Below are 72,089 nucleotides of genomic sequence, written 5' to 3' on the forward strand. Positions count from 1 at the left end.
AGTCGTTATGATGGTTTTCTGTGACCGGAGCCGCTAGTATTCGGTCGAGTAGCTCCTCAATTGGCATCACGAGGCTCAGTGTACCCCGAAAAATGGCAACGGCTCATGTCGGCCCGAATGGTCACCCATCCAAGTGCCGGCCACGCCCGACAGCGCTTAACTTCGGTGATCTGACGGGAACCGGTGTATCCACTGCGGCAATGCCGTTGCCCATCAGACAGAGCACGGCAAGAAATGGGTTCCTAAGGAGGACTGTTCCGACATCAGTGACTCTCCACATTCAGGAAGACCTTCGGGGATTGATGAAGATCGTTTCAACGCATTAATCCACAAAGACCCACGTCTGTACTCGAAAACCGGAAAATGTGATGAACTGCTATCATTCCACCATCGTACGACATGCGGTGGTGAAGGTTCAAAAATGGTTCAAATGGCTCTGGGCACTATGGGACTTAACATCTGAGGTCATCAGTCCCCTATAACTCAGAACTACTTAAACCTAAATAACCTAAGGACATCACACACATCCATGCGCGAGGCAGGATTCGAACCTGCGACCGTAGCGGTCTCGCGGTTCCAGACTGAAGCGCCTAGAACCACTCAGCCAGGTGAAGGTTCAAATGTGGGCGTATGGGTACCGCATACGCCAAGCCACAATCACAAAAATCAGCAAGTAGCCCATAAGTGTATCTCTGCTTGCTCGCCATCAATTGGCTCTTGGACAACACCGACCTTTCTTCTCCAGTATCGTTATTGGTGACGAGAAATTGTGTCTTTATGCTCAAGCAAGGAAAGCAAAACAATGGTTGAGCCCAAACAGAGCAGCAATTCTCCTACAAAGAGCTGCGCGCAATCAAAAAGTATAATGTTATGCATCTTGTGGAACAGCGAAGGTGTGGTGTACTTCCCCGAGGTGTAAAAATCACTGCTGATATTTATTGTCAACACCTGAGACAACTCGCAAACTCAATCCAAGAACGACTACTCCACGATAATGCCCTCTCGCATTCTGCCAGACTGACAAAGAAAGAAGAGTTGGGTTGGGATGTCACTCCGCGCTTACTTTATTCATCTGATATTGCGACCTCAGTTTTGACCTTTTCTCCTCTCTATCGAACATCTTTCAAGAACCGCCTTTCCGGGTGAAAATACTCTCCGAACATGTCTCGACGAGTTATTCGCCAAAAAATCACGTGATTATTACAGTCGCGGAATCGGAAAGTTCCGCAGCGTTCGCAGACTGTTGTAAATAGCAAAGGAGAGTTTGTTATTGATGACTTAAGTCTCTGTTAAGTGTACCTGTCGTGTTTATTAAACTTACGGAAAAACGCTACGAACCTGTGCACCAACACAATAAATCGTTCTTCTTCATCGAACCAGTGTGTCTTAAGCAGTTATCAGTTGTATCTGTAGGAGCGATTACTTAATATTACACTGAAAAAAAAAAAAATGGCTCTGAGCACTATGGGACTTAACATCTGAGGTCATCAGTCCCCTAGAACTTAGAACTACTTGAACCTAACTAACCTAAGGACATCACACACATCCATGCCCGAGGCAGGATTCGAACCTGCGACCGTAGCGGTCTCGCAGTTCCAGACTGTAGCGCTTAGAAGCACTCGGTCACCGTGGCCGGCATTACGCTGAAAGTTGATGTTTTTGGCTGTCATTGTTTTTCGGGCTGATTATAAGAGTAATATCTACTGCATGACGGAAGAGACGCAGATATTCAGGATTACGGCTACCACGATGACCTAACCTTGCCCTTGGGAAATAAATCAGTGGGTCAAAGCGGCAACCGCGATTCCGTATACTGGCAGCGAGAGGTGGACGGGAGTGGGCGGAAGTGGCGGCGGGGTTCACCGCGACGCCGCGTAATCTGTTTAATGTGGCTGACCCGCGTTTATTGCCGCGCGCCGGAGTCAGGTAATCGCTTTCGCGAATGCCAAAGTGCGCGCGCCGTCCGTTTTAACAGCGCGTCCGCTCGGCGCACGTTACGCGAGGAGACCGGGCCGGTAGGGTTCTGTCGGCGACAGAGTGGCACAGACGCATCCGCTGCCGTTGCCACCGATTGCGGTTGAGCTGTTGAACTCTGCAGCTTCCGGAGGCATCACGAGTGCCAATAAACATTTGGCCTCGGATGGGCAGATTTGTTCTGACGGTATGACAGCAAGTCTTTCCACAGAGGAAGCGAATCGCACGGACACGAATGTCTGCGCCCTCATCCACAAACCACAAACACACACACACACACACACACACACACACAGAGAGAGAGAGAGAGAGAGAGAGAGAGAGAGAGAGAGAGAGAGAGAGAGATATGGTGTCCTATAAACTGCGTCCAATGAAATTTGTACCCAGAAAAGATCGACGAAAGGTCCACCGATCCGCTTGTCCGAATTCTGCAACTTCCCTGGCGAGTAGAACAGCCGAAGGTTTTAACGTGCTGTTGTACCGTGTATTAACTACAGGTGAAGAGAACCGGGAATGGCCGAGCAAGAACTGTAATTTTTTGTTTATGTTAGGGATTGAAAAACCATGAAATCAAGATCGCCTTGGAACGTTTATTCCTTTGGTGGATTGCTAGTTTCGGCTTATAATCTAGCCATCTTCAGATCATAACACATTCTTGATTAGTATTGGTGCTAATGTGGCTTCACACATTGTTAAAATATTTCTTAAAATGACAACGTCCTTACATGACATGGTAAAAAGTAGCGTTTCATCGCTCGTGGCGAATTATTTGAACGATGATCATAAAGCAAAGGCATTATGCGGTTAAAACTTTTACTAAATTTTAAGAGCATAACGCATTTGTTTTATGGCCATCGTTCAATTACACAGCCCACGAACGATGAAAAGCTGTTTCTAACCATGTCATGTATGGATGTCGTCATTTTAAGAAAGATTGTAACGATCTGTGAAACCATAATGGCATCAGCACTAATCAGGAATATTTTGTGATCTGAAGATGGCTAGATTGTTAGCCGAAACTAGTAATCCATCCAAATAAGGATGTTTTCATGTGCGATCTTGACTTCATGGTTTTTCAGTCCCTAACATAAGCTAAAAATTTACACAAAATCTCCTGGTTGACAATGTCAACAAACTTGAAAGAACTGTAATGCCAAAACTTGTAGAATCAGAAATGATCATAAATTATTTCGTTTTCTATGTGATGCAATTATAATTTTTTTTGTATTGCCTTGAAACACTACAATGGGAAATATAAAAACAAAATTATTTTTTTCTAAAGATTCCGTTGTGGCGTAATATCGATGACACTGCGAAAGAGACTGATAAGTGTCTCTTTTGTTAGGTAAGAATGTAAAAGCCAACAAATAGATGTTTGTTTTATTCTTTGAGTTCCAAAGCCTGCATGAGTACTACAAAGGAGAACCAATCAAATGAAAACCGTTTCATCGTGAATTTAAAGCTAACCTGATACGCATCTTCATGTTGGAGCTACTAGCGCCACTCTTATGCGACTGGCGCAAAATTTGAACAGACGTCATCTTTCAGATGTAGAAACACGCCTACCAACTTCAGCTGATGTCGGACAAGTTCTTGGTGTCGCGATTTTTTCTCCGTCAGTGTAGATAAATTGCCTCTTTTACCTTTGACGTCAGTGGGCGAATTGCGCACAGGCAACCTGTCAGCCCCAGTGTACTATAGCTACTTCGCATCGCGTGTCATTCGTCAAGAGTGACACGTTTTCGACGTCACATCTAGGAGGCGGTCTGTTGTAATTCGACTCGGCAACGTACGTCAGGCCAGTACTGGCACGGCGTTAACACGAGTTGTTCGACGCGACGTGCGCGTAACTGCACCTGACTGTTCCGCATGACGTACGCAGCCGACAGCCATAACGAAACACGCGCGCCGACCCCCGCTGATCTGTTGGGGGGTCCGAATGAAGCGTTGACAGCGAGCATTGCGGCGCGTGAGTTACGACGCGTCAGTGGCGCCGCTCTGGTGGCCGTCGACTGCTGTCAGCGGCGCCAAAAATACGGCGTCGCAGCGCACCCGGGTATTACTTGCCGGGTATTTATCCTGCGGCGTTGCCGGCGGCCGGGACGCTATCAATCAGACGTCGCCCGTCGCCGAATCGGCGCAACGCGCCGGGCGCCGTGAAAAACTGCCCGGGTTCTCTTCCGTCTGGAGTCAGACACCTGTTCTCGTGAAACTAGCAGGCCGGAACAGCACGTTCAGCGGCCGGTCTGGTAAGCGGGAGAACACAGATTGCGTCACAGAACTTGTCACCCTTCCTGATTCACGCAGGGTATTGGAATGTGTGAGATTAAAATCTTCTTCGGTTTTAGGCCACGTCATATGTCTTCTAAACGATCGACGTTTGACCTCTCGGCTGGGATCTTCTTCAGTATGTTGTGGTGCCCCCTGTAGATCGAGCACTGTCAGTACCGCGTTCTCTAATAAAGGGGAGTTTTCCCATGCTTGTGGTGTAGGAGTGGGATTATTGGCTAAAAATAATGTGGTTACCATTGGTGGGCCACCGTCTTTAAGTAGTAAGTGAAATATTCCCGCTCCAGTGCCGAAGAAGGGTGCTATTGGCTAAATCTCTTGGGCTACCAATGGTGGGTGAACATCATTGTTTGGAAAGGAAAGTATCCCGCACTAATGCTGGAGGAGAATTATTGGTTAAAATTCCTCCTGCTGCTATTGGTGGGTGATTATCATTGGCTAGAAAAATGTCTCTAAGCACTATGGCATTTAATATCTGAGGTCATCAGTCCCCAAGGCTTAGAACTACTTACACCTAACTAACCTAAAGACATCACACACAACCATGCCCGAGGCAGGATTCGAACCTGCGACCGTAGTAGCCGCCTGGTTCCGGACTGAAGCGCCTAGAAACGCTAGGTCACCACAGCCGGCCATTGGCTAGAAGCGAAACGTGCAGAACATGAGGGGAAATATTTATTCAAAATATTATTCTCCGCAGAGGTAGCTCGCTCGCACGCCGTGGCCGCGTATTCACTTCCTTGATGGCGGGGACCACAATGTCGGAAGCCTACAGACACCCCCCCCCCCGCCCCCTATTGATTTTACACGCATTTTTTGAAATTTCAATCGCTTCTCCGATTTTTCTTCTATAAATGTTGGTTTCCTGAGCCGGCACACGTACGTTATTGAAATCGGTGTCAACGGCACAGCTATCATAACGTTCCACTACTGCCAATTTTATACTTTGTTTTAGCTGCGTCTGGCGTTCGTGTTCCTTAATATGTTCTTTAACTGTCATCCCCGTTTCGCCTATATGCGCTTTGCCGCAGCCATATGTCATTTCATAAACGCCCACAGCGTGGTGGCAATCAGGCGCAACCGTTTTCTCGAGGGAAAAGTGTTTTGTCTTGTTTCTAGTGAAAAACGTGGTTGGTTGGTTCATTTGGGGGGGGGGGGGGGGGGTGGAGAGCAAACAGCGAGGTCATCACGGAAAGTCTAATTCAGGATGGCCGGAAGCAGATTTGAACCGTCGTCCTCCCGAATCTAAATCCAGTGTGCTAACCACTGCGCCACCTCACTCGCTGAAGAAAGTGTTCTGAATACCATTTTTCCTTAGAATTCCGCTTATGCAGTCAACGACTCCAGAAACAAACAGTAACTTAACAGAGTAAGAAGGTCGTTCCTCGTCATTCCTATCAGCATAATTAATATTTCGCTTAAAAGCCCTGCCTATGGACAAACTGTCATAGCCATTGATCATCATTGTCTTATTTAAAAAAACCGACTCCGATTCCAAGCTGATACGGAAGGCACGCGATGACATTTATCGTTGCCATTGCTCTGCTTTGTATCAACGCTGCTAGCACTGTAGCACTGTTGTGAGTTACTCGTCGACTAAGAAATTCAACTACGCCCAGTACTCTTATGCTGTGATCACCATTGGGTACCTCCAGCCATAAACAGCTAATACTGCGGTTGAGTAGTAGACAAAATGTGGGGCGTCGAATGACGTAAAAATCATTGGCCTTTTGTGACCTTTTGCTTCCAAGAGCAAATAAAGAAATTGAAAAGCATACAACATTTATTCGTAAATCATAAAGCACAGACAAAAATTTTACAAGCATATTAAAAGAATGAAACCAACCAGATGAACTAGACAAATTGTGGACTGTTGCTGCCCATTGAAGCATAAAGCTGGAACTACCGAGAAAGAAGCATGAACAAAAGTTCATAAACAAGACAAGAAAATTTTTAAGCAGAGAATTCACGACTGGACAGTTGACTTGGCAGAAGAAACCACGAATAATGCAGAGCACTGTATACCATGGAATGTAACCACGAGACACCAGATGGTCTTACTACAAAAATCGTTCATAGTGTTCGTAAGTTAAAACTGCAGTTCTTGCCACAATAGTGCTGAAATGTTTCCGTAGCAATTATCTAACAAAAAACGAAGTATGAAAACTATAAAACCTAATTTTTTCGTTGTGAATATGCTTCGATTTTCGGTAAATGAAGTATCATTGCAACTTGTAACTTATGACCAAATCAGAGGAAATGGAGATTCTGGCATCCACAGAAGATGCCTTTAATATAAAAGGCGAAACGTGTCGAGCATGTAAATGCAGCAAGCAGAAGACGTTTGAAGGTGAAAATGTTCACAAATTTTACCAGTGAAATGACATCCAAACAATAATGGATTGTTACGGTCTGATACTGACAAAGTATAAACGCCAATAGTTTTTCCCAGCTGCTACGAGATTTCAGCTTAGAACCTTCTATTCATCGAGCTACGCCTGACACGAAAACTCCTAAAAGCTTCCTAGACGATGTACCTCGAAAACAAACTGTATACTGCCACCGACTAGAGGGATTGTTAATGGCTATTTTCTCTGCAGAGCTGTTGTTACCTGAGTGACTAGTGCTAGAAGATAAACCAACACAATAACGGGGACGACTGCCGAGAAACACTTGTGCCCTGCACGAAGTTTTATGAGAGCGTCATATTTTACAACAACGCATTCTCCAATATTGCGCTGTTTGTGTTTACGTGTTTGCTCGTAGCGTGACATGTAAATCTAAATTTTGCTTGCGGCCAGCGGTTACAAAATGCACTTTAAATTGATGGAACCATCTACACAGAAATAATTGTTTCACTTTCAAACGTTGCAGTAATTAACAATTAATTTATTCATTAATTACACGCTGCCGCAGCGTGTTGCAGACTGCATAACATGGCTGTGCGGTTTCCACTGACTTGGTCGACCGCCTACATGTTTAACGCCAATTACATTTCCACAGGAAGTTTTGATCATCAAAGCAACCGCGGTAGGTATTGTTGCTGCAATTCGAAAAAGTAGTGATATTAAGAATCAGACCGCACACTTCAGTTTTTAGCGTTTGAAGCGCTAGGGGAAATGGAAAGCATTCCTCTCAATACCGAAAATGTTGTTGTCTGTAATTTTCTGAGAATAGTAAATTAGAGATGAAAAATTGTTTTATATATTCAGAATGAAGTGACTACCTTAGTTATCAGCACAAACAGATCCCAAAAGCAACTTATTTTCGGTCTGTTGTTGCCAATTTAACATCTAGAACAACATAGTCAGTGACTAAATATTTGCTAAATCCTGCAAATGCTAAAAAAAGAAATCAGCAGTAGAAGAAATCATCCCGTTTCTGTATCGGTCGATCTCTCGGCATTGCGATTACAGTCACGAACAGAACTTTGAGCCGTGAATTAACAATACATCAACAGACAAATCGTTGTTCGCAAACCAGGAAAAATAAAACGATAAATATTCTAGCTTGTCCTGTGAACGAGTCCTTGTCGTTTTACCAGTCACTGCTAAAATTCTTGAAGACTGAACTGATGAAAAAGTACCTGTGTCTGACACTTCATTGGCGTATCACGCACACGATTGACTTCCAGATGGAATAGTCGGAACTCCAGGTTACGTTATAAGTGTACCGTATCCCCCGCATTCTTCAAGTATTCAGACACAGTTATCGTGTGGTTTCCTAGGAGATGTGAATCACAATGGTCCAACTAACGATAAACGAAGGAATGGGAAATACAAGTAAAGTCGAAACATCGTTCCATAAAATTTCGGACGTGCAGCCGCATAAATTCAGCTTGTTCCTCTAATATTTCGGCTGAATACCGTCCAGCCATCTTCAGAGTGAGCCGAGGTGACTGACGCTCCAGCACTTTCTCCCTCCTTTTAAATTCGAGGACCGAACCACTGCATACGCATTAGAAGAAGAAGAAGCTGAATTTATGCGTCTGCGCGCCCGAAATTTTTACGGAAGCGTCTTCACGCCGCGGAAACATGAAGATGCACATAAAGTCGAAATAGATTTTTTTTTCTTTGGGAACCTCAAGGATTGTTTTACGACTATAGCGTAAAATTTGAGTTGCTGACAACGATAGAGTAAAGCGAAACAATGAAACACGTAGGCAACATCTACATTTAAATGACTATTCAGCAATTCACACGTAAGCGCTTCACAGAGGGTTCAAAGAACCACCGTCAGTCTGTATCTTGACCATATCACTCAAGGGAAACAGAAACAAAAAAATCTTTCCGTGAGAGTTCTGACGTCTCTTATTTTATTAAGATGCTCATTTCTTCATTCTAGGTAGGACTTAACAGAATATTTCCACATTCGCCAGTGAAAATTGGTGATTGAAATTTCGTGAAAAGAAAAGACCTCGCCGCAACTAAAAAATGCCTTTTCAATACAATAAACTTTACCAACAGCCGTGGCGGCCGAAATGGCCGTGCGGTTAAAGGCGCTGCAGTCTGGAACCGCAAGACCGCTACGGTCGGAGGTTCGAATCCTGCCTCGGGCATGGATGTTTGTGATGTCCTTAGGTTAGTTAGGTTTAACTAGTTCTAAGTTCTAGGGGACTAATGACCTCAGTAGTTGAGTCCCATAGTGCTCAGAGCCATTTTTTGAACCAACAGCCGTACACTTCAAGATATTTTATTTTATTCCGAAAGCAACCAGTTTCGGCAATTCCTTTTGCCTTCTTCAGGCCCCATACGGTTTTTTGAAATCAACGAGCTTATCGTATGGAGCCATAAAACTGGATATCGTGAATTCCAATCGTTGTGCAGTTCAAAAAATGGTTCAAATGGCTCTGAGCACTATGGGACTCAACATCTTAGGTCATAAGTCCCCTAGAACTTAGAACTACTTAAACCTAACTAACCTAAGGACATCACACACACCCATGCCCGAGGCAGGATTCGAACCTGCGACCGTAGCAGTCCCGCGGTTCCGGACTGCAGCGCCAGAACCGCTAGACCACCGCGGCCGGCCGTTGTGCAGTTAATTCATACGAAAGCGTAACAGCTGTATATGAAAGCCTATGGTGTCTGAAAGACGGCAAAATGAATTGCCGAAACTGGTTGCTTTCAGAATAAAATAAAATTTCTTAAATTGTACGGGTGTTGGTCAAGTTTATTGAATTGAAAAGTAGGTACCAGCAGATGTCCCCTGGCCGTAATGGACCAAAAGAAATTAAAAAATACCTTTGTTTTAATGGTTTCCACTCCCACTCGCGTATCATATCCACAATACTATCTCCCCTTCTCCGTGATAATACAAAGCGAACTGCCCTTATTTGAAATTTTTCGGCGTCCTCCGTCAATCCTGTCTGGTAAGGATCCCATAGCGCGCAGCAATACGGTCATGTCCCTTATATGGCGGGAGGAGGGAACATGTAACGCGCACAGGAACATGTCGAAACATGATAGTTTTGGCGGACCTGGTGTTACAGTGTGAGGAAGCATAATGTTGCAAGGGCGTACTGATAGCCTTATCTTTGTGTATGTGTGAAATCTTATGGGACTTAACAGCTAAGGTCATCAGCCCTTAAGCTTACACACTACTTAACCTAAATTATCCTAAGGACAAATAGACACGCCCATGCCCGATGGAGGACTCGAACCTCCGCCGGGACCAGCCGCACAGTCCATGACTGCAACGCAACCTTATCTTTGAACACTGTAAACTCAACGTTGTTGTGCCATCATACTCCTTCCTTCCTCACGTGCGCCATATCGACTCTCACTTCATTTTTACGGATGACAAAGTGCGACCGCGTCGAATTCCGCAGGTGAAGCCCTTGGAATATTTGGCGAATGGACTGGCCACCCCGTTCTTCCGACTTACATCCCATCGAGCAGAACGTCCACATGCACCAGTTACCATGAAGCATTTGTCAACCGCGCTGCTGGAAGAATGGAAGGCCCTACAGCAAAACTGCTTAGGAAACTAGTGGTCAGCATGGAAGCAGGTTCCAGAGCATGCACTGCCTTCCATGTTGATCACACATCCTATTAAGAACCGTACAAAGGCGTTTGCAGTGTCCAGGGGACCATCATAAATTCCGGTGACTTCGGTGTAATTATTGTCTCTGAATAAAAGTGTCTTTTCTGTTCTTCTCATTGCGTATTTCCTCCAGCTATCTTTTGTACTATAATAAAGCAGTTATTTGTATGTATCGTCCAAGTTTCATCGAGGTATATTACCTGTCAGTGACAGATCATGCGAAATCTTCGTACATTCATATATAAACTGGATGAAGGTGGGACACAGCTGGTACAATTTTTATTAAAATGCAACTCCTCCAGCTGTACTACAGATTTTTTATTTACTTCGCTACTAGTTTCGGCATTGCGTCAACGCCGTCTTCAGGCCCGTCAACTTTGCTGAAATCAGTTGTGTGTGGCTCAGTTACTGCCTGCCATCCATGTGGAGCATGTGTTGATCTCACCGCGGACTTCTAGACTGTGCCACACACAACTGATTTCAGCCAAGTGTACGGGCCTGAAGATGGCGTTGACGCAATGTCGAAACTAGTAGCAAAGTAAATAAAAAAAATCTTAAGTACAGCTGGAGGAGTTGCATTTTTAATAAAAAGATCATGCAAAAGTTCCTGCAAGGCTTTGAGTTTCAGTGTCGGAGACTGTAGAGACCATTGTTAGGAGGTGTACGGTTGATTGGTTGATTTGGGGGAGAGGACTAAATACGAGGTCATCGGTCCCATCGGATTAGGGGAAGATGAGGAAGGAACTAAGCAGTGCCCTTTCAAAGGAACCATCCCGGCATTTGCCTGAAGCGATTTAGGGAAACCACGGAAAACCTACATCAGGATGGTCGGACACGTGTCTGAACCGTCGTCCTCCCTAATGCGAGTCCACTGTGCTAAACACCGCGCCGCCTCGCTCGGTGGAGGAGTACATTAACGGACGCTACGTGTATCTGCATTTGCCTTCAGCGGTTTAGAGAAACCACTGAAAACCTGACTGTGGGTGACCGGTAGGTACTTGAGCCTCCGCAACCTCGCACGGTTCCTCCTGCTTTGGATACGGGAGGCGTCTTGCTAATTACACGTCGTTTCGGCAGCAGACGCAAGAAGCAATTGTTAAATTATGTTAGTGATTCCTAACGGGTAAAAGGACAAAACGCCACTGCTATATTACGGGCGAACTGCTACATCAAAGCGCTAGTATGAAACTTCCTGGCAGATTAAAACTGTGTGCATGACCGAGACTCGAACTCGGGACCTTTGCCTTTTGCGGGCAAGTGCTCCAACATCTGAGCTACCCAAGCACGACTCACGCCCCGTCCTCACAGCTTTACTCCTGCCAGTATCTCGTCTCCTACCTTCCAAACTTTAGAGCACTTGCCCGCGAAAGGCAAAGGTCCCGAGATCGAGTCTCGGTCCGGCACACAGTTTTAATCTGCCAGGAAGTTTCATATCAGTGCACACTCCGCTACAGAGTGAAAATCTCATTCTGGAAAGCGCTACTAGTTCGGCATTTTAGCCAGTCTTAATCAGACTTACCGCTAACAGGTAGTCGTCTGTACTAGGAGGTGCGTGTTAATGGACTCTTCGTTTCGACCCAATGCGTATCACACACCTTGCTTTAATGGAACGGGAAGCGAGGTTGCAACGTTCCTCTCAATATTGCAACGTTCCTCTCAATACACAGCACCAACGCTGACGTCCTCTGAGAATACAGCAGTTGCAGCGCCGGATAAAAAAAAAAATGCGTGTGGGAAAGTCGCCAGCCGCGCAGAAACAGAGGGTCGCCAGATGCGCGCGTGACTCACGCACTGCCGTAGGCGCGACAATGCACCCGCCGAAGGCGGCGCCGTGGGGGAGTAATTTATACGCCGGCAGCGGCTCTAAACGGGATTAACGGCGGATTGGAATCAACACCCCCCCCAACCGCAGATGGCCTGGAGAAACATTGAGTCGGCAAGCCTGCAAGGAGAGAGGGAGAGGGGGCGGCAGCGGATCGGGTTTCCAGCTAAGGGTCCATGATTGACCGTTTATGTGGGAACTCGGCAACGTTACTAATCTCCCTTCTGGCTGCGCAAGTGTATGCGAGCGCCCGTTGCGGCCCGGGACAATGGCAGCTCGTTTAGTTAAGTCGGTGCAGTCGCGTGCGATATTTGATGATCGATACGACGACGCCCGGCGTCGCGATGCCACCCTCTCCCCCACCCCTTTACTCCACCCCTTATTCCTCCTGCCGTCCCCGACCGCGAACCCTCCTACGCGAGAATTCCGTCTCCGCTGAGCGTTTATCTTCCCCACGCCTCCTCCTGCCTTTCCACACCGGTTTGTCACCGCCCGCGACGAGGAAATCGTCGCTGATCGGATACTGCCGGTCGTCTTCCGCTAGGGGAAACCCCCAGCCGGTGGTTACATCAGTGGAGTATTACAACCTGCGCTGAATTAAACTTTATTGATCGTGATGAGCGCGAAAATAAACAAAGACTTTCGTCTCCGAGACGACGCTCTGTTTCCGTCCTCCTCACATTTGATCAGCTCCGCAGAGGTACTATTCTAAAACAAAAAAAAAGACAAACCACAAGTAATTATGCGAATGGGAAGGTTCAAATGGTTCAAATGGCTCTGAGCACTATCGGACTGAATCTCTGAGGTCATCAGTCTCCTAGAACTTACAAGGAAACCTCCCCATCGTACCCCCCTCAGATTTAGTTATAAGTTGGCAAAGTTGGCCTTGAAAAACTGAACACAGATCAATCGAGACAACAAGAAGAAGTTGTGCGGAACTATCAAAAAATAAGCAAAATATACAAACTGACTAGTCCATGTGTATGATATCCAACATCAAGGGTAATGTGAGCTCAGGAGCGCCGTGGTACTGTGGTTAGCGTGAGCAGCTGCGGAACGAGAGGTCTTTGGTTCATGACTTCCCTCGAGTGAAAAGTTTAATTTTTAATTTTCAGTTTATGTGACAAACTCTTATGTTTTCATCACTTTTTTGGGAGTGATTATCACATCCACAAGAAAACCTAAATCGGGCAAGGTAGAAGAATCTTTTTACCCATTCGTCAAGTGTACAAGTTAGGTGGGTCGACAACATATTCCTGTCATGTGACGCACATGCTGTCACCAGTGTCGTATAGAATATATCAGACGTGTTTTCCTGTGGAGGAATCGGTTGACCTATGACCTTGCGATCAAATTTTTTCAGTTCCCATTGGAGAGGCACGTCCTTTCGTCTACTAATCGCACGGTTTTGCGGTGCGGTCACAAAACACAGACACTAAACTTATTACAGTGAACAGAGACGTCAATGAACGAACGGAAAGAACATAACTTTGCGAAAATAAAGAAAGTAAACTTCTCACTCGAGGGAAGATTTCAACCAAGGACCTCTCTTTCCGCAGCTACTCACGCTAACCACGGGACCACGGCCGCTCCTAAGCTCACATTATCCTTGATATTGCCTATCTTGCGCATGGACTACTCAGTTTGTATATTTTGCTTAATTTTTCATAGTTCCACACAACTTCTTCCTGTTTTCTCGATTGATCTGTGTTCAGTTTTTCAAGGCCTATCCACTGTGCCAACTTATAACTGAATCTGAGGGGGGTGCGATGGGAAGTTCCCTTGTTAGAACTACTTAAACTAGCTAACATAAGGACATCGCACACATCCACGCCCGAGGCAGGATTCGAACCTGCGATCGTAGCAGTCACGCGGTTCCGGACTGCAGCGCCTAGAACCGCTCGGCCACCGCGGCCGGCACTCCTCGTCAGTAACGGCAATTGAACCCGCGTCCTTCGCATGTAAGCCATCTACGCTGATCTCTTACCTACGAAGGCCGACTGTAGACATGGCTGCAGGAATAAAACTATAGGGGCAGAAAAAAATTATTACTTTGGGTGCATTAGCTATGTACAGGTACGCCGGTATTTTCTTCTGTACATACTGTAGTCGCAACTGTTTCACCGTGTCTGTCATCTTCTGCACACTACGATAAAAGGGAACTATTTGTTTGTAAAGTAATATTCCTCGCCAAGTGATGTGTTTAGCAAACAGAGAATGGGACGAGGGTCTGGAGTGGCTAACACGAGAAGATAAAGGACATTCACTTGACACATCTACATTTACATCTATATGGATACTCTGCAAATCACATTCAAGTGCCTGGCAGAGGGTTCATCGAACCACCTTCACAACTCTCTATTGTTCCAATCTCGTACAGCGCGCGGAAAGAATGAACACATATATCTTTCCGTACGAGCTCTGATTTCCCTTATTTTTTCGTGGTGATCGTTCCTCGCTATGTAAGTCGGTGTCAACAAAATATTTTCGCATTTGGAGGACAAAGCTGGTGATTGGAATTTAGTGAGAAGATTACGTCGCAACGAAAAACGCCTTTCTAATGATTTCCAGCCCAAATCCTGTATCATTTCTGTGACACTCCCTCCCATATTTCGCGATAATGCAAAACGTGCTGCCTTTCTTTGAACTTTTTCGATGTACTCCGTCAGTCCTATCTGGTAAGCATCCCACACCGCGCAGCAGCATTCTAAAGGGGCACGGACAAGCGTAGTGTAGGCAGTCTCCTTAGTAGGTCTGTTACATTTTCTAAGTGTCCCCAGTAAAATGCAGTCTCTGGTTAGCCTTCCCCACAACTTTTCTGTGTGTTCCTTCCAACTTAAGTTGTTCGTAATTGTAATACCTAGGTATTTAGTTGAATTTACGGCTTTTAGATTAAACTGATTTATCATGTAACCGAAGTTTAACGAGTTCCTTTTACAGGGTGTTTCAAAAATGACCGGTATATTTGAAACGGCAATAAAAACTAAACGAGCAGCGATAGAAATACACCGTTTGTTGCAATATGCTTGGGACAACAGTACATTTTCAGGCGGACAAACTTTCGAAATTACAGTAGTTACAATTTTCAACAACAGATGGCGCTGCAAGTGATGTGAAAGATATAGAAGACAACGCAGTCTGTGGGTGCGCCATTCTGTACGTCGTCTTTCTGCTGTAAGCGTGTGCTGTTCACAACGTGCAAGTGTGCTGTAGACAACATGGTTTATTCCTTAGAACAGAGGATTTTTCTGGTGTTGGAATTCCACCGCCTAGAACACAGTGTTGTTGCAACAATACGAAGTTTTCAACGGAGGTTTAATGTAACCAAAGAACCGAAAAGCGATACAATAAAGGATCTGTTTGAAAAATTTCAACGGACTGGGAACGTGACCGTGCTGGAAAGGTGGGGCGACCGCGTACGGCAACCACAGAGGGCAACGCGCAGCTAGTGCAGCAGGTGATCCAACAGCGGCCTCGGGTTTCCGTTCGCCGTGTTGCAGCTGCGGTCCAAATGACGCCAACGTCCACGTATCGTCTCATGCGCCAGAGTTTACACCTCTATCCATACAAAATTCAAACGCGGCAACCCCTCAGCGCCGCTACCATTGCTGCACGAGAGACATTCGCTAACGATATAGTGCACAGGATTGATGACGGCGATATGCATGTGGGCAGCATTTGGTTTACTGACGAAGCTTATTTTTACCTGGACGGCTTCGTCAATAAACAGAACTGGCGCAGATGGGGAACCGAAAAGCCCCATGTTGCAGTCCCGTCGTCCCTTCATCCTCAAAAAGTACTGGTCTGGGCCGCCATTTCTTCCAAAGGAATAATTGGCCCATTTTTCAGATCCGAAACGATTACTGCATCACGCTATCTGGACATTCTTCGTGAATTTGTGGCGGTACAAACTGCCTTAGACGACACTGCGAACACCTCGTGGTTTATGCAAGATGGTGCCCGGCCACATCGCACGGCCGACGTCTTTAATTTCCTGAATGAATATTTCGATGATCGTGTGATTGCTTTGGGCTATCCGAAACATACAGCAGGCGGCGTGGATTGGCCTCCCTATTCGCCAGACATGAACCCCTGTGACTTCTTTCTGTGGGGACACTTGAAAGACCAGGTGTACCGCCAGAATCCAGAAACAATTGAACAGCTGAAGCAGTACATCTCATCTGCATGTGAAGCCATTCCGCCAGACACGTTGTCAAAGGTTTCGGGTAATTTCATTCAGAGACTACGCCATATTATTGCTACGCATGGTGGATATGTGGAAAATATCGTACTATAGTGTTTCCCAGACCGCAGCGCCATCTGTTGTTGAAAATTGTAACTACTGTAATTTCGAAAGTTTGTCTGCCTGAAAATGTACCGTTGTCCCAAGCATATTGCAACAAACGGTGTATTTCTATCGCTGCTCGTTTAGTTTTTATTGAAGTTTCAAATATACCGGTCATTTTTGAAACACCCTGTAGCACTCACGTGGATGAACTCACACTTTTCGTTATTTAAGGTCAACTGCCACTATTCGCACCATTCAGATATCTTTTCTAAATCATTTTGCAGTTTCTTATGATCTTCTGATGATTTTATTAGTCGATAAACGACAGCGTCATCTGCAAACAACGGAAGACGGCTGCTCAGATTGTCTCCCAAATCGTTTATATAGATAAGGAACAGCAAAGGGCTTATAGCACTAACTTAGGGAACGCCAGAAAACACTTCTGTTTTACTCGATGACTTTCCGTCAATTACACAGACATTGATGATTATGTTTCTGCCCGTAATGCAGGTCCATACATACAAGTTCAGCGGGCTCAAATCCTCCCGGTTTTCCGCGATGCTTTTCGTAGCTGCGAATGGTACATTTATCTTGATGTCGTCAATTATCTGTTACGTTCTTTCTCTGGTCCTCTTTTTAGTCACAATCCCCTCTGATGCATTCTTTATTACGCGTTCTCATCCAAAGTTCTACCCAATTACTTATCCTCCTTTTGACCCCAGAATTTGTCTTCTTTCAACCACCCTGTGTAGCAATACCTCACGCGTTTATCTTTCTTTCGACTTCGCACCTGATATTGAAGTCGCCTGAAATGAATGGTTATTTCGGAAAACCAAAATCAAGTTGGCTGGACGTGGTAACAGTCATAATTCTCACTGTATGCACAACAATATCTATATTCAGATAGTTTCATCAAGTTAAAGTAACAAGAATCTCCGCTAAGTAGGTACCCCTAAAGGTAAGTAATGTGCCTCCATAAAAGTTTTCCTCTTGGTCTTGAAAATACTATATGGAGTTAATTATCATTGCTTTATAGCACACATTAAGAGATCGTCTCTGTCTTGCATTCAGCAAATAGCTTTTCCACTTAAAGAAGAGCGTATCAATAACTCATCTCAAGAAAATTAGACTTACATGGACGTTCAAAAAAATTAGATGTACTGCGACGTTCAAGAACACTTTATTAGATACGGGCATGTTCCGTACGTGTGGCGTTGGACAAATAAATGTATTCAGTCAGATTAACGGCTGCAACAGAAATACGTTGGCTAGTTTAAGCTCCATTTTGACTAATAACAAGTTGCCAGCGAAGCTTTTATTTATTCCTGGAGCGGCGTGTAATTCATGAAATCATGAAACCCCTAATAAGATTAAAACACACAGATCTGGTGGGGCCTTTGAGGTGCCAGTGTTTGTCACAGTTTAACGCGGCTTTCGCTTATGCGAGGTTGCACAGTAATTGTTCCACACACTGAGAAATGCACGGAACGTGCATAACGCATACTTGCGGCATAACATTAATTATGACAAATATTCACCACATCCTTCCTTTTCGCTACGTAACTGTGCCGTAATGCAGCCTGCTTCTCTATTCCTTCCGTTCTCCAACTTAACGACTGATTTGCAACTGATACCACAGCTGTTCTACCTGTGTACTAGTAGCGCCATTGAGATATACAGTGTTACTTCCGCAGGCGTATATGTTGGGGAAATGTCGCTTGTGTAAGGTCGTACCTTTCTCGTAACTGCTGCTCGGTGCCGCATTTGACAAAATAGGAACGACAAGACAGAACGAAGTGAATGTATTTCAGCATATGTGTTATCTCGCCTGCCACATATTAACCTCACCTGTACCTTTCTATTGGTTTCTAATTGATTTTGTCCACTGCTGTCCATTCGAAGAGTCACGAACTGCAAAAATATTTCTCACACACATCAGCAACAGATGACGTGGTATTAACATCTTGTTCTGTTTAACAGGACAAAAAATTATCTGAAGCGGGGCATGGGTGTCCGAAACCTTCCACGATGTGAATGAACAGCACCAATAAAACGTGCTCCTGGTATGTTACACGGGCCAGGGAAGTAAGGCGACGGTTGTACAAAAAATGGTTCAAATGGCTTTAAGCACTATGGGACTTAACATCTGAGGTCATCAGTCCCCTAGAACTTAGAACTACGTAAACCTAACCAACCTACGGACATCACACACTTCCATGCCCGAGGCAGGATTCGAACCTGCGACCGTAGCAGGCGTACGGTTCCGGACTGAAGCGCCTAGAACCGCTCGGCCCCAGCGGCCGGCTCGACGGTTTTACAGCACCTTTTAATGGAAGCACATGATTAATATTTCTTTCTGAAGGCGAAAGCGGAAACATTTACCTGCACAAACGTGCATACATTAATCAGAAAGACACAGTTCCTCACATTCACGAAACGACTAAAGCCAGTACGTCTGATACCAAATGCTCACCTGAAAAAGTAGAACGTGCTTGAGCGGTCAGATGTGTACATGGTAACAAAAGTGTAGGTCTTGTATACGACATGAAAAATTGCTTTTTCTATCCTAGTATATCTAAATTTTTACATTTAGGTGTTTATTTTACATTGCTTTGCCAAAGTACACCCTTTTGTAAGAATGCTCACTTCATAAGTCTTGTTGGAGTCAGCTCCTGTTGATGTTCACTCCTCGTTAACGAAATGAATTTGAGTTTTTCAATCGCTCGTGTTCTGCAAAACACAGTGTATTTATTTTTTATTGTTAACCTTTTTTAATTTTCCGCTCACCAGGAACTGCATTAATTGTGAAGATGGAATTGTATAATGAAGATTATACACTGACAGAACATTATGATCACTGCCCACCGCGACGGGGTAACAAAAGTATGTATGCGGAGCAGAACGGACGGGGGATTAGCCGGCCGGAGTGGCCGTGCGGTTCTGGGCGCTACAGTCTGGAGCAGAGCGACCGCTCCGGTCGCAGGTTCGAATCCTGCCTCGGGCATGGATTTGTGTGATGTCCTTAGGTTAGTAAGGTTTAATTAAGGTTTAAGTTCGAGGGGACTTATGACCACAGCAGTTGAGTCCCATAGTGCTCAGAGCCATTTGAACCATTTTGAGTACCTCGAAAACGGCGAAGATGGTCGAATGTTCACTTGTCACTGTCGTGAACATCTGCGTAGAGAGGTAGGACAGTAAAATTACCCCAAGTCGCTAAATGGTTGGACGTCCATGACGCTTCACTTGGGGTTCGGAGGCTTGTCTGCTCTGTAAAGTAGAATAGATGTAATCTGTGGCATCTCTGCCAAAAGAGCACAATGCTGGTTCACGCACAAGTGTTTCGGTGCTCACTATTCATCGTACATTGTTGAACATGGAGCTCCCCAGCAGACCACCTCTACGTGTTCACATGTTGCCCCAACGACATCGTCAATTACGATTGCAGTGGGCACGCTACCATCGGTATCCGACCATCGATCAATGGAAACGTGTCGGCTCTTAGGTTGAATGACATGTTTGCTGCACTATGTCGATGGTCGTCTCCACAAACGCCGCCCGAGGTCATGTGCGGTTGGAAACGTGCAGCATGTCACGGACGTTGGCCGGTGGGACCAGTATTATGCTATGGGGAACATTCTCCTGCGCTTCCACGGGTCCTTTGGTAGTAATCGAAGGCACGCTGACAGCTGCGAACCACTTACATCCCTTCATGCTTGATACCTTTCCCGACAGCGATGTGTCTTTCAGAAATATAATTATCCGTGTCTCGGAACCAGAACCGTGCTACAGTGGTTTGAGGGGCATTATAGTGAACTCACGCCGATGTCTCGAAGGCCTAATTCGCCTGATGCAGATCGTATGGAAGCCATCAGGGTCGCGATCGGGCGCCATCAGCGCGTACCGTTATTTACCCAATTACATGACCTGTGCTTAGACGTCTAATACTACATACCTCCACAAACCTACCAACGAACTGTCGGATCCCTGATTCGCAGAATCAGTGATGTATTTTGTGCCAAAGACGGACAAATAAGCTATTAAGCAGGTAAGTGGCCATAATGTTTTGGCTCATCAGTGTTCGTTAGTGTCGAAACATGACTGGGAAAACAAAAGAAAAAACACTGTGTCTTGTAGGAGTCTTAGAACTTCATATTTTGTGAACGTCATATCCAACTCGCAAAGACGGAAAAATCCCAAAAGAGCTTGCAATCCCAGCAAGATGAATAAATGTAATTACATTTTTACTCCACAATAAGTCGCCGGAAAACACGGGTCTCTTATACCAAAATACCCAGAAATTATCCTGAACAACATCCGAAATATTCTTTCTGCATAGGAACAACAGATGGGTGAAGTCTTTACCTGCGCTTCCTGGGACCTTGCGGAGACTGCACACAAGTCACATTTTTGGAGCTCTTTTTTTTAAATTTTATTTTAGACTCGCAGCCACATGTGTGGGTAAGACTGTGCACAAGGAACGTGTGTGGTTAGGGCCCCATTTAACGGGTGGTAACCTTAGGGGTGGGAACGGCTGGGGCGGAAGCGAGCCACCTGAAACCTGCGGGCGAGGGGATTCCTTGCCCGCCCGCGACGTTAACACAGCCGAGGCAACTTTGGGGGCGTCCTCCCAAACTGTCCTGCAGTCTCCGGCAGTCGACGTCTTCGGTAATGCCGTAGTCACCAGTGCATTACATAACTGAAAAAAGACTGCATCGACATCGTTTCTTGATGTGGCCCTCAGTTCGATGACTGGTTTACACTAGCTCTCCATTCTTCTCTATATTGTGCAAGCCTCTTTATCTCCGAATAACTACTACAACTTACTTTCCTCTGAATCTGCTTACAGGATTCGTCTCTTGGTCTCCCTGTACAAAATTTTTTTTTCTACTAGTCAGGTTGTGTCGCAATTTCTTTTTTTTTCCCCAATTCTATTCAGTACCTCCTCATTAGTTAGGCGATCTACGCATTAGATATAAAGGATCGATATAAGCGTACCATAGATTTCTTCACATTGCTTTTCAATACGAAACGGGAAACTAAGAACTGTCAACATAATCTTGTATCATTATTGCTTTTCAATACGAAACGGGAAACTAAGAACTGTCAACATAATCTTGTATCATTAGGAAACCTACAGTGTAAGGTGAAAATACTTTGACAAAGCACACTGCCAACCAAGTAACTTGCAACATAAAAAAAACTGGACAAGTGCAAGTGGGACTCACACTCCGAGGTACTGTTCAAACTTAATTATGTATAAAGCATAGATAGCTCATCTATAGATTGTGATGAGTGAGTCTGCCAGTATCGAAATGTGTGACATAAATGGTCGTATCATTGACTGCATTGACTTAGAATTTCAGTAAGCATTCTGGAGCACACGATCGGTATAAAATACCAAAAATCAAATAAAAAAAACCGTCTCGATCACGTTTTTAGATTTTTTATTTGTTAGCAACCGGTTTCGGAACTTTCCTCAGACCATCTTCAGGCTTTTGACGGCCGTTGATGCTGCAAGTGACGGAAGACGGACCGAGATTCTTGGAAGTAAGGTGACAATCTTACTGCAGTTGGTATTTTCATCATTAATATACATTTATTGTATCGTTGAGGTTGACTTTAGTAAATTTGTCATTTGCTAGAAATACTTGATCTGCTTCTTTTTTATTGAAGAGACTAGCGTGTACAGGTTGTTTCAGGATGAAGTATTAAGGGACAGGTTCCTTACACCAAAACATGAAAAAAGTGAAGTAAACATGGGCTCTAAAATGCATACTTTAATAAGAGTTACAACCACTTGTGCATCTTGCTACAGTGAATCATCACTTGTACTGAAAAAAAAAAACTCGTAGCTCTCAAAGTATGCATTTATGGTCCATGTTTACTGGACTTTATTTTGTTTTGGTTCATACTATCTCCTCGGAATATATGAAGAGCAAAGAACTTGCTGTGAAAGTGATGTGGTTCACAGTATCGAAGATGAAGACGTGTTCATAGTTCTTAAGACACGCATTTTATAGCACATATTTACTGGACCTCTTTTCTTGTTTTGGTGTAAGAAAGCTGTCCCCAAATTTTTAAAACGTCATTTTCAAACATCCTATATATGCATATCAGAAAAACACCTAAGATTGTCGCCTCTACTCGTTTCCATCGCCAACCACAAGCCTGATACTGACAGTGTGCAGTGTGTAGGGAGTACGTACACAGATTACCTGCCATGGACCGAGAGGATAAGAGCAGTAGCCGCAGCGGAGAAATCAGCGCCGGGGGAACGTGCTCTAGTTCGCTAGGCCGTTGGGTAACTAGGCGGACTCCGGTCTACCTTCACCCGACTTGAAATGGCAAGTAAGCCTACACGGCTAAGTGCAGAGAACTCCCGAGGGCCGCAGAAAACCTGGATTTGCGGGAATGTATTTACGTCGTGGAAGCGATTCCGTTTCTTTCCCAACATGCGATCAGGCTTCCCTTCTCGAAAGCCCGCCCCAGCCTGCGTCGCAAATGAGACAAGAGAAATGGCTTTCTTCGGATAGAGCTGACTGATTTAATGGATACTCTCAGAAGGAATGAGACCGCGCAGTCGGTTCGCCTTAAAATCCTTGAGCCGTGGCGCTGAAATCCTTTTCCTTTGTCCCGTTACTGCAGCTGCCCTCTCCTTGACTTGGATCCCTACAGAGTGCGTTTCAGCATCAGAGCGACGAATTTTCAAGCCAACTCTCATATCGGCACCGACAAACCCGTTTCAGCTGCTGACTCCACAACGTTGCGCGCGTATTTTTTATTGATGCAATGCCTCCTTTGGCCAAATGAATTTTGTTTCGAGGAGACCACGTTTTGCATATAATAGTGTCCTGGCTAGAAATGTGTTAAACCGATAAAACACAGAGCACACATACTTAAAGGTGACTTATGTATCAATGAAATGAAAATAAAAAGGGGATTATTCCACGATAGCTATCGACCTCGGAGTCTTCTTTCGTGTGTCGAACTGTTAGAAATTTTGTCGAAAACTGATACGCTGAAATTGTAGCTGTGCTGAAAAAGCAGCATCATCAACCAGCCACTGTAAACAACGCTGTTTATTGACTAAAATAGCGCCGTAACCGCATTAGAAACGACACTTCATCGGCAGCAGCTTTCATGCTTTTAATTGCACTGTAGCGGCCGCCAAGAAAATCAGTACCTCATCTCACCGTCTTACAGTGTTGCCAGCTAGACGAGTACCTGGCGTTTCCCGCATTTGTGTTTGTGACAATTCTATTAGTCCATTGCTCTGTCTGTCTCCTTCTCCCCCTCTCCACCACCCCCCTCTCCTACACCTCCCATTCTCTGTCTATCTCCTCATGCCCTCTCTCTCTGTTCATCTCCTACTCCCCACTGACTCTCTCTGTCCATCTGATCCTTCCCCTTCTATTTCCTGCTCCTCCTCTTTGTCCACCTACTCCTCCTCCTATGTCTGTTCAGTTGCACTGTAGCGGCCGCCAAGAAAATCAGTACCTCAAGTTCATCTCACTGTCTTACAGTGTTGCCAGCTAGACGAGCACCTGGCGTTTCCCGCATTTGTGTTTATGACAATTCTATTAGTCCATTTCTCTGTTTGTCTCCTTCTCCCCTCCCCCCTCCTCCCTCCTCTCCTACACCTCCCATTTTCTGTCCATCTCCTCATGCCCTCTCTCTGTTCATCTGCTACTCCCCGCTGACTCTCTCTGTCATTCTGATCCTTCCCCTTCTACTTCCTACTCCTCCTCTTTGCCCACCTCCGCCTATCTCTGTTACTTTCTCTTCGTCCGTCTCCGCCCCCCTCTCTCTGACCATTCTTCTCACTCATCTCTCTGCCCATCTCCTCTATCCTCCCTCTGTACCATCTCTCCCTCCCCCATATCTGTGTCCACCTCCCCCTTACCCGTCTCTGTCTGTCCTCCAAAGTATCGCCCCCAACTCAATAGTAGTTCCCGTAGTATCTCTTTACATAGAGTAAAAAGTAAGATTTGGCTGAAATCGGTCCACACGTTTAGGAGGGATTTACCCGAGGCTTTGCCGCATACGCGCAAGTCACATATATTTCACATATATGTACCATATTTCACATATTTTCACGTATATTTCACCTGCATTTCCAGCGAGTTTCGCTCTGTGGGTTCGTTTACAAGCAGCTCTATAGTTTTACAGATACATTCTGTATTACATGTGGATAATAGAGTTAGTAGTAAAACACTCCGTCTTCAGGCCACGAGTGGCCTACCGGGACCATCCGACCGCCGTGTCATCCTCTGAGGAGGATGCGGATAGGAGGGGCGTGGCGTCAGCACACCGCTCTCCCGGTCGTTGTGATGGTATTCTTGATCGAAACCGCTACTATTCGGTCGAGTAGCTCCTCAATTGGCATCACGAGGCTGAGTGCACCCCGAGAAATGGCAACAGCGCATGGCGGCCTGGATGGCTTAAATTCGGTGATCTCACGGGAACCGGTGTAGCCACTGTAGCAAGGCCGTTGCCTAGAGTTAGTAGTAAAGAAGTAATAAATTAAATCTCCATGTCTGATGCGGCAGCTTTACTGCATGAAGAGCGAAAATGTACTAAACGATAAACTTTTTTCCTTTCGTTATTTTGAGGGGGTTGGAGGACGGGAATATCAGCGAGAAAAGGATTCGAAAAGGTTTCAAATTAACGGACCCTGCGTGTGTAAAGTTTATTGTAAGTCACAGAGTGCTCTCATTCTCAAATACTGGATAAATACAGTCTGGGTAGCTTCCGCGCTGTGAGTTACGCTGCGTTTATAACTTTAATACCTGACTCATTGTGATAAACTTTTGAAGTAAGATCATGCCTCTTAATGAATAGATTATGACAACTTTTGAAATTTTTAAACTGTCTCATTAATTATATGAAATACTGAAACTCAAATTTCTGGTGTCTCAGGAATACATTAACCGTTGCTGCAAAACAGTGGCAAATTCAGGTAAAAATGGAGGTGGATAGCGATCACGAACCGTTCTCTCCAAAGAGAGATCGTAAAGACTGAATCCGGTGATTGTGGACCCGGAGGAGATGCGACTGTCCATCCTAGAGTCCCAAGATCAGTCCTAGACTACGCGAGCTGTGTGAAGAGGGGGCTCGCTCTCTTGGAACACTGTACCATGCAACGGATCTGATCAGCCAAAATGGTCACATAATTTTTAGCAGTAACACAATCTTGAAAAATAACTAGGGGGCCAATGGAATATCACGACACAGCTACCCAAATCATCAGCGAACCCCCGCACCTTTTTCACTCCTGGGACGTACACTAGGTCAGAAGTTTCAAGTAATGTACAAAAAGACTCATCCAACGAAATTATGTCCTTCCATTGCTCCATGGTCCAGGTTTTACGGATTCAGCACCACGTTTTCCTGTGACGGGTATTTCATTAGTTTTGGAATTGCAGCTCGCCTTGCATTCCCTACTTCTGGTGCTCCCTTCACGGTGTTGGTGCTGACAGGGTGCGAAATTCAGTTGTGTAGTGTCGTCTACAGCTGTCGTCCCTCATTTTTTACCACTATTTTCTTGAATCGACTGTCACGATCGCTCAGCACACACTTTCGTCTACGATGTGAATTTGCGAATGATTTTTGCCCACTTTCCCTGTATTCGATATAAATCTTCGATAAGGTAACTCTCGAAACACCAAAGACTTTAACTTGGTCACGGTAGCCCTCATCATACGATTCACATATTCCCGACATAATGCGCTCCCAGCCACACTGTTCTGACCACAACTGACACTTGCAATGAATTAAAGAAATTGCAATATTTTGCAATGAATGACCTATTTTCTAAAAAAGTGCTAATGGTAGAGACATGCAGTTTTCACAGTATACCAAGTGTGTGATTCTACACATATGGAACTAGAATGATCAAAATATCCTTAGTTGTTTTGTTTTTATGTTCATTTATTTACAAAATGAAAATTCTGTCAAGAATTGAATGTTTGGGAAAAAAACATAACATGCTCCACAATACAATTTTAGTAATAATATGCAGAAAGGTGCATTCAATAATTATGGAAAATTGTAAGTTGGTATCTCAAAAAGTTTCTAAGATAATAGATCACAAAATTCGATAATTTAACTTTGGCGGCATAGGACATACAATGTCCCCTTAATATGAATTGTTTGTATGTTGTCTAGCTATGCGAGAACAGCTTCCTAGGCACCCTATAAGAGACGAGTGGGCAGGACCTCACAAATTGTAACAGGAAAATTGCGGTCTAGGCATTAAAAGCTTTTTACTTCAGAATTTTTTAATTTAATAAACTACATTACGACAGCCTTCTTCTCCCTGAGACTGTCAAGCTTTACTAATCTGCATTTATGTTCAAGTACGCACTGCCTGCGGTGTTTCCACATTTTTCTCCAACCCCCGTTATGTGTGCGTCACAGACAAATACAACCATTCAAATATACCGTAATCCGGATAAAGATGATTGTATGATCGTCGAAATGCGTGGTGGTATTTGAAATAAAAGTAATGGAGAGTGCAGCAGTATAGTAATAACTGCTTCTATCTAATCAGATGCAGCCCTTAACAGGCAATTCACCACGGACAACATATTTGTTAGACGGTGTTATTCAGGTAGTTAGAATGTAAATACAACCACGGCATAATAGTGGCGTCTTTTAACATGTCAGCGTGTGTCTGCTGAGAACAGAGAATACTACGGTACATAGACGAAAAGTACGGACTGCTGTGTGTTCCTGCTGAACACAAGGCAACCGAGCGACCCTTCGCCGACTAGGAGAGGGCAGACATGTCGTAGCAGTTGGGGAAAGGTCAACGAGGTGGATGAGCGGCGAACAATGGCAATGTGCGCGCCGGACACTAAATGTGGTCGCCGATGGGAGAAACTCGCAAGACAGAGGTTCGCCTCGCTCGTAGAACACGATGTTAGGAGAAAATACACGCCGGCGAGGGGGCAGGACTCGTAAGGTTGGGCGCAGGGAGCGCAGAGCTGTGGACTACACGCGCGCCCCTAGCGGTCGCCCGTGGCAGCGGGCGAGGGATTGTTGGCGGTAACAACAGCGGCCGAGCGGTCGCTACAAGGCAGCCTTTGTCGACCACTGTTATCGACTGCCCAGGCCCTGGCGGCGGCGTCCGGCGCTCCGCCGAAAGGGGAGCCAATCTACACTGCTGAAATACGCACGCAGTGGGATCTCACAAACATCTTGCTGGCTTCCGTTCTGCTGCTGCTGCTTCTCTGCCTTTGGTGGCCGGCATCTGAAACGGTCAGTTCACAATAATTGCCAGTCTTATTCTGGACACAAGCTAAAATAGTAAATGGAGAAAGGCTGTGATCTGGCTTCCCTCCATTATTAATTTGTACATAGAAAAGCCAATGAAGGAATTCTCTGAGACTAGCAGTACGAAGATAACAGGTAATGGATAAGGTTGCAGGTGTAAGCTCAGCATGACCACAGCAGTTGCAAGTCGTTCCGTGAAGTGTACTGTCAGCTGGACTAGAGGATGCAGGCTGCAGGTGTATTTTTAGACCTGACAGAAGCATTCTACACGGTAAACCATAACATATTTCATGATCATGCAACTATCCATAGATCTCCTAGCCACATATCCGCTGAGTCGTGAGCAGTGCACTAAACCGACATATAAACTACTGTAGATTATAAAATTGTAACCTTTCAATCCGCAAGTTAAACAGTAATACAGGGTGTACCTCAGGGCTTAATCCTTGGACCTTTACTTACATACGAGGGCGTGCTAAAAATTAATGCTTTTGAATCTTTTGTGTGAAAACTCTTAAAACTTTTTAAATAACATTAACATTCTATAGGGTGGGTGAGAAGTCTCTCCCTTGTTTTTAATGTCCATAACTTTTGTAATTATTATTATTAATAAACGTTCTTGTGTTTTGTTACAGGGTTCCCTCTTACGGTGAACGGCGAGGTAGCAGGAAAGTTGACTTTACAAGACAGAGCCCAGGTCGCTTCGTGGATTGAAGTGTGGCGATCTGTAGCCCTTGCTCAGTGATGGTAGTGAGGTGTTCATGGCCTTCATGCCACACTTGATGCTAAAACCATTGTCAGACCAAGCTAATGACAGCTGAGTAAGTTATGGATAAACCACGTGGGCGAACTTCGGTGGTGCGACCTCTAGATGTCCTAGTGAGGGACATCTTCACGTGTAGTCCTGATAAAACAACACGCGAGGCAGCTCGTGAGACTGGAATCAGCAGGCACACGGTACGTTTTGTGTTAAAGAAGGACCTGATCTGGAAAACACATTATGTTCAGGAGTTACCGATGGAGGACTGTGACAAGCGGATGGAATACCAGGAAATCATGATGTCGTGGCATAAAGATTGGCCGGATTTATTCAATACAATAACATTATTCGGAGCAATGAGGCAGTGTTTCCCGTGGGAAATTCATCACTCGACATTACTGCCATTACTGCGCGGGAACAAATCCAGGAACGACAACTGGAAAATCGCCAAGTCGGCCAAAATTGACAGTCTGATTCGATTTGACCGTTATCGTCTCATTGGTCCGCTCGTATTGTGAGACACGATAAACAGCGACCGCTATCCCCAGATGCTAATGAGTTCGTGTGGCCACTAATATCACAATGAGACCATGTTTTGGATAATCATTTTGCCAACATCGTTCGTGACTGGCTGGACGAACACTTTCCAGGACGTTGGCTGCGACGGTGGGGACCCCATAAATGGTCTTCGAGAAGTCCCGACCTCACCCCTTGTAACTTCTGCTTCTGGGGTTGGGCTAAAGAAGAGGCGTACCGTTAAAACACACGCACTCTAGGCAAATTACCGGAAAGGATCATAGTTGTCCCTGAAAATGTACTTGTGACTTTCCTGCAAAAATCACTTGATGAAATTCCTACACGTTTACGTCGATTGGTCGACAACGCACATGTGGAGCTGTAGTCGTACACATTCACATGGTCCTGAGAACCAACTACAACTTGTTCTGTGCCTAATTTTTCATTAATAAAAAAATTAAATAATTTAAAAGTAGGGAGGAACTTCTCGCCTACCCCGTACGCCTTTATTCTTCATGTCTATATATTTAATTCTCAACACAGTAACCCTGGCGATGAGCACAGTTCTTCCTCCGCAACAGACCACTTCGTTAATACCGTCACGGTAGAAGTTTTGACTCTGTTGACGGAGCAAAAACCTCATCTCTGCTTGCACCGCTTCATCACTATCACAGAACGAAGTCCTCGAAGATGTTCTGTAAGTTTTAGAAACAGGTGGAAGTCGAATGGTGCGGGACGAGACTGTATGCAGGATGATCGAAGATAGCGAACCAAATGCGTCGCATTGTTGCAAATGTCTTATCGCTTGTGTGTTGTCTGGCATTGTCATGCTGAATAAAGGCCAGGCAAAAGAGGAAAGCTTCATGACATTGCGTGATTGGGCAGAAATGTATACGAGCTACAGAAAAATGTTATACATCTGGCGATGTCAAGCCGTACGACACTGCCACATACTTGCATAGTACTAAATCTGGCAAGGGCAAGCTTTGCTGATCCGCGGACCTGATTCGCGTACTTAGCTCGCGGGCTACCTCGGCACGTCACGTGACGCTAAAGCAGCGCTCTTAGTGCATTTAGTCATAACTACAGCGTCCATGACTTTAATGTTTATGTGGTAATACACCGATAAAAGTGGTGCCCCTTTACTGACACGGTAAGCCAGCAAATAACGCCTCAAAACACTCGTATTTGAGAGTACATTCATCTTACGTTGACCGTATCTTCGAGTGTTTACATTTATTTATGTGTCATGAATAGTATTCTTTACTTTCCTACTGTCTTCAAATCTACTGCCGCAAAATTCTGCAGTGCCTCTATCTCTTTCTGCCATGAATTTCTTCCTTGGGCCGGACTGAAACCATGCCTCCTACCCATTTGCTCCTCCGGACCTCCACGCCGATTTTAAATAAAGTTAGTTTATGACACATTCCTGGGGTAGCCCTTCAGTAACTCCATATAGAACTGTTTAACTGCTTTGATGTAAGTAGTTGACACGCCACCATTCTTCATACTTGTCCACATGTGGTTTTGTAGTACAATATAATATGCCTTCTGCAAGTCCACGAAGTCTGAATGGGGGTCTATCCCTCTGGCAATTTTCTCTTTTAGATTCCGTAATGTGAATATCCCCTCAATACATGAGCGCCCTTGTCTAAAATCATTCTGTTCTTCAGATACTGAATCTCAATCTTTTTTATTTTTGTACGATAAATTTTCGGTGGTGGGACATCCATAACTGTTATATGTAATGTTCATGATTTAAACATCTGTTTCAGCTATACTGTTATGTATTGACTGAAATCATTCACTAAAAGGTTTCAGGAACTCTGCCGCTCCATCTTCAGGTGTATCTGTAAATGGTAAATCGAAGTGTCCACGTCAAAATCAACTTACAAGCTAACACATCTGCCGTACGTGGCACTTTAGATCGAACACTCAGTGTGGATATTCACTCTGACGTCAAAGACTTCAGTCAAAAAATTTGTGGATGTTCTATGAGGTTTCGGGATTGCAGCCGGATCATGTTGACTTCTTGCCACAAGATTTCGGCTGGCAGCCTTCCAGCCATCTTCAGGTGAGTGACGGATATTAAGTACGCTGGGGAACTTCAAGAATGACTGCTGTTGTCGCCTTAATTGTGAACAATTGTTTTAAGGTTCTCCTGTATGATCTTGCTAGTGATGGCATCACACTTACGGCTCTGTAATTTCCACAGTCCTACCTGTCCTCCATGTCTGGAATGACGGAGAGAGATACTGCACAGTACACTCAGGTTATGACCACTGTTGTTTTGTCTTCCTGGTTAAATCAGATCAAACAAAGAAAACAAGCCTTCTCGCTTCAATGTGAAACACTATAGGCTATTCTTCTTTTGCGGACAGATCCCCATCCTCGTTTAGGGCGAGGGGAGTGAAATAAGAAGAAACTGGACAAGCACGAGCGCGACTTGTGCTTCGGGGAGTTTCGTGCAAAAGTTCATCTATACGTTTTGGTGAGTGAGTTCGCATCAAAATATGTTACCTAAGTTGCTGTATCTTTTGACTGTTTTGACGTAGAGTCTTAAATATTTTTATACCTCTAATGCACGGTAGACCGAAACTACAATCGTCCAGCTATAACTGTGGGTCCTTTGAGTGCTCTGGAAGATGCCTCGCTGGTACTACAACTTACGAAATATTAGTTCACTTTATTACAGGAATGAATAAAAAGATTTACGTAACTCGGTAAAATCCTTTGCCGCAGGAGAGCTGTCACTGACTACTAAAGCATCGGTAGATGCATACAATCACAAACTGTTCCCTTGAAGTACAGTGTTCAACATTTATAAAATTACATTTCCTTCTGTTACCTGAATAACTCTTTAGTCCTAGTCTATGATGTTAACTACTTCAGCTGAAGTCACGAACTGGGGTAGAGCACTTGTGTGCTCGGTTCTACACTGAAAAGCCAAAGACACTGGTACACCTGCCTAGTATCGTATAGCGCCCCCGGGAGCACGCAGAAGTGTCGCAACACGACTTGGCATGGAGTCGACTAATTTCTGAAGTAGTGTTGGAGGGATCTGACACCGTGAATAAACCCGTAAGAGTACGAGGGGGTGGAGATTTCTTCTGAAGAGTGCGTTGCAAGGCATCCCAGATATGTTCATGTCTGGGTAGTTTGGCGGCTAGCGGAAGTGTTTAAGCTCAGAAGAGTGTTCTGGAGCCATTCTGTAGCAATTCTGGAAGTGTGGGGTGTCGCGTTTTCCTGCTGGAATCGCCAAGTCCGTCGGAATGCTGAATGGACATGAATGCATACAGGTGATCAGACAGGATGCTTACGCACGTGGCACCTGTCAGAGTCGTGTCTAAACATTTCACTCCGACTGCACACGCCCCACACCATTAAAGAGCCTCCACCAGCTTTAACAGTCCCCTGCCGACGTGCGGGGTCCATGGATTCATGAGGTTGTCTCCATACCCGTACACGTCCATCCTCTCGATATAATCTGAAACGAGACTCGTCCAACTAGGCAGTATGTTTCCAGTCATCAACAGTCCGATGTCGGTGCTGACGTACCCAGGCGAGGCGTAAAGCTTTGTGTCTTGCAGTCATTAAGAGTACTTGAGCGGGCCTTCGGCTCCGAAAGCCCATATCGATGATGTTACGTTGCATGGTTCGGACGCTGACACTTGTCGATGGCCCAGCATTGGGATCTGCAGCAATTTTCGGAAGGGTTGCACTTCCGTCACGTTGAACGATTCTCTTCAGTCGTCGTTCTTACTGTTCTTGCAAGATTTTTCTGCGGCCACAGCGGTGTCGGAGACTTGATGTTTTACCAGATTCCTGATACTCACTGCACATTCGTGATATGTTCGTAGGGCAAAATGCTCGTCAGTACCCACCTCATCGCTACCTCGGATATGCTGTGTCCCGTCGCTCATGCGCCAACTATAGCATCACGTTTAAACCATCTTAAATATTGATAACATATCATTTTAGCAGCAGTAAACGATCTAACATCTGCGCCAGACACTTCTTGTCCTATATAGGCGTTGCCGACCGCAGCGCCGTATTCTGCCCTTTTCCATATCGCTATTTGAATACGCATGCCTATATCAGTTTCTTGCTAGATCAAGTACATGTAATTTTCATGGCTGGCTCTGAGCACTATGGGACTGCTGTGGTCATCAGTCCCCTAGAAATTAGAACTACTTAAACCTAACTAACCTAAGGACATCACACACATCCATGCCCGAGGCAAGATTCGAACCTGCGATGGTAGCGGTGGCGTGGTTTCAGACTGTAGCGCCTAGAACCGCACGGCCACTCCGACTGGCCTGTAATTTTCATCATTAGGAATCCTCCAACTGTTGCAATACAACTTGAAAAATTGCGTTCATATGGAAAATAAAAATAATCCGGCTCTTCATTTAAACTAAGATGGCAGAAAGAACTTGGTTACAAAAATAGCCGATTGTGCGTCGCAGAGAGATTTCCTACTACGCTCTGGAAAGAGTCGGCAACCTGCTCACCTAAATAACTCTTTAGTCCTAGTCTATGATGTTTACTGCTTCAGCTGAAGTCACTAATTGTGCTCGCTTCTACACTGAAGAGGCAAAGAAACTGGTACACCTGCCTAATATCGTTTAGGGTCCCCGCGAGCACGCAGAAGTGTCGCAGCACGACGTGGCGTGGACTCGACTAGTCTGAAGTAGCGCTGCAGGTCCAGTATAGCTGCCGATATCTCATTCTGCGTGTGTGGGAGAGAGAGAGAGAGAGAGAGAGAGAGAGAGAGAGAGAGAGAGAGGAGGGCGGGGGTAGGAAGAGACTCTAGCAAACAGTTCCACTCAGTTTAATTCAGCCTAGATGTTAGATCGTTTACTGCTGCTACAATGGTATGTTATCAATATTTGAGAGGGTTTAAACGTGATGCTACAGTTAGCGCATGAGTGATGGGACGCAGCATCATTGTATATTGACCTCCGTGCGAGGGCGCTGCCGTGCTGAGAGACAGCCTCTCCTATTTGCCGTTGCAGACTGCAGCGAGACACCGCCAATGCCTGTGGTTCCGAAGTACGTTGCCAACTTGGTGTGGCACCGCGATGCCTGGACGATGCCACACTTAACATCTGACATAAATTTCAACTTGACATGTCTTCCCATTCTTGAGACAAAGGGGTCTCAAAGACGGGCAACAAAAGGACCACATAAGGGATCGACTTTCACCGATTAAGGTACGGAAGCCTAGAAAGTGTCATGAAGAGAAAAGGACGGTGGGTTTTTATGCAGGAGTACTGGCTCAGCGGCTGTGATCTTTGGGAGAGGGGTGGAGCAGGAGGGGGGGGGGGGGAGGGAGGAGGGAACAGGCGCGCCGCGACACCGGGTGCGCGCCGCGATACGTTCAGAGCCGGAAGCGAACACCGATAGTGGCCGGAAGCCACCCGGCCGCAGAACGGCTGTCGTTCAGGAAGGCGAACGACAATTATTACTAGTGTGGCCGCGACGGCACGGGCCAACGGCCCACTGCGCTGTGCTGCGGCGGGCCGCGCGTGCCTTCCAGGCGGTGTCTGAAATACACTGACGATACCTCATTCTGCGTGCGTGGTGTGTAAGAGAGAGAGAGAGAGAGAGGAGGGCGGGAGCAGGAAGAAGCACTAGCAAACTGTTCCACTCAGTTTCATTCAAAAGTCATGGGGAGGTACGTTATCGCCCCTCTTCCATACGCGAATGGCATACGGGAAGAGTGCTCGTCGGCAAACCTCCGTGTAAGCAGTAATACCACTTTTCGTTGTGGTCATTTCGAGAGAAGTGCACATGTGGGAAGAAGTAATACACTACTGGCCATTAAAATTGCTACACCACGAAAATGACGTGCTACAGAGGCGAAATTTAACCGACAGGAAGAAGATGCTGTGATATGCAAATGATCAGCTGGATCCCAACGGCATCGTATCACTAGCAGTCGAGATGACAGGCATCTTATCCGCATGGCTACAACAGATGTGCAGCCGCCTCTCGATCCCTGAGTCAACAGATGGGGGCGTTTGCAAGACAACAACCATCTGCACGAACAGTCCGACGACGTTTGCAGCAGCATGGACTGTCAGCTCGGAGACCCTTGACGCTGCACCACAGACAGGAGCGCCTCCGATGGTGTACTCAACGACGAACCTGGGTGCACGAATGGCATAACGTCATTTTTTCGGATGAATCCAGGTTCTGTTTACAGCATCATGATGGTCGCATCCGAGTTTGGCGACATCGCGGTGAACGCACATACTGGCGTATCACCCGGCTTGATGGTATGGGGTACCATTGGTTACACGTCTCGGTCACCTCTTGTTCGCATTGACGGCACTTTGAACAGTGGACGTTACATTTCAGATGTGTTACGACCCGTGGCTCTACCCTTCATTCGATCCCTGCGAAACCCTACATTTCAGCAGGATAATGCACGACCACATGTTGCAGGTCCTGTACGGGCCTTTTTGGATACAGAAAATGTTCGACTGCTGCCCTGGCCAGCACGTTCTCCAGATCTCTCACCAATTGAAAACGTGTGGTCAATGGTGGCCGAACATCTGGCTCGTCACAATACGCCAGTCACTACACTTGATGAACTGTGGTATCGAGTTGAAGCTGCATGGGCAGCTGTACCTGTACACGCCATCCAAGCTCTGTTTGACTCAATGCCCAGGCGTATCAAGGCCGTTATTACGGCCAGAGGTGGTTGTTCTGGGTACTGATTTTTCAGGATCTGTGCACCCAAATTGCGTGAAAATGTAATCACATGTCAGTTCTAGTGTAATATATTTTTTACAATGAATACCCTTTTATCATCTGCATTTCTTCTTGGTGTAGGAATTTTAATGGCCAGTAGTGCATGTTGTCGACTCTTTCCAGAGCGTAGTCTCTTGGAATTTCAGTAGTAAATCTCACTGCGACGCACAACCGCATATTTTTGTAATCAAGTTCTTTCTACCATCTTAGTTTAAATGAAGAACCGGATTATTTTTATTTCTATAAGAACGCAATTCTTAAAATTGTATTCCAACAGTTGGAGGACTCCTAATAATGAAAATTACTTGTATTTACTAACGTTGCACTGTCTGTCTGTGCAATGTACAATTTACTGTAAGTTTGTTTCCTACATTCTGATCAGATTAAGGCCATCAGGCCCCTCTCTTACATCGAAATGGGGTTTCACACATGCAGTACTTCTTTTACATCTAAGATACCTCAGAATAACAATAATTTTAACGTGATAAGTAGTAATAAAATTACTTGAGTATCTCTACAGACAATGTGAATAAATAATTAGTACTGACTTAGAGCATATTAAGTTAATACTGGCAGAACTTCTGCTGCTTCCAATAATAATAATAATAATAACAATAATAATAATAAAGCTGGCCGCTGTGGCCGAGCGGTTGTAGGCGCTTCAGTCTGGAACCGCGCGACCGCTACGGTCGCAGGTTCGAATCCTGCGTCGGGCATGGATGTGTGTGATGTCCTTAGGTTAATTTGGTTTAAATAGTTCCAAGTTCTAGGGGACTGATGACCTCAGATGTTAAGTCCCATAATGCTCAGAGCCATTTGAACTATTTGGTTGACCAACTTCTTGATCGGTCTCCTCAACTGCAGTACTCTTACCCACTTTTGTGCCGCCTATGGCACCTTACGATCTCTTTCTTCAAACTCGTGGCTTCGCTCAGTGGTAGGTATACGGCGATCTTTGTGACACTGACTACTGTTCGGAGATCCTGTCACTTCCCTGTCACCGCTTTCGATTAGTTAGATTTACGTAGTTTTAAGTTCTAGGGGACTGATGACCTCATATGTTAAGTCCCATAATGTTCAGAGGCATTTGAAGCAATAATAATAATGACAATAACAATACTAATGATTCTTATCACTGCTGACAGACTGTACCTTTCAATACTGGGTCTGAATCCGTTCATAATGTTTTACTGTTATTTGTAGTACCACTGTTGTTATTAGTTATGTTGTTGTTGTTATTGGCTTTCCGAACGTTTCCGTATAGCATCTCAACACAGGAAATATTTACACAGGAAATGTTACATCACAATTGGTTTTAACAATTCATGGTAGACATTATATTAAGTCGTGCCCTGGTACAGAGTTACACAGGCTCGAAGAACTGATGCGATCAAGGTATACTAAAACTAGTAAACTAGCTGAAAACTGAACAGACGATACACAGTGGTAGTATTCTACAAAATTCCTACTGGTAACACAATAAGAAGTGAGAAATCGCCATTGGTAAAGTGAAGATTAGTTTTTTGCAGCTCTTCATGTTACTCTAACCTGTGCGGGCCCCTTCAATTCCGTATAACTACCGCAACCTACATCCTTTTGAACCTTCTTGTTGTATTCATCTCTTGGTCTCCCTGCGCAATTTTTATCCCCGACAATTCCCTCGAAGACTAACTATATGGTGTTACATTTAAGTAATTTTTATATTGTTGCGCTTCATTCTTCCTTCTTCCCCGACTTCGATATGAGGATGATCTGCTAGTCAGATCGAAACTGGTCGTCATTAATGAGGAAAATAATGACCTAGACGGTGGTTTTCATTCATTACATTAAAATGTAACATTCCACAATCTTTTTGCGGTAGCTGTCATATTTGCATGCTCTCTAGCAGAAATGCACACTGAAACACGATACCGGTTTTCATTCAAGGAATCACTCACGCAGGTCAAAAGTTGTAACTTCACAAAACACAATGTTCATGTTTCAGACGTGTTTGGTTTGCGAAGCAGTCACACCTAAATGGCCGTAATTTGGTCTGCAAACACGGCCGGCGAAAGCAATTACTGGTGACTGTCGGAAGTCTTCTGTAGGAAGTGTTAACATACGTATTCCGCCGAGTGGCAAATGCCGAATATGTGTGTCGCTGAAATATTTCCTTTCTGAGAATCGTGACCGTCTTATTTCTAACATAAAACTCATGCAAACGTCGGTAAAATGAAAACAAATGGACTAATCAAATGAAATTATGTGGTTCCAATAATTTTTCGAATCTCAAACTTCTGTTATGAATAAATGCACACTGAAGCGACAAACTCAAATTTGTATCAAAGCTAGGATTCGAACTCGCGTCTCCTTCTCACTAGGCAGGTGTGGTAACACTATGTCACTCTGACTCAGTGGCTTCGTCCAAGTGCACTACTCAACCTAACACGTCTCCCTCCTCAATCAATATACATCATAGATGTTTAAGACTCGAAAAGGTCTCTGGAACCACACAGTTTCAGTTGATTAAAGAACATGCCTGAGTTTCAGGCAGGCGAGGTGTACTGCCAATTCAGCTGGATGGCCTCTGCTATGCTGTTCGAGTTTCTGAGTGGGTTGAGGGGTGAATGGGAATTCGGATTGAGTAGAGAGGCATGCTAGGTTAGTCCGTGCAGTTGTGCAAAGCCAGGGCGAAGTAGTGGGCATCTGCCTAGCAGGAAATCAGGGTCCGAATCCCCCCCCCCCCCCCCTTGGTACAAATTTTCATTCGTCGCTTCGGTCTGCGTATATACATGACAGCAAGTGGATTCTGTACAAAGTTCTGTCTGTCCTCCATCGGCAAATGATTGGTGGAGTTACAAACAACTATGGATACAGATGTGGAACAGGCCTTCCTCCTTCCGTTTGCGCAGTGCCGGCGGGAAGTGCCGCGCTGTTTACAAGGCGGTATGCGGCCTGCCCCCCCCCCCCCCCCCCCCCAACCAATCATTTCACGGCCGCAGAGCGCTTGAATGCCGTTCAGCTTTCTCCTGTTTCTACAACAGACGGCAAGCGGCCTTGGAGAAATGTTCTTTCCCGTACGTCAGACGAAATTTCACAAACGCAACCTTTCAGAGTCGTAACGGACACGCGGCTCGACCGTTGGTTCCGATAACACCGGACGGACGTCACAGCAGGCGAAACCCGTTGCGTCCTACATCGACTATTTTCGGAACCGATACTTGGTGAATTTCATTACACAACTGCCTTTGCTAGTAGTGCGACACGCATCAAACAGCAACTAGGACAGAGAAATCTAGTTACATGTAAACAAAACAAATGAATGTTAGTCTTCTAATTCGGACAATACGGGAAAAATATTGGGCTAAATGCTTCAAAACAATATTTTTACTGACGAAGTTTCCAACTGAAACAACAACATTAAACAAGTAATAAATTTCTTACAGGATTGTTGTTTGTGATTTTCATCCCGAAGTTATCCACGTTAGTCTTTCCTGTGGGTCTCCCCATCTCCGAATAACTACTGCCACTTACTTGCTTATTACATTCATCCCTTGGTCTCCCTCTGTAGTTTTTTACACCCCACCCCCTTCCCAGCACTTACATGCAATTCCATTCAATACCAAACTGACAGTTCTGACGTCTCAGAATGTGTCTAATCAACTGATAGCTTGTTTTAATCACGTTATGCCATCAGTTACTTTTCCCAATTCGATTCCGTACCTCCTCATTGGTTACATGATCTACCCATCTAATATTCAGTATTTTTCTATAGCACCATATTTCAGAAGCTTCCATTTTCTTGTCTGACTACTTACCAACCATATCGCACTTCTGTACAAGGATAAGCTCCAGACAAATAGTTCCAGAAAAGAAATATGTTTTAGATGTTAAATTTCTCTTTTTCAGAAAAGTCCTTCTGTTGTATAGCCGCCGGCCGGAGTGGCCGTGCGGTTCTAGGCGCTCCAGTCTGGAACCGCGAGACCGCTACGGTCGCAGGTTCGAATCCTGCCTCGGGCATGGATGTTAGGTTTAACTAGTTCTAAGTTCTAGGGGACTAATGACCTCAGAAGTTGAGTCCCATAGTGCTCAGAGCCATTTGAACCATTTTTGTTGTATAGCCGGTCTGCATTTTATATCCTCTATACATCAGTTATTCTGCAGCGCAAACAGTAAAACTTATCTACATCTTCTAGTATTTCATTTCCTCATGTAATTCCCTCAGCATCACCTGATTTAATTCGACTACATTCCATCACCGCTGTTTTGCTGTCGCTGATGCCCATCTTCAACAGATCTTCCACGTCCTTTGCTGTGCCTGACAGAATTACAATATTAATGACAAACGTCAAAGTTCTTATGTTTCTCCCTGAGGTTTAATTCCTTCTCCAAATTTGTCTTTGGATTCCTTTAATGCTCCATCAATGCACAGATTGGATAACACGGGAGATGGGCTGCAACCCTCACTCCTCAACCGCTCCTTATTTTTTATGTCCTTCGATTCTTATAACTACAATCTGGTTTCTGTACAACTTATAGCCTTTCACTCCCGGTATTTTATCTCTGATACCTTCAGAATTTCAGAGCGTTTAATCCAGTCAACGTTGTCAAAAGCTTTTTCTAAATCTACAAACGGTATAAGCATAGGTTTGCCTTGCCAATCATATCTTCTAGAGTCGTAGTACCACTATAGCAAACATATTATAGTTACCAGTTATTCATTTAACAACATGGTGTGTTAGTAAGGACGAATGAGGCCCCTGCCAAAATTGCAACAGATGTACATACAGCAGAATATGCAAACATGATTGACACGGGTACACTATCCTGTCAAAAGCGACGGTATGCATGGACGCGTAAGATTATTTATAAACACTTGAGAATGGCATAACGGATCGAAACCGCGATCGTGGTGAATAAATATGTTTAGTAACACTACAACAGAAAGCTGTTATCCTTCAAAAATACTTACTGCGTGACTGTGGTCGCAAATAAAAGAAAGTAAGTGAGAAAGATACTTCCTCAACCAGATAATAGGAGTATATTTGCGACAAATGACTTTTACAGATTGTTGTGCTCCTACAGGTACGTAATCGACTCGCAAGGTGACCGCACGAACTTCCCCTCACCAAAAAATGGTTCAAATGGCTCTGAGCACTATGGGACTTAACATCTTAGGTCGTAAGTCCTCCAGAACTTAGAACTACTTAAACCTAAGGACATCACACACATCCATGCCCGAGGCAGGATGCGAAGCTGCGACCGTAGCGGTCGCGCGGTTCCAGACTGAAGCGCCTAGAACCGCTCGGCCACACCGGCCGGCCTCCCCTCACCCATCTGATGACTACTGACACGGTGTGTAGGAACGACCAGGACTTCAACTCACATGAACAGGAAGGTGCAACTCCAACCGTTCCCAAGAAAATAGAGATTGAAAATATTAGGCGTGCTTATATATTTTGCACGCTCGCCAATACTCAAAGAAAAAAAAAGAATTATCAGCCTAGCGAGTAAGTTTCATAAGAGCTAGGTCTCTGGATCGTTTCTCGCTGCCAGTATCTTTTTTTTATTCATTCCCACGTAAATCTAACAACAGATTTATTATATCTATGCATATTGTTGGTATTTAATGCGTCATTCACTATTTTCGTCCCCAGACACGTCCTCGATGGTCATCAAGGCACAGTTCGAAGCGTGACAATGAGTTTCCATGCCGCAGACATATCTGGAGACGACCCTGGACAGCTGTGGTATAAAAAACCGGCTGTCGCCTGCTTTACGACCAGACAACCAGTCGTGATGATCTGGGGCGCCATTTGTTTTCACAGCAGAACCCTTTTGATTGTCATCCGCAGAACGACGAACGTTTCTGCTGCTCGTCTTCGTGCTTGGCAAACGCTACGTTGGCCAATAAGGTCGCCGGAATTATGGGAAGCCCTCCAATCAGCTCAGGATTTTGACTATCCATCGCATCGGCAGGACATCCAAGAACTCTGTCAGGCACTGTCAAACCGAATAACTGCTTGCACAAGGGCCAGAGGTGGACCAGCGCGTTATTGACTCGCTCAGTTTGTGAAGCTCTTTCTCGAATAAATAATCCAATTTTTCTGGAACTGTAATCATTTGTTTGTCTGTACATGTACATCACATCTATCGATTTCCATCCCAATCGGATAATTCCTTCGTGGTGCACCGTTTCTTATGTTTTAGAGCGTATGTAAGGATGCCTAAAATTTTCGGACACGATTTTTTAGATTAGATTACATTAGTAGTTGTTCCATAGATCATGAATACGACACTTCGTAATGATATGGAACGTGTCAGGTTAATAAAAGGTGTCTATACAAGATATTACATTACACAAAATATTACATGGCACTTAATATTTTTTTTGGGTGTGGGGGTGGGGAAAATACCCACCTACCATATTCAAAAATTCATCTAATGAGTAGAAGGAGTTGCCATTCAGAAATACTTTTAATTTCCTTTTAAATGCTAATGGCTATCTGTCAGACTTTTTATGCTATTAGGTAAGTGACCAAACACTTTTGTGGCAGCATAATTTACCCCCTTCCGAGCCAAAGTTAGATTTAACCTTGAGTAGTGAAGATCATTCTTTTCCTAGTGTTGTAGCCATGTACACTGCTATTACTTTTGAATTCTTTCGGATTGTTAATAACAAATTTCATAAGTGAATATATATATACTTTACGACGCTACAGTGAAGATCCCTAGCTCTTTAAATAAGTGTCTGCAGGATGATCTTGGATGAGCTCCAGCAATTATTCTGATTACACGCTTTTGTGCAATGAACACTCTTTTACTCAATGATGAGTTACCACAGAATATGATGCCATACGAAAGCAGAGAATGAAAGTAGGCGTGGTAAGCTAATTTACTGAGGCGTATATCGCCAAAATTTGCAGTGACTCTAATAGCCTAAGTAGCTGACCTCAAACGTTTCAGCAGATCTTCAGTGTTATTTTTCCAGTTCCACCCCTCATCAATGCATACACCTTGAAATGTTGAATATTCTACCTTAGCTACCGATTTCTGATCAAATTCTATATTTATGAATGGTGTCATTCCATTTACTGTGTGCGACTGTATAAACTGTGTTTTGTCAAAGTTTAATGAGAGCCCATTTGCAGAGAACCACTTGTAAGTAGGCTGTTTAGGGTTTTATGTTGATAACGCCACGTAGCGCTCTATATGAAAATCACTGACTGTGCTGTGTGAAGTCTATGGCTGGTTGGCATTGTTGAAGTAGTCGCTATTGCAGTGTTGGGCAGTTGGATGTGAACAGCGCGTAGCGTTGCGCAGTTGGAGGTGAGCCGCCAGCAGTGGTGGATGTGAGGAGAGAGGTTGCGGAGTTTTGAGAGAGGATGATCTGGACGTGTGTCCATCAGAGAGAGTAAATTTGTAAGACTGGATGTCATGAACTGATATATATATATATATATATATATATATATATATATATATATATATATATAATGACTTTTGAACACTATTACGGTAAATACATTGTTTGTTCTCTATCAAAATCTTTCATTTGCTAACTATGCTTATCAGTAGTTAGTGCCTTCAGTAGTTAGAATCCCTTATTTAGCTGGCAGTATTGGCGCACGCAGTATTGCAGTAGTTTGAGTAACGAAGATTTTTGTGAGGTAAGTGATTCATGAAAGGTATAGGTTATTGTTAGTCAGGGCCATTCTTTTGTAGGGATTTATGAAAGTCAGATTGCGTTGCGCTAAAAATATTGTGTGTCAGTTTAAGCACAGTCATTTATAATTTTTCTAAGGGGACGTTTCACACTTAATGATTTTCTGAAAAAACATCGTTTACTATTTCATCAGTTAGTTCTTGCCTGTTGGGTGTGATAGCTATATTTGTATCATCGGCAACTGTTGAGGGCTGAACGACCGCTACGATCGCAGGTTCGAATCCTGCCTCGGGCATGGATGTGTGTGATGTCCTTAGGTTAGTTAGGTTTAAGTAGTTCTAAGTTCTAGGGGACTGATGACCTCAGATGTTCCATAGTGCTCTTCCTGTTGAGTTGAGGTCCTGGTCGCGTTCTGCATACCCTGTCAACACGAATCAACTCGGTTAGTGTCCCCTTGTGCGTGTGTCTACAGTGTGTGCAGACAGCAGGAGCGTCTGATGTGGAGCTGAAGGCTTCTCTTTAACTGCTCAAGGCCAGCGTCCGTCGCGAAGGTTGGCCAGCGTGAGACGGGCGAGGCGGCGGCTGCGGCGGCGGTGCCGGCGATTTGCATTCAGCAGGGCGTGGCCGCCGCAACCGCCGCCCGCCGCCCACGGACCCCTATGCCAACCGGCCGCCTAGCGATCTGCGCGCTGCTGAGCGTCTTTCAAGGGAACCAGCAGCTCCCGCCTAACTAGTCTACATCACAACAGTCTTCTCTTGATTTTGTAAACCCTCGTCGTCAGTTTTGTAAGCCCTCGTCGCCAGTTTTGTAAAGACATTGTGACCGCTCAGTGTCATTCAGTACGATCACGACGACAACCCTCGATCGACGTTAACACTCGCGGTGTCTCTCGCCTTCATACATGGCAGTGGACGTTTGAAAATTCGTGACGCTAGCTCAATGGTCGTCAATTGATTTAAAAGTTATTCCCGGCTGACTCTTAATTCAATTACTGCCACGGGGGCGAGGAGAAATAACACATCCTGGTGATACCAGCATTATGCGTATTTAGATGTTCGATTAATCTGAATGGTTTGCAATGTTCCAGCGATTCTATTCGAACTACTCTATTGATACGGGCAAGTCTTCAGGTCCAGATTGTATACCGATTAGGTTCCTTTCAGATTACGCTGATACAATAGCTCCCTACTTAGCAATCATATACAACCGCTCGCTCACCGATAGATCTATACCTACAGATTGGAAAATTTCGCAGATCGCACCAGTGTTTAAGAAGGGTAGTAGGAGTAATCCATCGAACTACAGACCAATATAATTGACGTCGGTTTGCAGTAGGGTTTTGGAGCATATACTGTATTCAAACATTATGAATCACCTCGAAGGGAACGCTCTATTGATACGTAATCAGCATGGTTTCAGAAAACATCGCTCTTGTGCAACGCAGCTAGCTCTTTATTCGCACGAAGTATTGCCCGCTATCGACGGGGGATCTCAAGTTGATTCCGTATTTCTATTTTTCCGGAAAGCTTTTGACACCGTTCCTCACAAGCGACTTCTAATCAAGCTGCGGGCCTATGGGGTATCGTCTCAGTTGTGCGACTGGATTCGTGACTTCCTGTCAGGAAGGTCGCAGTTCGTAGTAATAGACGGCAAATCATAGAGTAAAACTGAACGATATCAGGTGTTCCCCAGGGAAGCGTCCTGGGACCTCTGCTGTTCCTGATCTATATAAATGACCTGGGTGACAATCTGAGCAGTTCTCTTAGGATGTTCGGAGATTATGCTATAATTTACCGTCTAGTAAGGTCATCCGAAGACCAGTATCAGTTGCACAACGATTTAGAAAAGATTGCTGTATGGTGTGGCAGGTGGCAGTTGATGCTAAATAACGAAAAGCGTGAGGTGATCCAAATGAGTTCCAAAAGAAATCCATTGGAATTCGATTACTCGATAAATAGTACAATTCTCAAGGCTGTGAATTCAACTAAGTACCTGGGTGTTAAAATTACGAACAACTTCAGTTGGAAAGACCACATAGATAATATTGTGCGGAAGGCGAGCCAAAGGTTGCGCTTCATTGGCAGGACACTTAGAAGATGCAACAAGTCCACTAAAGAGACAGCTTACACTACACTCGTTCGTCCTCTGTTAGAATATTGCTGCGCGGTGTGGGATCCTTACCAGGTGGGATTGACGGAGGACATCGAAAGGCTGCAAAAAAGGGCAGCTCGTTTTGTATTATCACGTAATAGGGGAGAGAGTGTGGCAGATATGATACGCGAGTTGGGATGGAAGTCATCAAAGCAACGACGTTTTTCGTCGCGGCGAGATCTATTTACGAAATTTCAGTCACCAACTTTCTCTTCCGAATGCGAAAATATTTTATTGAGCCCAACCTACATAGGTAGGAACGATCATCAAAATAAAATAAGAGAAATCAGAGCTCGAACAGATAGGTTTAGGTGTTCGTTTTTCCCGCGCGCCGTCGGGAGTAGAATGGTAGGGAGATAGTATGATTGTGGTTCGATGAGCCCTCTGCCAAGCACTTAAATGTGAATTGCAGAGTAGTCATGTAGATGTAGATGTAGATGAACTCTGTGCTGATGTACCGACACGGACTATTTTCGCAGATATACATGCAAGTACCTAATGGATGTTCAGTTTCTCAATATAGTTCGTCGCACTCACACATTATACATCCACTGTAAGAACAATTTCATGCATTTACATTTTTGGCGTCCCACAATATTGGTTGGCTAAATATTATGACGATACGTTGTATACAACTTCCACAGATATTGTTTATCATGTAGTCATGACTACGTAATGAAGCCAAAATCGTGGATAAAATTGAAATGTAGTTTGTTTATTATCACTTTTCTTCTCACTAAATAAATATGAAATATGAATCGGGATTGGGGGTGATGATCCTATCCTTCTTTCCGGTACTAAAATGGTCGATATCGTGTTCTGAATAACGCGTGTCTTATAATGTCCAAATATCGACATGACACAGGCTATCAATTCGGCACTTAAATGTCTATTCTTCGCCCTCGAAATGTTCGATGTGATTGTCTTTAACGGTGTATGTACTGTTTTTAGTATTTTAGGTTCCCGTTAATTAATATCTGATAGTTAATAAGCGAACTATTTTTATGCTGGCGCGTTGTTTGTATCAGTTACCCCCGCAACCGTCCAAGGATAAGACTCTCTTAATGTTGCGCGCACACGTTTCACAATTTAAAAAAATGCAGAATTACGTAAACTATAGCTTTCCGTTGCGTACAACTTTCGTGGGTTCCACAACCATAATAGTTCCCAAGAGTATTTTTCCCAGCTAACACAAAGTTCGAATTATGTTGTCGGAATCATTTTCACTTCACCCGACAGTAAACGTCTCTGATCACTTCGTCACACGTAATGTATTTTAAACGTGCTTGAAGAGTCTTTAAATAACCTCCTTAACGAATTTCGCAGTCGCGTACCACTTTTTCATCGACTAGCCCGATCGCGATAACTGAAGGTAGAGAGCTCAATAATGTGTTACATGTTCTTTTATATTTATTAAAAAACAAACGCGCCCCTATATCTTTCTGTCCCGCTTGGTCTTTGCTACTTTGCTTTTTATTACTTTTCATTATATTGCTTCTTGCATCATTGCCATCAAGGTTAGGAAACGACTGAAACAACTCACTAACGGTTGCCAACAATGACATAAACGTTTCTATATTCTTAGTGTGAAGTACACAATTTCACTTGTGTAATAATCTTTGCTTCTCTGGATATTCTGGGAAACTACTGCAGATACACGTCTGGGACATGTTTTATTAGATTCGTCAGACGAAGAACAACAAAATAAATGGAAATAGTGCTTTAATTTAGCCTTGTACAGTTTTGCGATGGCTTCATATTAGCGAAGTTGCTAAATTTTAGGTAAAATCTTTTACCAGCCATAACTCCGTAACTAAACATTTGCTGACAAATGTTTATATAAACTTTTTTATTCAGTTTTACTTGTAGAATAACATATTAACCCTAGGACACCCAAGCCTTTTTTTGTAACTTGGATGCCTAAGGGGGGGGGGGGGGGGGGTTCGGCGAGTCCACAGGTATTAAATAAGTTTACTGACGAAAAATTACAACTTTCAAAATGGTTTATGTATTTTAATTAAGGCATCGGTATAATAACGTAGTTAATTGTTGTAAATATTGGATTGAGTGAATAAAAAATTGACATATTACAATACAAAATACAGATGTGTTCATATACAATAGACTACTCTGAGTCCTCAACTTCAAGGCAAGAGACACACTTCACAATTTTTTCCGAATGTGTGTTACACACCTGTTTGACACTGTCCACAATACTGTTTTGGTTTACTTAGATTGTTGTACTTCTGCTTCTTTGTTTTAGCTTTTCTTACACAAATTTGGCATCGACATTTCCCTGCAGGAGCCTGACATGCTTCTATTGTCACTTCTTTGACTTTCTTTTGTAGAATAGTCTCAGCTGATTGAACAATTTGGTTAGATAACCCTCTTGCATTGGCACTTCTTTCTTCTACCTGCAATTTCACTAGTTCCATCCCAGCTTGCAGAAGATAAAGTTTCCGTTTGTTGTGTTTCTTCTCATTCCATCTTGGATGTTGCTGGATGAATATGGTGGTTGCATTGATAGCACAAATGTCGATGAGAGAGTAAAATACAGATAGAGGCCACCTCTTTGTTCCTCTCTTGCAGGTGTACCATTTGATCAATGGTATCAATTCGACTTTTAGGGGAATTATAATATGCATTTATCTCGGTTTTATTCTTCTCTCCTTCAACAGTGCCTTTATCTTGGTGCATCGTTGACAACATCAGTAAGTTTTTACTTGGTTTCGTTTTTGCTGTGTAGGACACCAAAGTTACTGGGGCCCTCCGTGTTGGGAACTGCACTAACTCGCTGCAAGTTTACAAGATAAATAACAGCTCACTGACATCAACAATCACTTCCTCTGAAAGTAAACCGATTGTTGTGAATATCAAGAATACCAACCAACAAGAATCTAACTTGCATTGTTGTAGAGATGAGAAATTTTCTATAGTATGGAAGCCTAATGGGGGGGGGGGGGGTTGTTGGTCCCATAATAAGTTTATTTATTTTTTCTTCCAAAGCAGGAATTTTCTATAAAATATATTGACACTAACGTTTCATAAAATGGCCAACAAACAATAACTCAAAGGGAATATGTAGTATGAATGTTACTTGGGCAAAAGCAGGGGACATAAAAAAATTATGGGTTCAACGAACCCCCCCCCCCCTCCCCCCACTTAGGCGTCCTAGGGTTAAAATATTTGCATATCTTCGCGAATCACCCTGAATGTGTAGATAATTGCTTCAGTAAGGTCGATTTTCTCCTCTCCATTAACTCTACGTCGTTCCCTTTGTGCTTTGCCGCGAGGCCTGTTGTTCCAGAGTTGGGCTGTTCTATTAACGGCCTACGTGCAGCGCTTGTACACGGCTATGAAGTAGCTAAAAGCTCGTATAGGCGCGGGGAACGCGGAGCGGTGCTGCATTAACTGACGGGCAAGTGAGAGCTGGCGCCAGTGAGCGGGAGCAACGGCCACTTGGCTGGCGCCAACTTCCGGAGAACAGCCTCGCAGCGGCCAACTCGGCCGTGACGCGGCGCCGGCTCTGCAACTTGGTCCTCCGTGGTCGCCACAAGCCGGCCAGACCTAGAGGACCAAGTGGCCGCTGCTACTGCCGCCGCCCAGGAATTTCAGGCTGCTCGGCCAGCTCCACTAAAAGCCAGCTGCGCTATCGGCGACCACGCAGTGCGTGCGTGCGTGCGTGCGTACGTGTGTGTTTGAAGCAGGCGTGGGCAGCCTTTGGTAACCCGCCGGTTTGATTCACACACAAGAGATAGGCAAAATAATGTGAATACCTGAGACCTGAGTTTCTCCTGACGTATACAGCTTTCAAATAACTTCCGGGAATTCAGCCAGGTAACACTTTCAGCGACCGACAGTCAGTAGCGAGCCAGTGGGTGTGTTGGACCTTCCATCGAGCTATGGACCCCGTTGAAGATGTCTCCCGCAGTCGGAGACGAAACGTTGGGAATTGACACAGAATTCATCAACCGACCACGGCATAACAGCCCGGATAATTATAAAGGACATGATATTTCCGGCCGTGAAAGTCTACATTTTAGTATCAGAATTGGAATGTCTTTCTAGAACATCTGAACTCGATCCACCCGAACATACGTTTTACGGTGGAGGTAGAAGAGAATGATTGCCTTTCCTTTCTTGACGTGTTGGTTAGGAGGAAGGATGATGGATCATTGGGACATGCAGTCTACAGGAAACGTACTCACACCGACTTGTACTTACAGCCTAATAATTGTCACCATGCGGCTCAGCGGTAAGGGGTACTTCGTACCTTGGTACACGGGGCACATGTCGTTTCTGACGCTGAGACTTTGCAGCTGAGCTGTCCCATCTTGAAGTTACATTTCGTCAAAATGGTTATAGTGATAGACAGATCGAACGTGCGTTGCGCTATCGACCAACTGTTTATCGGGTGATTGGTGATAATTCTGAGTCAACACCTAAGTCTACTGCCTTTTTGCATTACGTAGGAAACACTTCCAACAAGATCGGTCGTATTTTACGTAAATACGATGTGATATGTGTTTTCCACCCTCCATCTAAAGTTAGAGCGCTTTTGAGTTCTGTTAAGGATGATCTTGGTCTGCGTAAGGCGGGTGTATATCGTATTCCCTGTAGCTGCGGCATGGCATATATTGGTCAAACTATCAGGACCGCGGAGGACCGATGTACTGGGCATAAACGGCACACACGATTACAGCAGCCAAGTAGATCTGCTGCTGTCGAACATTCCTTGGATACTGGTCACCCCATGTTATATAATAACAGAGATATTAGCATGCACTTCCAGCTATTGGGACGTGTTTTTAAGGAGGCAGTTGAGATTAAATTAGCGAGCAACCTCGTTAACAGGGACGGAGGTTTCTGTTTAAACACTGTTTGGAATCCGGCTCGCCGGCCGGAGTGGCCGTGCGGTTCTAGGCGCTGTAGTCTGGAGCCGAGCGACAGCTACGGTCGCAGGTTCGAATCCTGCCTCGGGCATGGATGTGTGTGATGTCCTTAGGTTAGTTAGGTTTAATTAGTTCTAAGTTCTAGGCGACTGATGACCTCAGAAGTTAAGTCGCATAGTGCTCAGAGCCATTTGAACCATTTTTGAATCCGGCTCTCTCCCTCGTCAAAAACCAGAGGAACAGAGTCAATGCTACCTCACTTGCGAATTCGTAGTCTCACTATCGATACCTCTGACTTTGGTCATCTTTGGTGGCACTCGTGTTCAGTGTGTGAGTTATCTTTCCTGCTTCAGTTCGAGAACCGAGATTTTAAATTTGCATGTACGTCGCCTGTCCGTTGCAGTTTGCCTTGAAAATGGCGGGGTGTTCTCCCGCCGAAATATCGGCGGTCGTTGAAAGTGTTACCTGACTGAATTCCCGGAAGTTATTTGAAAATGTGATACCTGTACTTACTTGGGAATGGTTTATTAATAAGGGGCTGGGCCCCATTTGCCCTTAATACAGCTGCGATTCTTCTTCGAATACTGGCAAATAATGATTGCATGGTCCCCATTGGAATGTTATGCCACTCCTCGATTAGAATCTAGCTGCAGTAGTGACGAGGGAGGCGGAAATCTGCTCCGGAGTCTGCGCTCCAAGACCGTCCACAAGGGTTCGTTAATATTCAAGTCCAGGGACTGTGATGGCCAGGGAAGATACTGCAGTTCATTTCCACGCTCCTCATAGCACAATTGTATTATCCTGGCTGTGTGAATAGGTGCATTATCCTCCTGAAATATGGCGTCATTGTTGGGGAACAACATATGAATCGGGCTGCATTTGATCACCTAAAATTTTCACATAATCGTTGGTTGTAACTAGGCCTTTGAGAGTAATGATGGGACCAGCAGAATACCATTACATGGCTACCCATACCATCACATTTCCATGCTTAACCGTTGGAATCAAGCAATCAGGATTCTTGGCTTCTTTCGGCGTTTTCTAGGCGTAAACCCGGCCCGATGTTGGAAATAACGAAAACGTTGACTTGTCGGTCCATGTGTAGCGTTCCCACAGATCATCCATCCAGGATTTATGCTCCTCACACCATGTTGTACGTTCCTTTGCGTTGATTGTCATCACTACAGGTTTCGCTATAGCAGCTCGTCCACGAATATTCGCTTTATGTAGTTCTCGGCGGACAGTGTCGTTAGAAACCGGGTTTCAAAGATGGCTATTGAGCTCTGCAGTCACTTTAGCCGCCGTAGTTTTGTGTTGTTTTGACACAATTCGTGTTAGCGTACGACGACATCTGTAGTTTTGTTTTTCGACCACTATTTCGTTTACACGATGATGTGTTTCCATGTTTTTTGTAGGCTGAAACAGTTGCTCTTGAAACATTCAATTAAGCTGGCTGCCTTGGTTACTGATGCTCCAGCTCCCACAAGCTGCCCTCTTTGGAACTGTTAGGTCCTTCATTGCACGTCGATCTCGGCCTCTGAATGCAAATACGAGGTGTGCATTACTCGTAAACACCTTGCACTAATGCCTGGTCCGTACTGAACACGCACAGTCCAGCGCGGCACCTGCCTTAGCTGCGTTGTTAATCGTCAAACACAACCATCCCATTACTACCACTGTTCACATTATTTTGCCTATCCCCTTTGCTTCACCTGGCCGGCCGCTTCGTCACGTGGTACAACAGTGCTCCTAGCGCATAAGTCAAAACTGCAGCATCCGTGACGTTAATGTTTATGAGGTAACATACCGATACGAATAGCACCCCTTTCTCGAAATGCAACGGCAAAACGTTGAGCATCAAAACATGTCTTTTTGAGAACACATTCATCTTGCCCTTCACCCATCGTCAAGTGATCACATTTATTTGTATACTTACTACGTTTTACAACAGCTGTCTCAAAATTTTCCATTGCAAAATTCTGCTACGCCTGTAGCAAATAAACGCTGTTCACGACACGTAAACAAATGTTAACATCTCAAGGTGGGATGCCAGGCATCCTGAAATGTTGTCGTGGAAAAATAAAATCCTATAAAAGAAGCTAGTCGCAGTTAGTTCATTATGCATTATCTTCAGTTTCACCAGCTGCAGCGTTTCTATACGTCCACGGCGGACAAGAATTATGTTAATGACTAATGGTCAGACCATTCGTGGGATTGAGCCTGGAAGTTATAAATTCCAGTTGATTTTGGCCCCGCTGCACATGCTGGCGTCACATGCTTAATAAGCTGTACTGTTTCCATTTGAAAACTTCTTTGGTCTTTACATTGTGGTTCGTACGAAAATTGGTTACATATTCTGAATAAACTAGGTTTGAATCACAGTAACGCTGTTGGTTTCTTATTCGATTGCACCAACATTGATGTTCTGATGTTCCCTAAATCGATGCAGGCGAATGTCGGTACGTTGCTTTAAAAGATGATGAATGATTACCTTCGCCAAACTTGTCCTAAAAGACCTTGTATTTCGTCTCCCTGTTGCCATGCAACATTAAACTCCCATTCTTCAGTTGTTGGACAAGCTGTCCTCTTCAAAAACCAGGAGGAATTAGCGCAGGTATTCTATCGTGCCTGATCTATGTAGAACTTGATCAACAACTGGGACAGAGCTGTTAGGATCAGCTGCAACTCTTAGCTAAACAGCATTTACGGAAAATCTAAACATGACAGGAGTCCAGTTGTAACTGTACACGAGGAATACTTCAACTAAAAAATTATCGTTGTGTTTATGGCGTCAAAAGAAATTACAGTTCGACCCAGAATTCACAGAAAATGGTAACTTAATGCAAGACTACTTAGTTATACTTGCCGCCAGTGTTCTTAATGGAACGAAGGAACATCTCTGACTCTTAGTCGACACCAGATATGTGCAAGCACCTCTTACAGAGTAAATAAGGATAGAAGATAAGCCGATAGGGAAGGATCTGAGTGTCAACAAAGCATCAGTTGCATACAAAATCTTTTAAAACCTACACTGCGGGCAGCTTATATCAAAAGGGCGCTGGTCAGGATATTCGAATACCAAGTCCAGAACACTGTTTCAGATAATTACCGTAACGATGTTATATCGCTACGAGGCGGATCTCATTTCCTGCGCAACTTCCTCTGCCGGTGCTCTCCAAGAGATTTCATTTACTACTTAGGGAAATAGGGGCAAAGAACTGGCCATTATCCGGATAAAAAGCACCGTTACTGGCAGTATAAAGCTAACCTCGCGAAAGAGAAATGTCGACTAAGGCCACTTGATAACTATTTCTCTGCAGCTCATACGGTTTAAAAGAATCAAAGAAGTTGAAACCTTCCGGCAGTATTGCTACGAACGGTAAGCTTTAGAATTAGGCTATCACTATTACTTGCTTTGTTAGGCTTACCAAAAACAAAACAAAACAAAAAAAATTAGCACATGGGTCCAATTAGAAGACATGCAATAATCCATTACAAACGCGTGTGTGAGGAGAAAGTGCGGCTATTGCGCCGGATACCCTCATGTGATCTGATATTAAGAGCTGATCGCTGTACTGGAAACGCAATAGTGTATGAGATACAGTGAAGAGTGTTAAACGTGCTAATTCCAAGAAGAGATTATAGCCGGTAATATGTGAAACAACCTATAAAACACTGATTCAGCAAGATGAGTGTTTCAAGGACATTATATGAAATAATTACTCAGCTGAAGCTTAATCATGGCTCTTTGAAGAAGATTTTTACACAACAGACACCATCAGTTGTGAACCGCAAGACGTGGAGGACCCTTTTTTGGTGGCGGTGATGTGTGTGTGGGGGGGGGGCGGGGGGGGGGGGGGGCGGGGGGGGGGGGGGGGCTTGGGGAGGGGCACCCAATGATAAAGCAGAAGACAATCAACTGCAGCAGCTATCAGCTATATATCTTCGATGTCTAAAGCCTGTGTTATCAAGGAAATATTTAAGTATCTACAGACTGTTAGTACGATTTCTCAATGATCTGAATGTCTAAACAATGATGATGATTGGTTTGTGGGGCGCTCAACTGCGCGGTCATGAGCGCCCGTACAAAGTCCCAGTTTTTACACAGTCCAACCCAGCCACTGTCACGAATAATGATGATGATGAAATGATGAGGACAACACAAACACCGAGTCACAGGGCAGAAAAAATCCCCAACCCCGCCGGGAATCGAACTCGGGATCCCGTGATCTACATTCAGCAACGCTAGCAACTTTTTCTTTTTTTTTCTTTTGTTCGTTGTATTTGGTCGAAGCGGACGTCCATGACACCCATTGAAGTTCGTTGTTGATCTTTTCACTCAGTTTTTTTTATTACAGAGACACGGCAGGTCTCTGACCGAACACGCTGAGCTACCGTGCCGACAGCCACTAGACCACGAGCGGCGGACGAATGTTTAAATGACACCTCAGACTGTCCTGCTTCACAAATGACATATGTGAAGCGCAGAGCCGGCCGGTGTGGCCGAGCGGTTCTGGGCGCTACAGTCTGGAACCGTGCGACCGCAACGGTCGCAGGTTCGAATCCTGCCTCGCGTATGGATGTGTGTGATATCCTTAGGTTAGTTAGGTTTAAGTAGTTCTAAGTTCTAGGGGACTGATGACCTTAGAAGTTATGTCCCATAGTGCTCAGAGCCATTTGAACCATTTTGAAGCGCAGTCTTAGGGTACGATTTGGATAAGAACTGAAGACGAAAATTTTTTGGAGGATGAGAGTGAGGGGAGATGAGGGTGAGCGGCGGAGGAGGGAGAAGGGGGAGGAGGGGATCCGTCTTCTGATTCATTTGACACGGTCCACCAAGACTTCCTCTTATAAACCATCTTCTGCTACTTGTTGGATACTGTCGAACCTGTCTTACCTTTCAGATTTTACCCTGTACAGCGCCCCTAAGACCATAGAAGTTATTTCCTGCTATTCCGTCCGTTCTTCTAGTCAGATTTTTCAACATATTTTTTTCCTCACCGATTGGGTGTACGACCTCCTCATAACCCACCAGTACACTAGATTTTCAGCATCTCTACTCTGCCCAACAGAATTACATGGTCACTTTTCGAAACACCGTGAGTGTCTCCCACTGCGACGCGTAAGTATGAAATTTGGGTCAAAGGTGCAAAAGCTTGGTACCCTGCGAGGCCACCCTCGGGTTTGGCGACGCTTCAAACAGGAAGGTGTTGATACATGCAAAGAAAGGATCTCAACTCGGAAGTTCACGTGACTTTTAAGGTGACTTAATGATGTCACATTGACACCAAATTTCACAACAATTCTATCCATCGCCACCGTGGAATTGTTGAGGGATGAGATGGTCGTCACAGCCCTTACCCACATTTCACCCCTTCTTTTGACGTCTCCGCGATGGAGATCTGAACTGCTACACCCAGAGTTAAAATCACCTCGTTTTCTTATGGGTGGTGGAGGAAAACATTTCAGACAGATCGCCGCATAGAATTCATACGAAAAGGCCTAAGAGGGTTGCATAAAGGGCATCAATGAAAACATCCCTTTGTCTGAAGCGTTGATTCCAACACACTTCGCAGTCGGAAACAAGTCGCAGCGCATTGAGCAAAAGGAAGATGTTCTTGACGACCTTTGACACTGCTTATGCCTTCGGACGTTTCAACCTTTCTCTAAGGACATTGCGGGGCTGCATTCCCGTTAAACGTGATCGCACCCCTTAGGATTGCAGCGCGACCGCTATTTTGGTTGTTGTGTCCAGGTTGGTACCACTAGGAATTGTACAAAATCATTCATAGAAACCTGAACGTGATCCGAAGCAGCAAGTTCTATTTACAATTATCTATCGATCCCACCAATTTTGAGTCGATTCCTCGCCATTACCTTTGAAGGTGATTTTCTCAAAAACGCGGGATTGTTGACCCAAAATATCTTAGATTCCTTCGTTTTAGGTTGTACACAAGCGACCTGCCAAATCTGAGCCGAATCGGTTGGCCGTATCTGAGGCCTTCCCCTTGTAAGACATCCAGTTCGGAAACACGCCTGGTGCTACCTATGCACCTTACAAATTTGCCTATCAGATATGGTTCACCCTGGCGGCTGCTCTAGCACCTCAGTGTTAGGCAGCCCCTCCGACACCACTTGGGAGAGGCTTGCCTACTGTGTGACGGATAGAGACGGCAGCTGGTGTTGGCAGCTGGCCGCGCGCTGAATCCGGATCTGGTAGCTAGCGCACCGAATCCTCGGGAGGTCCCAGCATCCTCCTCCGATCCGGAGACAGGCGCATGCGCTCGCTAGCGACAGGAACAAAAAGCGCGCGGTCTGGCGACAACACGTGTTCACCAACTGCACACGCCGCCGCTACCGGCCGTTTGACTGCCGACTCCTGCCCGCACCCGGCGCACCCACTGTCTTCCTGCTAGCCCTCCCTTGCACCTGCAGCCAACGGTCGGCAGTCAGCTGCCAGAAACCTGCATTGGGGGAGGACCGTGCTCGGTCATCCAGAATTGGCACAGTTATTAAAATACTCCAGCCTATTCTACCCTAGTCTAATGAATAAATAGAAGTACCATCTACACAGGATATCTTCAATAAAAGTTGAAGATTCTATGAAGGTCCGATTCACAACCACTGTGTCTGTACCAAGCCATGCTGTGAATAACACTGTCATTTAAGCTACCTCTGTAGATGGGAACTGTGCGTTGAGTTTCACTAACAAGGAGACTACACGGCAATGTAGTTTTGTACTTTTTTTGTACGAGGGCTATTCGAAAAGTAAAGAAGTATTAATCTCGAAATGGATACCACAGTGAAAATTCGATGAAGCCTTGCACAGATGTGTTGGACAGTGTCTCTAATATGCCACCTCGTTCTTCTCAGTTCTGAGTGCACTGTCAGAGCGTAAAGATGGCAAAAATAGTGTCTCCGGCCAAGTATAGGTGCCTGCGGAGAGACTTCGCCTGATTTCATGCAACCCAACATAATGGAACTGTCATGCAGTTCCTTTTTCATGGCTGTAACGGATCGTGCAGCCACGTCTCGACCCCTGAGTCAACAGATGGGGACGTTTGCAAGACAACAACCATCTGCACGAACAGTTCGACGTCGTTTACAGCAGCATGGACTATCAGCTCGGAGACCATGGCTGCGGTTACCGTTGACGCTGCATCATAGACAGGAGCACCTGCGATGGAGTATTCAACGATGAACCTCGGTGCACGAATGGGAAAATATCATTTTTTCGGATGATTCCAGGTTCTGTTTACAGCATCATCATGGTCGCATCCGTGTTTGGCGACATCGCGGTGAACGCACATTGGAAGCGTGTATTCGTCATCGCCATACTGGCGTATCACCCGGCATGATGGTATGGGGTGCCATTGGTTATACGTCTCGGTCACCTCTTGTTCGCATTGACGGCAAGTTGAACAGTGGACGTTACATTTCAGATGTGTTGCGACCTGTGGCTCTACCCTTCATTCGATCCCTGCGAAACCCTACATTTCAGCAGGATAACGCACGACCGCATGCTGCAGGTCCTGTACGGGCCTTTCTGGATACAGAAAATGTTCGTCTGCTGCCCTGACCAGCACATTCTCCAGATCTGCTGAAAACGTCTGGTCAATGGTGGCCGAGCAACTGGCTCGTCACAATAAGCCAGTCACTACTCTGTAGTATCGTGTTGAAGCTGCATGGGCAGCTGTACCTGTACACGCCATCCAAGCTCTGACTCAATGCCTAGGCGTATCAAGGCCGTTATTACGGCCAGAGGTGGGTACTGATTTCTCAGGATCTATGCACCCAAATTGCGTGAAAATGTAATCACATGTCTGTTCTAGTATAATATATTTGTCCAATGAATACCCGTTTATCATCTGCATTTCTTCTTGGTGTAGCAATTTTAATGGCCAGTAGTGTATTTGAACCCATTTTACTAGACATTTTTGGTACATACCAAGTTATTGTTCGCCCTGTAGTTGTGTTTCGAAGTTAGTTTGATTAGTTACGTGATAATCAATACTGGATGACGTCACTGTTGATGAAAAGGAATTATGACAGCACAGAAGTGTTGAGGCACAAACATCATGGTGAGGCAGCTTACACATTTCGTCCACCTAGTGCGTACTTCAGTGAGAGTAAGCTTTCGCCCCATGCTCGTAACCAACACCTGTCACCCACCTGACACATAGTCTAGTGGAATAAGTTTTCGATCCTTGGTCGTAGCGAACACTTGCCTCTCGCCTGGCATATAGTCCAGTGCAGTAAACTTCCGCTCCTTTATCACAGCCAACGCTTGCTGCCCACTTGACGTGTAATCCAGTGGTGTGCGCTATCACCCCTTGTTCATAGCCAATACTTGTCGTCCTCCTGATTACAGTCCAGCGGAATAAGCTTTCTCCCTTTGGTCATGGCCGGCCGGAGTGGCATGGCTGTGTGTGATGTCCTTAGGTTAGTTAGGTTTAATTAGTTCTAAGTTCTAGGCAACTGATGACCTCAGAAGTTAAGTCGCATAGTGCTCAGAGCCATTTGAACCATTTTTTTGGTCATGGCCGACATTTGTCGCCCACCTGACATATAGTCCACAGGAGTAAGCTTTCCACCCTTGGTCATAGCCAACACTTGGTCAACATTGTCGTCCACCCTGACATACAATCCAGTGGAATAAGCTTTTGCTCCTTGGTCGCAGCTGACACTTTTGGCCCACCTGACGAATAGTCCAGCAGTTACCTTTCGTCCTTTGGTCGTAGTCAACATTTGTGGGCCACCTGGCACATACTCCAGTGGGAGTAACGTTTCGCCCCTTGGTCGTACCCAACGCTCGTCGCCCACCTGACGTATAGTCTAGTGGAGTAAGACGGCAGTGCTTGCTCGTAGCCAACACCTATCGCCCCAAATTGACGAATAGCCGAATGGAGTAAGCTTTTGCCCCTTGGTCTTAGGCATCACTTGTCGCCCACCTGACGTATAGTCAAGTGCAGTAAGCTTTCGCCCCCTTCGGTCGTAGCGAGGTTCGTCGCCTATCAAGGCGATCCTAGTGCCCCCACCAAGCGGCGAGCCACCCCGCTGCGCGTTCCGACACGGCTGTTTATTTGCCGGCCGGCCGGCCTACGACGTCGATATCTGATATTTATTATCTCGGCGCCACGTGCTTCCCCGTTTACATCAGCAAATATTTGGGAAGGGGTTTGCAGGGCGGTTTGTTTGCGCAGCGAAAGTAATCAGGGCGCGGGCAGCGTGGAGGAAGGCACAGCGCGGGCCGGGAAGACGGGAGCCATTCTTTCATCGTGCGCCGCGTCGGGAAGGCGAGGGGGGGGGGGGGGGGGGAGGGGCGCGGATAATTGCGTCTGGGCTGCGCTCGGCGTGCAGGCAGGCGCCCCGTTTCCTCCAGGCGTATCAACGCGAGCTCCGCTGCTGTGTTGGCGCAAAGCATCCTGCCAAAATCAACACATAGCGGAGCTGGCTTATTCGTCGCGTTGTCGGTCACCTGTCGCGCTGATATAAAACGCAGAACGAGCAATAAAATGCTGCTTAACGTGGATCTTAGAAACTGCCGAAAGTAACAGAAAGGTGTTTGGAATATTTGATCGGGTGAACAGAGGAACAATTTTATAGAATAAAATCTATTTATTTGTTCCACGACCGATTTCGGAGCTTAAAGCTTCATCTTCAGGTGCCACCAAATAATTATGGGAACGTAAATGTGTGGCGGTCGGGCCAGTCAGTCATGGGGAATCGCACCCGCGTCAAACAAACGCATGGGAGCGAAGGACCGGCAACCACGCCGCCCGCCTGGACAGCGCGACAACTTTAAGCTCGAAACTGGTCGTGGAAAAAACTGAGAATTTTATTGACAACTCAAGCGGTTTTTTATTATTTTATCAAAGGGTTCGTTTACAAATAGTTTTTACTGCTGCCCTCACTCTAGTAAACGTGTAGCAAAATGCATACCGTAATACCTATGACCACTTGTTCATTCTAATATTGTGAAACAAATATCTTCTCTTGCAAGGTCTTTGTTTTCCCTATTTTGGGAGGGGGTAGTATGGACCAAAAGAGGGAAAAAAATCCCAGTAAACATGAGCTCTAGAATGCATATCTTAAGAGGAATGAGCTCTTCTTCAGTAGAAGAGATGTGTTTCACAGTAGCGAAGGAGAACAACTGCTCACAATCTTAAGGTATGCATTTTAGAGACCACGTTTACTACACACAATTTTTCTTCTTCTATTATGCTGTCTGTCCGTCCGTCAGACTCCTTCTTCTGAGGAATGGGTGGGCGTATCAAGCTGAAATTTATGTACCATAGTAAGGTCTATGGACCCTTGGCGATGTAAAAAATGAAGCTTCCAAGTCATTTCAATCAAAATATACGGCCATTGATGTCACATAGTTTCATACAATCTCACTCACTAAAACCTACAGGATAAAAATGGAAAATAGCGTATGGCATCGTTCGCCGAGGGCCCCAACCGGGGAAGTTCGGCCGCCAGCTGCAAGTCTTATTTCAGTCGACGCCATATTGGGCGACTTGCACATCGGTGCTGAGGATGAAGTGATGATGAGGACAACACAACACCCAGTCCCCGTGAGGCGTAAATCTCCAACCCGGCCGGGAATCGAACCCGGGCCCACTTGCTTGGGAGGCAAGCACGTTACCACCCAGAAATGCAGGCGGACACTTACAGGATAATTCCTCTTGACACAGAATCACGAAGGAAGGTTTCACGGTACAAACAAACGAAAAAAATCAGAAAACTGTTAATTTGTAATTATATCACACAAAGAAAAATTAATTTTGTTATTTGTTATCCGTCTGCAAACTTGAAATTAAAATATTGTCGAAAGTCTTGGAATCACTGGGACCGACATCTTGCCAGTGCTGTTGTGGTCTTCAGTCCTGACACTGGTTTGATGCAGATCTCCATGCTACTCTATCCTGTGCAAGCTTCTTCATCTCCCAGTACCTACTGCAGCCTACATCCTTCTGAATCTGCTTATTGTATTCATCTCTTGGTCTCCCTCTATGATTTTTACCCTCCACGCTGCCCTCCAATACTAAATTGGTGATCCCCTGTTGCCTTAGAACATGTCCTACCAACCGATCCCTTCTTCTAGTCAAGCTGTGCCACAAACTCCTCCCCAATCCTATTCAATACCTCCTCATTAGTTATGTGATGTACCCATATAATCTTCAGTATCCTTCTGTAGCACCACATTTCGAAAGCTTCTATTCTCTTCTTGTCTAAACTATTTATCGTCCAAGTTTCACATTCATACATGGCTACACTCCATACAAATACTTTCAGAAACGACTATACTCGATGTTAACAAATTCCTCTTCTTCAGAAACGCTTTCCTTGCCATTGCCAGTCTACATTTCTATCCTCTCTGCTTCGACCGTCATCAAAACTCATCTACTACATTAAGTGTCTTATTTCCTAATCTAATTCCCTCACAATCACCTGATTTAATTCGACTACGTTCCATTATCCTCGTTTAGCTTTTGTTGTTGTTGTTGTTGTTTGTTTGGAGGGAAGAGACCAAACAGCGAGGTCATCGGTCTCATCGGATGAGGCAAGGATGGGGAAGGAAGTCGGCCGTGCCCTTTCAAAGGTACCATCCCAGCATCTGCTTGGATCGATTTAGGAAAATCACGGAAAACCTAAATCAGGATGGCCGGACGCGGGATTGAACCGTCGTCCTCCCGAATGCGATAGCTTTTGTTGATCTTCGTATTATATCCTCCTTTCAAGACACTATCCATTCCGTTCAACTGCTCTTCCAAGTCCTTTGCTGTCTCTGACAGGATTACAATGTCATCGGCGAACCTATAAGTTTTTATTTCTTCTCCATGGATTTTAATACGTACTCCGAATTTTTCTTTTGTTTTCTTTACAGCTTGCTCAATATACAAATTGGATAGCATCGGAGAGAGGCTACAACCCCGTCTCACTCCCTTCCCAACCACTGCATCCCTATCATGCCCCTTGACTCTTATAACTGCCATCTGGTTTCTGTACAAATTGTAAACAGCCTTTCGCTCCCTGTATTTTACCCCTGCCACCTTTAGAATTTGGAAGAGACAGTATCAATGTCACCAACAAGACAGAAGTCGTCGCGATTGTCGATTCCCAGAACGGATGAGCTGTCTATAAGTTTGTACGGAACCCTCAGTGCGCGATACAGTTTTCTTAATAGTTTTTTCCTAAAGGAGTGTTTCACTCTTCCATCAAAAAGTGCCTTGGTTTTGCTCCAGTGATTATAGACGCCGTTGTTATCTTTCATTTCGAACTTTACCACAATCGACCACTTTATCTCAGGAAGGTACACCAGTCTCTTTTCCCGGCTGAAAGGTCTCGCAAGCTACGAGCAAGTCTGTACACAACTACTCGCAGCGCACTCGTTTCGCTTTCTAAGACGCGTGGCGCCTCGCTTTAAAGCCGGCTACTCGGTACTATTGAGCGCCGCCCGCTGCACGCACTTGGGCGGGAATTATTAAGGACGAGAGGCCGGAGACACGTGTGCGCCTCCACACGTGCTGAGTGCCTTTTTGCCGCTCGGCGCGCCGCTATGAATTCTTGAGCGCCTTCTTCTGCTTCCCGGCGTGTCGGCTGTCGCGCGGCCTCCATCATCAGCGGCGCTTCTGATGAAACACCTCGCACACCACAGGACGGGTAACTAGGACGCGCGTTGCCGCGGCTGGCACAAGAAGGCACCGCAGGCGAGCTTTCCCGACATTACGCAGGTACGTCAGACCCTTCCGCGATCATCTAAGTCCACTCCGAGTCCCAGACGGTAGGCGACAAAAACATGTTGTTGTTGTTGTTGTGGTATTCAGTCCTGAGACTGGTTTGATGCAGCTCTCCATGCTACTGTATCCTGTGCAAGCTTCTTCATCTCCCAATACGTACTGCAGCCTACATCCTTCTGAATCTGTTTAGTGTATTCATCTCTTGGTCTCCCTCTACGATTTTTACCCTCCACGCTGCCCTCCAACACTAAATTGGTGATCCCTTGATGCCTCAGAACATGTCCTACCAACCGATCCCTTCTTCTTGTCAAGTTGTGCCACAAACTCCTCTTCTCCCCAATCCTATTCAATATTTCCTCATTAGTTACGTGATCTACCCATCTAATCTTCAGCATTCTTCTGTAGCACCACATTTCAAGGGCTTCTATTCTCTTCTTGTCTAATCTGTTTATGGTCCATGTTTCACTTCCATAGATGGCTACACTCCATACAAATACTTTCAGAAACGACTTCCTAACATTTAAATCTATACCTGATGTTAACAAATATTTCTTCTTCAGAAACGCTTTCCTTGCCATTGCCAGTCTACATTTTATATCCTCTCTACTTCGACCATCATCAGTTACTTTGCTCCCTAAATAGCAAAACTCATTTACTACTTTAAGTGTATCATTTGCTAATCTAATTCCCTCAGAGTCGCCCGACTTAATTCGACTACATTCCATTATCCTCGTTTTGATTTTGTTGATGTTCATCTTATACCCTCCTTTCAAAACACTGTCCATTCCGTTCAACTGCTCTTCCAAGTCCTTTGCTGTCTCTGACAGAATTACAATGTCATCGGCGAACCTTAAAGTTTTTATTTCTTTTCCAGGGATTTTAATATCTACTTCGAATTTTTCTTTTGTTTCCTTTACTGCTTGCTCAATATACAGATTAAATAACATCGGGGAGAGGCTACAACCCTGTCCCACTCCCTTCCCAACCACTGCTTCCCTTTCGTGTCCCTCGACACTTATAACTGTCATCTGGTTTCTGTACAAATTGTAAATAGCCTTTCGCTCCCTGTATTTTACCCCTGCCACATTTATAATTTGAAAGAGAGTATTCCAGTCAACATTGCCGAAAGCTTTCTCTAAGTCTACAAATGCTAGAAACGTAGGTTTGCCTTTTCTTAATCTATTTTCTAAGATAAGTCGTAGGGTCAGTATTGCCTCACGTGTTCCAACATTTCTACGGAATCCAAACTGATCTTCCCCGAGGTCGGCTTCTACACAGTTTTTCCATTCGCCTGTAAAGAATTCGCCTTAGTATTTTGCAGCCGTGACTTATTAAACTGATACTTCGGTAATTTTCACATCTGTCAACGCCTGCTTAAACATAGGAAAAAAATAGTAACTCCTGGGAGTCATGACGCCAATATTGTGCAATACGTCACAGTTCGGTGCAGAAAAGAGTCCACAGCTTCCTCAGATACGTCATAAATCGCTACAGCCTCTCATTTCCCACATGTTTCATTCAGGCTTACGTTTTCGTTAATCTCAATTCGCACTTTCTGACCCTTCCGATGATTGGTGCAGGGTCATGACTTTCGAGTGTTCCACACTGTACATGCCAACGGCCATCCGTTCAAGTGGTTCAAATGGCTCTGAGCACTACGGGACTTAACATCTGAGGTCATCAGTCCCTTAGAACTGCTTAAACCTAACTAACTTAAGGACATCACACACATTCATGTCCGAGGCAGGATTCGAACCTGCGACCGTAGCGGTCGCGCGTTTCCAGACTGAAGCGCCTAGAACCGCTCGGCAACAACGGGGCCATCTGTCCAAAGGCGCATGAAACGTGATACATTTCAAAAGGCCAGCTGTCGTCACACAGCGGACGCCCATTTGCGGTTCTGGCGTGCAAATTCCAGCCTTGTCCGCCGATAAACAGCCATCAGCACGGGTACGTGAACCAGGAGCCAGCTTCAACGCAACAACTTTCGCCGAACTATCCTTGAGGAGACACTGTCGGTAGCCCCTTGATTCCTTTGGGCAGTCGGTTGCTCAATAGTTGCACGTCTATTCGCCCACAGACGAGACGCAGCCGTCGGTCACCCCTTTTATCTATGTTCCGTGGTGCACCAAAGTTGCCTTGGGGCTGGCTTCGGACAGCGCCATTTCGCCATGCATCTTGTTCTTTAATCACGGCGGTACGCCAACAGTTTACAAACTTAGCCGTTTCGGATATGCCTCATTCCTTGGCCCGAAAGCTAATAACGATGCTCGTTTGGATGTCAGACAAATCGCTCCGTTTCTTCATTACGACAACGGCTGCACTGTTTCCAGCGTCCCCCCACACGCTCTGTATATGCTCCAATGCTGGCCGGAGTGGCCGTGCGGTTCTGGGCGCTACAGTCTGGAACCGAGCGACCGCTACGGACGCAGGTTCGAATCCTGCCTCGGGAATGGATGTGTGTGATGTCCTTAGGTTAGTTAGGTTTAATTAGTTCTAAGTTCTAGGCGACTGATGACCTCAGAAGTTAAGTCACATAGTGCTCAGAGCCATTTGAACCATTTTTTTATGCTCCACTGCTAGTGCTACAACTTCCTGTCTGCGAGTGGCTACTAACGTCGAATATAGGCGGTGACCCCATTAATGTGACTGCACCGTGTATAAATCATTCTGGATCTCTCGAATCCAGCTTGTAATTCATGAGTGGGCGATAAAGTATTTCAAAATGGTTCAAATGGCTCTGAGCACTATGGGACTTAATCTCTGAGGTCATCAGTCCCATAGTTCTTAGAACTACTTAAACCTAACTAACGTGGGGACATCGCACACATCCATGCCGGAGGTAGGATTCGAACCTGCGACCGTAGCGGTCGCGTGGTTCCACACTGTAGCGCCTAGAACCGCTTGGCCACTCCGGCCGGCTGGCCCCAGTCGATGTGGCATAGGGTCTCAGAGCTCATCGTCTTGGGAGAAGCGACTATCTGCAGCATACTAATTATAATGACGTGGAAAAATGGGCAACGCTTGCTCGCCGAGAGTGCTGAGATAAAAATCCTGGGTCTTGTTCATGGTACCCTAAATGAGTGATACAAGTTTCTGACAGCCGATGTGGAGCTAGTCACGAAGTCAGCATCGCCGAGGTAATACACAGTGAGTGCATCTATACCGGTGCTCCATTCCTGGAGAAGACAGCGGATACGGCGAACTGACCACGGCGATAGTATTCGTGTTTCGCGTCGCGGCGCCTAGCGACGTGTTCGCTTGAGCAGCCACTTTCTGTGCGAGCCACGGACGCGCGTACAGAGCCCAGCTTCCGGTCGTGCAGGAATGCAACTCTCGGAGACTTCACGCCTTCTCGTTCGGGACCCTGTCCTCCGCACTGATGAAGTCTCCTAAGTGACACATAGGAGATGTAGCAAAAAATAATAAAACACTTGCGTTTGATTGTTTTACATATGCTAGCTGAGATGCGATAGATCAGTGAGTCCCAACCTTTCTAGGACCATTACTCCTCAATGGAAACCCCCCACCATCATCAACATTAAGCCTAACTAAACTTCAGAATTAAAAAAAAATATTTGAACACTTTTATTTTTAAAATGACGAAGGCTAAATGATATTTACTTTTTGTGAGTTTTTTTTTTTTTTTTTTTTTTTTTTATCAAACCATGAGCTGATGAGTCAGTAGCAATTCACAGTGCATCAAGAGTGCTACCTACCGCTCCTTCTCAGAAAAGGAAGCTGGTTATCCACATTGAGAGTAGACGTTGAAAAATATGATTCCTCTGTACCAATCTTCTCCCTAGTGGCACTAGCTTCCCTCATAGCCTGCATCCCCATTTAAAATCATCCTAGTTAAAACAGGTGCGCTATACTCTTCGTCTGTAAATCACTTGATTGCTGGACTCCTTGCTATTGAAATGACAGACTGGATGACTTCAGGCTGCCGATACTTCGTACCTGACCACTGAAACTATAATAATCAAAAATGGTTCAAATGGCTCTGAGCACTATGGGACTTAACATCTGAGGTCATCAGTCCCCTAGACTTAGAACTACTTAAACCTAACTAAGCTAAGGACATTACACACATCCATGCCCGAGGCAGGATTCGAACCTGCGACCGCAGCAGTCACGCGGTTCCGGACTGAAGTGCCTAGAACCGAACTATAATATAATAATAATAATAACATTGTGTAGGCCCTACAGCAGTGTAGTATACATTACATGGTTATTGTTGTGTTGTCAGTTCGTTTATTGATGCGGAGCGAATAACAAAGCAATTTTTCGTCTTTTAGCGAATAACAAAGCAATTTTTGGTCTTTTGCGAGAACTACATACATGAGATATTTAAGCATATGAGACATACGTCTCAGTTTTTCTGTCACAGACGCGTGGTATGAAGTATGTGCTTAGAGGGTGGAATATGAGTGCTAGACGTTCATACCTTCACTTCGCAAGCTGAAGCTTCCACGATATTCTGTCAGGTGTTAATATGTTTCTTTAAAAAAAACTGTAATGATCAGTAACTTATGTAATTAGTACTAAAGTTTTACGGAACAGTGATAATAGTAATGATCTTTCAACAATAATTTACTTTCGTGATCGAAACACAGTCGAATCCTTTTGTATTTACGACTTAGAAAATTACAGTTTACCCCTCAGGAGGTAATTATCCGAAAGTTAGGAACCAATAACACAATTAATGCTACACACTTTTAGAGGTTGTAGTGCGGACTTAGCAGATGCAGTTTTACATAGGAACCCATGTCTGGAAACGTCATGCAACGACGTTACACAGCGTCAAAGTTGTATGCTCCGGGGCCTGTAAATGTGGGTATATTCAGGGTGACTCCGTGATGATGTTACAGATTTTTTAGGATGATGGAGGCGGATAAATGTTTCAAAATGGTTCAAATGGCTCTGAGCACTATGGGACTCAACTGCTGAGGTCATCAGTCGCCTAGAACTTAGAACTAATTAAACCTAACTAACCTAAGGACATCACACACATCCATGCCCGAGGCAGGATTCGAACCTGCGACCGCAGCGGTCGCGCGGTTCCAGACTGTAGCGCCTAGAACCGCACGGCCACCCCAGCCGGCGATAAATGTTTCAATTTGACGTAAGCCACCCTGGTTGGGGAACAAACGAGTCGAAAGTTAAAAGCGAAAATCATGCTCTTACCACTGAAAGCGGAATACTTGTGCCGATAATGTTGCTGCTAAGAATGTGTGTTATGCAACTCTCAGAGACTGCAGTATGGATCAAATCAAGAAAATAAGTCCGGTAAACATGGGCTCTGAAATGCATACCTAAGGATCTAAGGGCGCTTGCTCATCTTCGGTACTGTGAAACACATCTCCAGTATTGATTCAAATGGTTCAAATGGCTCTGAGCACTATGGGACTTAACATCTGAGGTCATCAGTCCCCTAGAACTTAGAACTACTTAAACCTAACTAACCTAAGGACGTCACACACATCCATGCCCGAGGCAGGATTCGAACCTGCGACCGCAGCGGTCGCGCGGTTCCAGACTGAAGCGCCTAGAACCGCTCGGCCACACCGGCCGGCTCCTGTATTGAATATGTGCTCATAGTTGTTAGCGTGTGCATTTTAAAGAACACGTTTACTAGACTTTTTTTCTTTCTATGGTCCATACTACCATCTCAGAAAGCTCTGTACCCTACAATCTTAGCAACAACAGTAGTGGTACATGAATCCCACTGTTAATAGATGTTAGAATGATGTTCGTACATAATTTCCAATTCGCTCGTTTCCGAACCAGGGACCCTTGTGTCAAATTGATACAATTATCCATCCGTGAAAGTCAATAAAATCGTATACTATACAGACATTTACAGGCCCAGCCCTAAACTTTGGCGCTTTGTAGCGCCGTTGGACGACTTTTCCTGACATGGGTTCCTGTGTAAAACTTGATCTACCAAGTCCCCTGTGCAACCTCTAGACGTGTGTAACATGAGTTTTGAAACGCCCTCCACAAATAAATTATCACCTACTTCCATACACGTTTGCTTCCGGTTTGGGTTTCAGTTACTCTTAAGTTTATGCAATACAGCTGTATGAGACTTCTGGCTTGCGGAGTATAGATACAGGTATAGACTGATTTTCTACCGTTCCTTTTAACTGCATTTTGAATATTGAGGCTGCACAACGTGCCATATTTAAAGTTTTCGTTTTCTACTTTCATGTGCCCCTTCTTTGCTCACAGCTAACACTCGCAGAGATGCACGTGCTATGTCATAGAGGCTCAAACTTGGTTTTGATAAATGATAACATTGTAATCGTAGGAAGTGCATTCGGGCGAAAAGTGTAAATATCTCAAAGCAAAGAAAAGTACAAAATGTTGATAATTTCAGTGTATAAAGTAAAGCTGTCATCAAGCAATACTTGATTTCCACGCCACAGGGCATGGGTCTATTGGATATGAAACGCACTTGCCTTTTCCGACCCTTGAACTGACTTACCGAACCAATTAAATTGCAGTGTAACTTCAATTACAATTATGGTTTTTTTAAACATTTTCTGTGGTGGTCACAAAGTGGAAGGGATTTCATTATGATTCGCCAGAGAAACGCCATTTCTCTGAGTCTGGCCAAGAAAATGTCATCACTGCTGCGTTGTGTCAGATATTTCCACGTACCGCTTTATGACGTTGCGATAGAAACTCGTTGTGCAATAAGCGTCGTATTCGCCTTTGGTCTCTGCGTGCGTGGCAGTCGTAACTGCACGCCACGCTGGTCATAAATTTTTTAAACAAGTTTCTACTGTACTTCACCTGCCCTAATGCCTTCTTTTTTCATGAACGTCTGTTACTAATCGCCAGGAGTCATAAACTAGTATTTTTTTTCTCAACCACTCCTTCAACATTTATTTCCAGTAAACTCTTTCCAAGAAGTCGTTTTGTCAGAGTTCTGTGAAGCAGTTTTCAGGAGCTCATTCTTGATCGTGCCTGAAATGTGCGATGACTAATAGAAAGTTAATTTGTCTCGCTTGTGGATTTCTCCGTACATTAATGACCAGTGCTTTGGAACTGTCGTAGCGGGGAGATGGCTACTGGCAAGCAAGTGAACCTGTAACGTACAACTGGCGCCTAGGTAAACATCTGCTTTAGATCGGTACACCCCTTTAAGAATTAAACTCCCATGTGTAAAACGTCATGGCCCTCGAACTATGTGTCGCATAATGGTACAATTTTGCAGATACATCCTGTGGTATATGTGAATATTGTCGGCAAAATGTTTTACAAATAAAATTAGTACTAAGTCATCATGCCGGTGCTGCAATTTTAGAGCGAAAAGTGATAATTTTTTTTCCTTTCGTAATTTTTGAAGAATATCAGCTTGAAAAGCTTTCGTACAGATTTGAAATGATGTGTTGGGAGTCGCTAAGAGCTCTTATTCCCGAATACTGGGCCGGCCGCACTGGCAGAGCGGTTCTAGGCCCTTCAATCCGGAACCACGCTGCTGCTACTGTCACAGGTTCGAATCCTGCCTCGGGCATGCATATGTGTGATGTCCTTAGGTTAGTTAGGTTTAAGTAGTTCTAAGTCTAGGGGACTGATGACCTCAGATGTTAAGTCCCATAGTGATTCGAGCCGTTAGAGCCAAATACTGGACGAAAATAGTGTGGATAACATGCGCGCCAGGAATAAAGCTGCCGCAAGATATACAAAACCAGGGTTGTGTAGAAAGTTTCTAGCAGCTCATAAACCGCAAGTCTGACGACAGTGGGTTTGTGTTTGAAAGAGCGTTATGTTTCAACCTCGGAGGCTCTCCGGAGAATTGGTGAGGAAAGGAATCTATGAAAAACGACGGCAAGAAGAAGCGACAGGGCGAAAGGACATCTGTGAAGACATGAGGCAATAACTTCCACTGCACTAGAGGGAGCTGTAGAGGGCAAAAACTGTAGAGGAAATAACAGAGGACATGGGTTGCAAGTGTCGAGTTTGGCACCGGAGAGGAATTCGCGGTAGGCCGCATCAAACCAGTCAGAAGAGTGATGACTCAAAAAAACAAATAACTACACAGTTGCCGGCCGGGGTGGCCGAGCGGTTCTAGGCGCTACAGTCTGGAGCCGGGTGACCGCTACGGTCGCAGGTTCGAATCCTGCCTCGGGCATGGATGTGTGTGATGTCCTTAGGTTAGTTAGGTTTAAGTAGTTCTAAGTTCTAGGGGACTGATGACCTTAGAAGTTAAGTCCCATAGTGCTCAGAGCCATTTAACTACACAGTTATATCGTAAACAACATTTTCTGCATTTCTGATAAAAAGTTTTGCCACATTATGTACAGTAGCTAAATGTAATACCTGACTTTACCATAAGATCATAGCTGTTAATGAGATTATGGTACCATTCAAAATTTTTAATATAGGTCAGTAACTGTAGGACACATTAAAAATCATTTATTGCCAGGGTACGTCCTTAGGCAGCCTGCAACTGGAACCGTGCACCGGACTAGCCATTTAGTAATATACAGGGTGGTCCATTGATCGTGACCGGGTCAATATCTCACAAAATAAGCGTCAAACGAAAAAACTACAAAGAACGAAACTTGTCTAGCTTGAAGGGGGAAACCAGATGGCGCTATGGTTGGCCCTTTAGATGGCGCTGACATAGGTCAGACGGATGTCAACTGCGTTTTTTTAAATAGGAACCCCTATTTTTTAATTCATATTCGTGTAGTACATAAAGAAATATGAATGTTTTAGCTGGACCACTTTTTTCGCTTTGTGATTGATGGCGCTGTAATAATCACAAAGATATGTCTCACAATTTTAGACGAACAGTTGGTAAGAGGTAGGTTTTTCAAATTAAACTACAGAACGTAGGTACGTTTGAACATTTTATTTCGGTTGTTGCAATGTGATACATGTATCTTTGTGAACTTATTTCTGAGAAC

General features: G+C 44.9%; 1 long non-coding RNA gene and 1 pseudogene across 1 annotated transcript; one reads left to right on the forward strand and one right to left on the reverse strand.

Moving 5' to 3' along the window:
• Positions 1–93: 93 nt before the first annotated feature.
• LOC126417260 (5S ribosomal RNA) lies at positions 94–211 on the reverse strand (annotated as a pseudogene).
• A 34,309-nt stretch (positions 212–34,520) lies between these two features.
• On the forward strand, positions 34,521–41,831 carry LOC126416715 (uncharacterized). The gene is made up of 2 exons (XR_007575505.1): positions 34,521–34,651; positions 41,370–41,831. It is a non-coding gene; the product is annotated as an uncharacterized LOC126416715 (long non-coding RNA).
• The last annotated feature ends 30,258 nt before the right edge of the window (positions 41,832–72,089 follow it).

Source organism: Schistocerca serialis, chromosome 8 (assembly GCF_023864345.2).
Source record: "Schistocerca serialis cubense isolate TAMUIC-IGC-003099 chromosome 8, iqSchSeri2.2, whole genome shotgun sequence".
Taxonomy (NCBI): domain Eukaryota; kingdom Metazoa; phylum Arthropoda; class Insecta; order Orthoptera; family Acrididae; genus Schistocerca; species Schistocerca serialis.